Source organism: Cibotium barometz, chromosome 11 (genome assembly GCF_041138505.1).
Source record: "Cibotium barometz isolate CiBa-2024 chromosome 11, ASM4113850v1, whole genome shotgun sequence".
NCBI lineage: Eukaryota > Viridiplantae > Streptophyta > Polypodiopsida > Cyatheales > Cibotiaceae > Cibotium > Cibotium barometz.
This window is the reverse complement of record NC_141056.1, coordinates 58370813-58442901: the sequence shown is the minus strand read 5'-3', so window position 1 is coordinate 58442901 and position 72089 is coordinate 58370813. Positions and strand designations below refer to the sequence as shown.

Genomic DNA, 72089 nt, shown 5'->3' with positions numbered 1-72089 from the left:
GCTTTCTTTATAACTATTGATCTTTCTAAAAGCCCATCAAGTGCAAATTTGTATATTTTCTTTGAGTAAGGCGAGTACATGATCATTGTCCTATATATGGACAACCTCATTATGATAGGGAACCCCGAAGAAGAGATCTACATAATTCATCCTCATCCACTCTCTAGACGCGGTTGCACACACACACCCTTATCCATACGACCAAGTGCACTTTCTATAGCAGCACTCCCACACGAGGGTTAATCTGATACACTATTTAGAGTAAAGCAAAGGAGAATTTTAGAATTTCTAAATCTTTTAAAATTTTAAGAAACATAACTCTATGGTTATAGAGGGATTGCCTTACTTAAGTTAGAAAGCTTATCATGTGAATCTTATCTCCTTATTCGTAAAAATGTTGCACATGAAAAACTCAAAGTTGGTCATGCGTGACTATCTTGAGATAATCACATCCAAATTAACATTGACCTTAAGATCAGTAAAAGGATTAGAGGATAACTACTTAACAAGTGAAAGCCTTAGAAGTGAATTTGCACTTGAAGACTAAAGTTCTTTGCACATGAAAAACTAGATCGAGTTAGTCACATTGTGATAAATTTATGATAAAGACCAAATCAATTCCTACTTATACATGGTAATTTGACTATTGAAACATTACTTGTACAAAATATCACCGTAGAAGTGAAGGGCAAGCCATAATCTTGCACGTGAAAAAAACAAGGAGTTAATCATGTCATGATTAGCTTAGCTTTTGGACAACTAAAGAGGCTCACACATAGGGTAAACTTAGGTCTGGAGATAGGGATTCAGCCTGCTGAGACTACCTTACATGCACTTAAGATTATGGAAAATAGTTAACGACGACGGACTTGCTTTAGAAGACCATGCATCAAACTCCAAATGATCTTTCTACTAAAGGAGGATTGTATTTGGTCATGCTTCGCTAGCACACATCAAAGTGTCATAACCTAGATAGGATTGAATTTAATTGATAGTAGTAGCAACAAGGAATCAATGAAAGACACTCCATTCAATGAAGAACCTGGGGGAGGAGAGAGTTGCAGACTCCCCCCACAATATCCATTGGTTTTGTGAACATTACTACCAAAGGGCTATGTGGATACCCAAGTAGGTGCAAAACAAGAGACTCAATCTGTTGACATGGGTCAAGCAATGAGCGGGTACAGTTGGATCGCTGTTAGGTGTTCTCAATACTACTTTGGCTCTTTCAAACCTGTAACAATAACTGGATTCTCAAACTCCTCATCAAGGCTTTGTTTTGAGTCCCTTTTCCATGAACAAATGAATGATTTATTGAAACATCATGCATCATGAAAGGTTGATTCACCTTCTTATTTCCATTTTATAATGCATGTGAATTTGTTGAATTTTTAATACCACCAAATGATGTGTTAGAATTCTTAGCATTCTGCCTCAACATTCTTGACCAAGCTCTAACAAGTAGACCCACTACTAGAGGAATCTCTAGGTCCACAAAGCAAATGTGATTGTTGTTCTCCATTCGTTGCAACCACGTTGTTGTTTACATCAGTCTCTATGGAATCCTTCACTCATGTATACCAGCTACTCATCTCACCAAAAACACCCCTACTCACTCGCATCTCATGAGTAGTAGTGGGGCTATAACATCTACAACCTTTCTGCTCTCAAGAGAGTATCCAATAAAGATAGCATTTTTATACCTTAGGTCACCTTATTTGGCACATGTACATAGGCAATGCAATATTAAGTGTGTCAAATTTGGTTTTCTACTAGTAAACTTATGTTCACACATCATGCCATGAATTGCTACTCCAATGGGGATTCTTTTCATAATGTAAATTGTGCTTGTTAATGCTTTAGCCTAAAAATAATAAGGCATTCCTTTCTCATTCATCAACGCACGGGCAACTTTTGTAATACGGGTGTTCTTTCTTTTAGCAACTCTATTTTGTTGTTTGGTACATGTGAAGTATCTCTTTGTCGGTGTTATCTCAGGTAATCACTGAATTCATTGGAAAAATATTCTCCCCCATAATCCGATCTTAGGCATTTTATGCCTTTGTCTTTCTTAACCATAGCCTTGAAGCTTTGAAAGTGTATAAACACTTCACTTTTTTCTTTCTTTCACTTTCCTAGTGCAATGAAAGATACATAAGAGTGGCAACCTTTAATTGTTACTGTCTTTGTTGGTCCCTAAACATCATAATGCACCATATCCAAAGGTCTTTAGGTCTTTGATTGACATTTATATCATATGGAAATGTATGCTTAGATTGTTTTCCTAGTTGGCATACTTCACATACTTTGTGTATTTTGTCCAATTTCAACTTCAACAAACTTGGAATAATGCTTTGGATATGCGAATTCACCTGTTGAATATTGACATGACCAATACACTTAAGCCAAATGTCAATGTCTACAACCACACATGTACCATGTGTAAATATTACAGCCTTCAATTTAGCATGTTTATATCCAATATAAACATTCTACCAATTCTGTTGTCCTTTGCAACCATGTGACATTGGTTATTGAAAGTTTCTACATAACAACCACATGAGGATTAAACCTCACTTGTCGACCGTGCTCAACCATTTGTCCAACAGATACTAGGTTCTTTGTAATGTTTAGAGTAATGTTTGAAATATGAAGTACATTAGCTAAGTACTTCATTTTGTCATTCCGTATAAACGATGGCACCTTACTAACATATGCAATAAGATACACAATATCATCACGTATTTTCACATGCCTTGGTCTTTTCATTTTTCACATCTCTAAACCTCTTTCTATGATTGCTCATGTGGTTATAAGCTCACGAATCAGCATATCATACGTCTCCACGGTTTCCTGTATATGCTACATCACAAAAAGTTGCTTCCGTGTCTCTAGAGTACCTCGGCCTCTAAAAGATGATGTCTCTATCTTTACCTGTTTTTGTGTAAAAGGCCTGTTCTTGCATATTTATAGAAGATGATTTACTCTCCACATTCATCTCCTCAGTGATAAGAAGGGCTATATGATCCTCAAAGTTTAAGAAGGTTTTCAAGAAGTTTGGATAGATGTTCAAAATTGATCATACTCTTTGTCTATTCAATGTGACCGATACCAAGTCATCCAAAATTGATCATACTCTTTGCCAAGCCTATTCAATGTGCTTTTGCCTAGTAGCTATCTACATAGATTTTCTTCCAAATCAAAGGGCAAGATATGGAGTTACCTTTACCCATGTATTACTTCCTTTGCTTTCCTCTTGATCTCTTCACCCAAACTGACGCTCTAATACCATGAGAAGAAATAAAAGTTCTCCCCAAACCTTCCTAAGGGAAAGGAGAAGGAAGTTAGGACTCCCAAAGTACCAATAATAACGGGAGAAGGAGTGACGCAGGTACCCTCAAACCCCAAGCCAAAGGAGGGTCACACCCAAGCTCATGTTTAGGATCTTGTACAAGAACATCTCCAAACATTTCTTCCTTCCAAAAAGGATTGTGCCTTTGTTCCATCCTTGCAAAACCCCAAAGTCATCAAAGTAAGAGTGGATCCCTTTCCAACAAGGTTGGAGAAGCCTATAGAGCTAGTCAAAGATTATGATCTTGTGAAAGACCTAGATACTTTCTAACCCAACATCACATTTAGGCAACTCCTCGTCTTGTCTACGCCTTGAAGAGGCTCAAATCACTTCTCTCGAATGGAGAGATTTGAGACCAACCATGACCTTACCTCAAGTGAACACTTCCAATATGGACAAGGGAGTTCATGAACTTGATGCCTTAATTGACCCAGGCACTAGAGAAGCGGGAGTACGGATTGAAGGATGTTACATTCTAGATGCCTTGGTGGATGGAGGGTCAGCAACAGTGAACATAATGACAGATGACACAATGAAATGTTTAGGTTTAGAAAAGGATTGTATGTAGTCAACCAATTGGCTTATTTGAAGTATCCTACCTAGTGTGAAAACCACTCCATGGCAAGAAAGGATTATTGGCTCGCATATTTGGTGGTTCATCCAATATCATATGGTACTTTCTATCCTCTGCTTTTGGAAAGATCGTGGCTATTCCAAGAAAGAGCAAGGACATTATAACATAAAGGCACTCTTACCTTTGGAAAAAGCATACAAAACAGTGGTCTTAAAGCTCTATGAAGGATATAGAGGAAAAGGTTCCACAATCTTGGAAGATTTAATTGATGCTGACCAAGATGTCACCCCAGTGTGGTCTTAAAACTCTATAAAGGATATAGAGGAAAAGGTTCCACAATCTTGGAAGATTTAACCGATGCTGACCAAGATGTTACCCCAAGTGACACCTACAATGAACATCAAAGATAAGTGGATGATGCCCAAATTCTATTTACAAGTAAGAGATGGTCTCTTACTAGATTCAAAGATTCAAATTAAATCCACCTTCCTAGCAGAGTACCTTGTCCCCACAGGAAACAATGAATTTCGAATACCAGGATATTGAGGAGTGGATGAATTCCGAATCTTCTTTTGTCACTTTTCTAGAAGAAAGCTCCACTACTGAAGGTGATTGCTCTCTTACCAAAAGTGAAGAAGATATAATAATTCCAATAATTCCACAGGAAGGACCTATTCAGGAAGAACTTGCCCCCAAGTTCTTCCTCCTCTCTTACCAAAAGTGAAAAAGATATAATAATTCCAATAATTCCACAGGAAGGATCTATTTAGGAAGAACTTGCCCCCAAGTTTAAATCAAGAGAACCATCCACCAAAGGACAAGAAGTGAAAGATGTAGAAGAGGAACAAGACTTGATGGAAGAAACACGCCCTCCTCCCAAGTACAAAATTGAACTCGTCACCAATTAAAGGTACCTTCACTGAGGAGGTGGAGGGCACCAAGAGCTAACTTTGAAGGCCAAAGATGGGCAAGAAATAATTCTAAAGGTGAGTAAGTCTCTAACTCAAGAAAGGTAAGAACAAAGATGGGCAAGAAAGAATTGTCAAGGTGGGTAAGTCTCTAGCTCAATAAGAAACACAAGGGTTCAAGGAATTCTTAGAAAGAAACTTGGATGTGTTTGCTTGGTCATATGGAGATTTGAAAGAAGCTTGGAACTCTTAGAAATAAACTTGGATGTGTTTTCTTGATCATACATGTTTTCTTGGTCATATGGAATATCCATGAAAATATTCCATTGACTTAGAGGTAGCTACCAAGCCAGTAAGGCAAAGAGAAAGGATGCCCCAATTCGTGAACCTTAGTTAAAGCAGAACTCCTTAAGCTACTAGAGGCAGGTTTCATATATCTAGTGGCTCCAACATAGAGTGGGTCTCACCTATTATGGTAGTACCACAAAGAAGAAGGGGAAGTTGAGAATATGTGTAGGTTTTTGGAAGCTCAATGCCAAAACAAAGAAGGATCACTTTCCGATGCCCTTCACTAACCAACTTTTTGACACTCGGTCATGATATATATTCCTTCTTAGATGGGTTTAGTGGGTATAGCCAAGTCCTAATAGGTGAAGAAAAGATAGATGCCCCATTGAATGGGGAACTTATGCTTACAAGGTGATGCCTTTTGGCTTATGCAACCTTCCAAAGAGTAATGAAGGCTATCTTCTAAACCTTTCTCCATCATTTCATTGAAGTTTACTTGGATGATTTTTGCATCTTTGGTAACTTAGAAAGAAAATCATTTTAAATGCTTGTAACAATGATTCGACAAGTGTAGGGAGTATGGGATTGCTCATAACCTAGAGAAGTGTATTTTTGGAGCATCCTTTGAATCTTTTTCGGTTATGTAGTCTCTAATCAAAGGCATAGTAACCAACCCAGCTAAGGTGGAAAAGGTAGCAACCCTCACAGCTCTGACCTCCTTATAAAGCAACTTAGAGGTTCTTGGGCCATGTGGGATATCACATGAGATTCATAGAATAGTTTGCAAGAACGCCATTCCTCATTAAGAAAGGAATCCCATTATTGATGGACACATAAATGCGAGGAAGCTTTCTTGGAACTTACAAGCTGCATATCCAAGACACCTATGATTGTATCCCTAGATTGGACTAAGGAATTCCATGTATATATAGATGCATCCCATTGAAGGACTATGAGCAGTCCTTGTCGATTGGCATTTCCAAGGTAGATCAACCTATCTATTATGCTAGTAAGAGAGTCTCTGATCAAGAAAGGAATAACACCATTATTGAGCTGGAGTGCCTAGCCTTGATTTTTTACCTAGAGAAGTTTTGCCATTACCTTCTCGCCACGGATCATGAGGTCTTAACCTTTCTTCTTAATAAACAAGATGTCAAGGGTTGTGTAATGAGATGGATACTCTTATTTTAAGAGTTTGACTTTGAAGTGGTCACAAAGCCAAGAAAAGCTCATGTTCTTGTCTTGACTAATTATCTCAAAATTTCCAAGATTAAGACAACGAGATTGTGGATCTTGACTTCCCCTAAGGATTCCTAATTTAAGGGATTAAAGCTAAAAATGTACAGGCTTAAGGGGACAAGGCCAATGATGACCCCTATTCTTGGGCTCTTTTGTAGACTTTCCATCCCTCCTACTACTTACCTAAACTTTACCATATTTATAGGGCCTAAAATAAAAGATCCTCAATCTTTTGTAGACTCTCCATCCCTACTTACCCAAACTTTACCATATTTGTAGGGCCTAAAATAAAAGATCCCCAATCATTACCCTCACTCCCTCTACTTTTTAAATAAACAAAGAATCTTTCATCTTTGCTTTTTTAGTTTTTAAATATTCTCTCCCATTATTTTTTGATTTTTAAATCCCCGACCTCTCACTTGTCACATCACTCACTCTATGGGCGTTTTTAAATGGGCCCAAAAAGTATTTTTTTTACAATTTTGATACTTTCTCCCTTAAAAACTCCCCCAACATATATGTAGATGAAAAAATAAATTTTCTTCTCATTCTTTCTCTGAAGTTTTCCACCTTTAGGACCCCCTTGAATCCTTGAATTTTGAAAAAATCAAGTGGGCCTCTTCATTCTTGGCCCCCTTAACTCCCCTACTTTCCATCTTTACAAATTCACAGCTATGGGGGAGCCCAAAAATAGTGAAATTTTCTATTTTTCACTTTGGCCATTATTTTAGCAAAAAATCTACCCAACCAATATGTATGTGAAAAAGTGACTTTTAAAGACCATTTTCTCAATAAATCTCACTCAAACAACTCCCCCAACTTCATTTCCACATTCAGACCAATCTTATTAGCCACAACTCCCCTTATCTCCAAAAGCTCAAAGAATTCAAATTTTGAAATTCTCCTCAAAAGGTAATTCTTTAATTTCAAAATTCTTAATCATTCTATGATTAAAAAAACATTTTTCAAGCCATAATATTCTCTAACAAGATCTCCATGGCTACAATAATTTCAACCTCTTCTAATCTTAGGTCTCAATCCTAATGATCTCTCTAACTTCTCATTCTCTATCTTATCCTAATCTTCTTTTGTAGCATGTAAATCTATCTCCCATCCCTTGCTCTTCTCCCCAACCTTACTCTCTTAACTTTTTCCTTAACCTACATATCTATTTTGCATCCCTTAACCCATATCCATATCCAACCTCACCCTCTCATTCTACTTGCTTGGTTTTGTGAAGGACCAAAAGAGGACATTAAGAAGCAACACATTTCAATGCCAGCAATGGAGAGCATGTTGGAGATATAGATTCTTGGGTCATCAAACTAAGTGAAGATAGGCTAATATATTGTAGTTAAGTTTTACTTGTTGTCCTTTAACCTTGAGTAGCTACTGCTCAAGGTTTTCATCAAAGTTTTTCTTAAGCTAGCAAATTGTTAGAAGTAAAGCATGACATAGTTTGAATGATTGGGGGTATTTTATGGTAACTAGCCTGAATGGTTAGGGCTATCTTTTGTTAATTCAAACCATAGTTACAATTTTAATGATAATTTTACTATTTATGTATAGCATACTTGATAAAATGAAGGCTATGCCACACATATTGTAAGGGAGTATCTATGTTAAAGACCACAAGTGTGCTTATATGTACTAGCTTAGGGCTACTAGAGGCAATAAAATTGATTTCCCCAGTATGTAAACTCATTATAGTGCGGAGTATTCTCCCTAGGGAGGACAAAAATTGATTTCCCAATATGTAAACTCATTATAGTGCAAAGTATTCTCCCTAGAGAGGACAAAAAGATGCAAGTTCTTGATTTGGAAATAGCCTTTGATTGTGAGGCTCTTCAAGCTTAGTACACTGTACATTTAATTTGAGAGAGGCTTAAGTTCACTCTTTTGTAAAACTTTTTCTATTAATGTAAGGAGGAATTGCTATCTCGTTTTTTATTATTTGTGTGTATCTTTGAATGGTTGTCAAGTGTGAACATGCATCACACATGAAGATAAGTTTATATTGTTGAATTCTTTTAAATTTTCTCTCTCCATATATCAACACCAATGCAAGGAAAAGGCATCATTGCATCCCTAATTTTTACCAGACCTTAGGGTGCAACTTTTGGCATGACTATAGGCCTTGTTTGGCCCAAAATTACATCCTTGTGGCTATCTTGATTTTTCTTGAGATTTTGGCTATTTTTTTAGATTTCTTTGTAATTGTTTTGCTTTTTAATGTAAAAATGCTTTTAAAAATCATCCAAAATAGAAAATGGTAGCAAAAAAGTCTCAAATTTCTAAAATTACTAAAATTATAAATTTTGACTTTAGTTAACTATTTTTATCAGCTACAAATATGTACCATGTTTATGTGGACATTAAATCACGGGCATGGTGGCTTTGTCTAGTTTTGGATGCAATCTCTTTTGCTACATTAACACTTAGTGAGAAATTCTTTGAAAGTAATTTCCTATGTATGACTCTCTCTCTCTCTCTCTCTCTCTCTCTCTCTCTCTCTCTCCCTCTGTTTGCTGTTCGCCCTGCTCACCGCCCTCCCTCCCTTTGTTCGCTTTCGCCGCCCTTAGCGCCTCTGTGCGTAGCCGCTCGCTGTTCGCCGCTTCGATGTTCCCTTCACTTTCGCCCCGCCCACTTCGCGCCTCTGTGCGTAGCCGCCCTTTCTGTTCGCCTACTGTCGCCCACTTCGCTTCTGTCTCGCTGCCAGGTTGGTGCTATGCTGGCCCGGCCTGCCTGTCCGGTAGGCTGTGGGCCCCCCTTTCCCCACCCACCCTGATCCCTTGGCACCTATGGATACCATTACAGCCCAATTGGCATCACTCCTACACACGGCTGCATTACAGAGCTTCCCACATCGTGTCCACTCAGGAGAGCCTACGAGATCTGGGACTGCCCCAGAACAGATGGTATGATACGACGAGTGCAAAGCCCTATATAGACTCACAGCTCCGCATACAGAGAGCCTTGGGAGCCATCACAGAGCAGGTGTCGAGGAGAGAGATGAGGAGACTTACTTGCTGCAAAAGGCGGGCCTTCGCAGAGATACAGGAGCTAGAGATCTTCCATTTCTTCATGAGTAGAGATAGCCCTATCGCATGGCGGCACTTGAAGAGCCCCGGACACCGACACCCATTTGCAGACCCACAGACATGGCACACATATGCAGAGGGCCTATACCACGCCCCACATCAGCCACCTATACCACCGCCACAGGAGCCTCGACCTACCAAAGCTAGCTTCTTTACCCACTCGATGGTAAAGGAAGCTATCCGCCGCCTACAACATGGACGAGCGGCCGACCATATGGGCCTACAGGGTGAGCATCTCATATATGCATTAGATTCTTTGGCTCCTTTTCTTGCACACTTGTTTAAATAGGGTACTAGCAGAGGGTTTGCCTGCGGAGTGGACGATGCACACCATTGTGCCGATCCACAAAACAGGGGATATGCTCGATCCGAGAGCAACTACAGAATGGTTATGGTTGGCCACGTGTTGGGCCAAACTCTATGGTGCAGTGTTGGAGCAAGAGCTTAGCTTATATGCTAAGCGAGCAGGTTTACGCTCATCAGGCACGGCAGGCAGGCTTCAGGAGAGCTTTCGCTACCACTGACCATGTATTCACTTTGAGATGTATGGTTGACCAGGCCAAAGTGAGGAAGGGAAAGCACTATTGCTGCTTTGTGGATTTTCGCAAGGCATTTGACACAGTACCACGAGAGAGGCTCTTTCAGCGCGCATGCAGTCGTGCGCCTGCAGTCTCTTGGCATACCAGCAGATATAACATGGGGCATCTATGCATTATATGAGCAGGTTTTTAGGCGAGTTAGATGCCCAGGATAGGTATGTCCGACTATTGCTAGCACCATTGGTGTGAAGCAAGGAAGCCCACTTTCCCCCATGCTATTTGGGTTATACATTGATGAGGTGGCTGACTTCATTACACAGGGAGGCAGAGATGGAGTTGATCTAGCAGGTACCTCAGTACCTATTATGCTTTATGCTGATAATATTGTATTAGTGTTTGAGTCTCCAGGAGGTCGACAGCAGCATCTACATGCACTCCATGATTTCTGCACACAGAGGGGTCTTACTGTGAACCTTGGGAAAACCAAGGTTATGGTCTTTCATACATCGAGACGACAGGGCAGGAGTCAGGGGTGCAGGAGTCAGCTGACATTCACTCTTGCAGGACACACCAGGTGGAGGTGGTGACATCATACGTGTACCTAGGGGTTACCTTCTCTCTAGCAGCCACACGCTTCACCATGGGTTCAGCAACCAGAGCTAGATTGACACGGGGATATGCAGCATCGGCTATGCTAGAGAGACAGTGCCACTAGGCGCATTTTTCAGGAGCCTCGGACGAAGGGGTGGCTATTTGACACATTAGTCACACTGGCACTGATGTATGGAGCAGCTGTATATGGGCACCAGGTCTTGCTACCCATTGGTGGACACAGATAGAGAGACCACAGGCCCTCATGATGGCACGCATGATACGCAGCAAACCATCAGTACCTCATGACATTATCCGAGTTTGCTGCGCCTCCTATGATGGTAGAGGCCATATTCCAGACTTTATGCCTGCTAGACAGACTCAGAGAGATGCCACAGGACAGATTATCATACAGAGCTTTTGAGGCATCTAGACAGCTGGCTGAGGCAGGAGACAGAGGATCATGGTATGCATAGGTCGCACATTGGTTCTCACAACATGGCCTAGACATGGATCATCTACCACCATTCCAGTATGACAAGGATGCACGACATATCCGTCTCTCTCATAGTGAGAGGAACAGAGTATTGAGACACGATCGATGGCAACTCTATACACGAGAGACATGGATATCGCCTACACAGCCTCTTCCACTGAAGATGCTATACTACAGAGATCACTTCATGAGTATCACTGATGATGGATTTATAGAGAGGCCTAGATACATGGAGGGCTTTTTACCACATGACTCCCGAGTGGCTATTGGTCAGCTTAGAGTTTCATCACATCGATTGGAGTCGAGACTGGCAGAGCAGCACGGATCCCCGGAGAGGAGAGGGTATGCAGATTGTGCAGAGAGGAGGTGGAGAGTGAGGAGCATTATGTATTCAGATGCAGAGCATATACAGCCATCAGAGAGAGATATCCCATTCTAAACATACATCAACATACAGAGACATCATTACAAGCTCAGACAGCTCCTGAGGGGGGATGACAGACACAGATTACTACATTTTTTCAGAGATCCATCCCACTCCCAGCCCTTACACAGCAGGGAATTACTCTCTAGAGAGCAGAGACACTCAAAGCCTGCACAGGGGAGACAGAGGACACCTAGCTTTCGGACACCACGCCTATACCAGAGAGAGATGACAGAGATCAGAGGAGCTCAGTTTCACAGAGAGGGTGCAGAAGGGAGCTGTGGAAACCTCCTTCATTGATGTATACCATTTTATGGTACATGATGGAGCTAGCTAGGTTGCATATCATGATTGTATACTCCATGCATATAGCTTTGCATTCTCCTAGTAGTAGAGCTCCATCCCCTCCCCCACTCATTGCACTTATTGCACACCCAGATTCAGCTTTTTAGTTCAGTACTTTTTCATTTTGTTGGAATGACAGAGGATACCCCACATAGGTACACTGATTTGTCTCATAGGTCGAGTTCGGTCTTTTGGAAGACGTTAATAAAATCTTTTTTTCTTCTCTCTCTCTCTCTCTCTCTCTCTCTCTCTCTCTCTCTCTCTCTCTCTCTCTCTCTCTCTCTCTCTCTCCATGTGCTTGTGTAAGGTTAATGCACACACACACTACACTACAAACTAAGGTCAATGAAACAATAATCAAACACTTTGCGTTTGTATACTTTGTGTATACATAAGGGGGTGTACGAGATCCCTTTAAAATATCTTGATATAGCTAGTAACCTTGTAAATAGCATGGAGGGGCTCATGGGGGCCGCCCTAAAGGCTTCAAATGGCCAAAGGTGTAAACAAGAATCCTGATATAAGTCTAGTTTTTGGAATCCAAGTGCAAGGACTATCATTGCATCAGGCCTAGGTTTATAGAGAACATGCATAAAATCTAAGTGAGTGAGCTTATTTATCTACTAAAGTGCCCTACCATGCCTTGATAATTGTATATATGAAGATTCAACCACCCACAATTTGGACAAGATAACTTCCTTTGCCTTTTTCATCGGTGTTAGAGGATTAAAATATTCTATAACTATCCATGAAACCATCACAAAACACCAAGGGGAGGCTTCCATAGGCCCCCACAACATTTGTTTACAAACAAAAATTTAAAAAAAGGGCTACCCATAGAAGAGTGCGAGTTTTGGCAAAGCAACAATAAAACACCAAGGAGAGGCTTCTTGTAAGATTCCTCCCCAGCCTCTCAAAATGTCCAGCATATTCTCCTGTAATCAATTCCCTCTTTAGAAATATAAGAGATCTTGTCTCTGTCTGTTTTGGCATAGAGAGAGAAAATATTCTAGAGAGAGAATATTCAGATTTTGAATATTTTTGGATAGAAAAATATCTCATCTTATTAAAATGAATTTCCCTGAAACAGAAATTCAGAAAGAATTTTCGAATGTGCAATTGGAATTAAGTGGAAATGGGTATAAAGGACCTTAGCCTAAGGGTCTAGATTTTTAGAAATTTTAGATTATGGTCCAATTAAGGTTCCTTTGGGCCAATAGCATCAATCCATGTGTAGGAAGGAGATAAATCCAATTTGTAAAAGAAGATACCCAAAAATGAGTAAATGCTCACATAAGATGAAGAGTTGACTATGTACAAGGTTTATTAGTAAGAAACTATGAGTAATATCAAAAATATGAGATATTTTGGGTATCCAAAAATGAGTAAATGCTCACATAAGATGAAGAGTTGAAAATGTACAAGGTTTATTAGTAAAAAACTATGAGCAATATTAAAAATATGAGATATTTTGAGTATAATGATCTCATTTTGACAGATATGTAAGGAAGGGGAGTTCTTTAAAGGAGGTGCATATTTCACATAAGATGAAGAGTTGAAAATGTACAAGGTTTATTAGTAAAAAACTATGAGCAATATTAAAAATATGAGATATTTTGGATATAATGATTCTATTTGACACATGTAAGGAAGGGGAATTCTTTAAAGGAGGTGCATATTTCACATGCTTGAATGAGTTTTAAACTCATAAAAATTGAGATATTTCATCTCTCCTCATTCAAGTCTAGTTCCAAAAAGTTAGCTTAACTGACCTAAAAATGGTCAAAAATTGACCAAACTGATTTAGAAAATTCTAGAATCAGTTTGTTTGGTTAGGAGCTCAATTTTTCCTATAAATAGAAGCCTCCCCCTTGTTGAAAAATATATAGTGTTTATGCATCGTTACTCTACTCCACCTAAGCCAAGAACTGCGAATTCAGTAATAATTCACTAGTTTTTGGAGCTTCCCTCTTTCTTCAATCCCCATTAGTGGCTCCATCAACATACTTAACCAATTGATTAGTTGGGGACCTCTACCGTGAACAAAGAATCAAGCAATTTGTAAGGTAATTAGTAAATTTCGATCATTTTCTATAATTTCTCAATGTTTCTCTCTTCTCAACCCCTCTGAAGCTTGAGAAGCTTAATTGGAATGGTTTTTGAATGCTATTGAAGTTAATTGATGAATGGTAGTGAAGAGTTACATAATTTGATGAATGTTATTGAAGTTAATTGATTAATGATAGTTAAGAATTACATAAATTTTTATTTATGCTTAATTCTAATGGTTTTTATGTAATTTCTCTCTCACTCAAGAAATGGTCATACTCATGACCCATTCTCAATCCAAATGAAGCTTTTCATAAAGCTTTTCCTTAATCCAAGATTAATCTATGCTTGACGTCAATTTAATGATTTTTTTCTATGCTTTTAGTTTATGTATTTCATGAATATTGATGATTCAACCCATTATTGAGTTAATGATCCAATTAAGGATCATTCTAATTATTTTTTTAATGATAAGCTTTATCCTTCAAAATAAATTGAGATTTATCAGTCATAGTAGCGGAGTTATAGCAAAATTTTTATAAAAATTACACATAAAATAATTTTATTCAAAGCATGAAAAGAGAACTTCCTACCATATTCTAGGAATTATCATCCTAGATTAATTGAAAGAATTTTATTGTAATCATGGAGAAATTGATTTTTATGTTATGCATAATTGATGATTATTTTATTGTAAAAGTGTTACTTTTATCAAATTTTGATTTCATGCATAGAGGTATGCATAAAAGTTGATTATTTTATTATAAAAGTGTGACTTTTATCATATTTGGATTTCATGCATAGAGGTATGCATAAAAGTTGATTATTTTATTATAAAAGTGTTACTTTTATCATATTTGGATTTCATGCATAGAGATATGCATAAAAATTGATTATTTTATTATAAAAGTGTTACTTTTATCATATTTGAATTTCATGCATAGAGATGCATAAAAGTTGATTATTTTATTATAAAAGTGTAACTTTTATCATATTTGGATTTCATGCATAGATGTATGCATAAAAGTTGATTATTTTATTATAAAAGTGTGACTTTTATCATATTTGGATTTTATGCATAGAGGTATGCATAAAAGTTGATTATTTTATCATAAAAGTGTCACTTTTATCATATTTGGATTTCATGCATAGAGGTATGCATAAAAGTTGATTATTTTATCATAAAAGTGTGACTTTTATCATATTTGGATTTCATGCATAGAGGTATGCATAAAAGTTGATTATTTTATTGTAAAAGTGTGACTTTTATCATATTTGGATTTCATGCATAGAGGTATGCATAAAAGTTGATTATTTTATTGTAAAAGTGTTACTTTTATCATATTGGATTTCATGTATAGAGGTATGCATAAAAGATATTCTTTTTATACTAAAAGTGTGATTTTCATCATAAATGGATTTTATGCATAACTTAGATGCATAAGAGAAATTCTTTTATTCTAAAAGTGTAATTCTTACCAAATTGAATTTATGCATAAGAAGAAGATGCATAAAAGATTGATTTTTAAATTCAAAGTGTCATTCTCATCTAAATTGAATTTATGCATCGAAAGATGCATAAAAGAATGGAATTTTAATTCAAAAGTGTTATTCTCATCCAAATTGAATTTATGCATAGCAAGATGCATAAAAGATGGATTTTTAATTCAAAAGTGTCAATTCTCATCTAAAATTGAGTTTATGCATAGGAAGATGTATAAGAGATGGAATTTTAATTCAAAAGTGTCATTTTCATTTAAAATGAATTTATGCATAGGAAGTTGTATAAAGATTGATTTTTAAATGAGATGGATAATATGTGATAAGATGCGTATGGAAAGTGATAGGATGTGATAAGAGGTGTATGAGATGTGATAAGATGTGATAAGAGGTGTATGAGATGTGATAAGATGCGTATGGGAAGTGATAGGATGTGATAAGAGGTGTATGAGATGTGAAAAGATATGATAAGATGTGTATGAGATGTGATAGAATGTGTTAAGATGAGTTAGGATGTGTTAAGATGTATATGGGATGTGTTGACGAGAATGGATGTAATATGATTGTATGAATGTGATGTGGATGTATACATATAGATGTATATGTATGAATGTGAATGTGGATGTGGATGTGGATGTATGGATGTAGATACGGATGTGTATGTATGTATGTGGATGTGTATGTATGAATGAGGAAGTGAAAAAAGGATGTATGTATGTATGTGGATGTGGATGTATGAATGAGGATGTGAAAATGGATGTATGTATGTAGATGTGGATGTATGGATGTGAATGTGAATGAAGAGGTGGATGTGGATGTATGGATGTAGATACGGATGTGGATGTATGTATGTGAATGTGGATGTATGAATGAGGATGTGAAAATGGATGTATGCATGTGAATGTGGATGTGTGGATGTGGAAATGGAAGTATGGATGTATGAATGTGGATGTGGATGTATGCATGTAGATGCATATGTATGAATGTGAAATTGGATGTATGATGTGGACGTACGAACATGGATATGTATGTAGAATAATGAATATGAAGGTATATGTGAGATAATGTGTAGTCTATATGAGTGAATGGATGAGAACGAGTACACATTGAATGGAATGTGGAATAAGTAATGTGGTCCGAGAGTGGATAATATGGAAAGACGAGAGTTCGTTATAGAAACTGTATTTTGTGACTGTTTGTAAATGACTGTTTTATGTCAAGAATGTTGGGGAAGCATTTTGACCGTCTTGAGGATTGTCATGAAGACCGAACTGATAAAGTTGCAACTGCTGACGGAGAGTCAATGGAGGACGTCTCGCGTAGCAAGGTCGATCGAGGTCTTGACCAGCCTCGGTTCGATTTAAATGGTGAGCTTTCGGTACGGTGGATGAGGGACCAAGGAAGCGGCCTATGAGTGAAGCGCTAGGTCACCTGCGAAGGATCCTAGAGGGTGCTAACTATACGGTGCTCAGGCTCTGGGTCGCCGAAGATACCACACGTGCGTCGTGGAAGATATTGGAACAAGGAGTAAGAGTTGTTTTCTGAAACTGGACATAGATCTGGTTGATTGACCTTGCTGGTCCTCAATGGATGAGTCCATGGCTCTTTTATATGGATCTATGGGTTGATCTTGCTGATCTTCCACCACGGAGATTCCATTCTATTATATGAATATATTGTCGGTTACTATGAGCTAGGAACTATGGAAAAGGTCCCTAAGTGGTGAGCGTTCTGGTTGCTAATGATGCCATAAGTACACCGATGAATGAATGACGGGAAATAAGGATTCAATGAGGATTGTCATCAGTGACATAATGGTTTCATTAAAGGATTGTTTTAAAGTTAGGTGATGCTAAGAAAAGGCAATTTCATATTGGGTGTGTAAGTGGTGTGACTAGTTTTATGTTTGCATGAACTTCCGGCTAGGGGGCCTTGGAACTCTTTTCCTTGGTACCCGAGACAAAACCTAACCAAATTCTTAAATGGATCCCATCACTACAGTGGTTGGGAGGTTAGCTAACCCATGGGACTGGATGGGGTTAGGCTGGACTGATGGATCCATAAACCGAGACTCAATTTCTGTTATTACGATAGATGAAGTAAATCTCGGATAGTAATTGTTCTATGGATAGGAATCAACGGCTGTGCCTCTTGATGGGAAAAAATGCGTTGATCCCAATGATCCAAGTACAAGTTTCTTCCTTGATCTGATCGAGTACCTTTATAGGTGCAGTCGGATCAGTTTGATCAGTAATGGTCTTGACTACGTTAGAGTAAAAAGTTGTCCTGGTGGAATCGTCCGTGCTTTCCGGGTAAAGGAAGTTTTTCCAGGTTCAGTCTTGAAAAAACCGACGGATTAGTCTCTTGTCCGGATATCCGTGGACGAGGCCCCGTGTGGGACCTTGGTCTGCGCATGATGTGCTACTTCCGCTGCTAGCATCCCGAATCTGTTGCGCGGTGGGAACAGGGATCTCACAGTTGGTATCAGAGCGAATTGGCTAATAAAGATCAACTGAAAAGCCAAATATGTCAAAAATTTATCAAGTAGCACAAAAAGGTTATAATTGTGTGATATAATTCATAGAAATTGATATTCAAACTAATTTCGTAAATTAGTAATTGGGTCTTCAAATGGAAGTACCGCAATTATATGGAACCCTGACTTGCTTGAGGCCTAGACATGATGGTATTTACCTTATAGTTTCGAGTTTCATGACTATCCGTATATACCGAGAGTATAACTGTAGCTCTTTACCGGCAGTATATACGAGTAAATCCAAGACTTGAAACTATAAGCATTAATGCTATCCAGATGATGATTTCAAATGTGGTTGATATGATTTTTTAATTCTGTTTGAGAACTGATGAGTTGATTTGGATTCTGATTGAAAAAGGATAATCCCTGAAAATGGATTGAAATGTAATAAATTGAGCGAAACCACAATGTGGATGATTGGGACGAGTCCCTGTAATGATAAATGATGAAAATGATTCAGCAAATCACTATGAGATTAGTGGATTGTGCTGTCAAATTGCTACTGTTAATACTTGAGACGGTAGATCAAGTTAAGGGATGACAAATTGAGAACTTGCTTAACTAAAATTCCTGTGGAGGAATGTTCAGAAGGAAATTTTTCGATCTAATGGACCATTATCGTGTTAAAGATATGAATGATATGATTTGAATGAATTGTTATTTAATGATGAATTCTATATAAGGGATATTTATCCCCATATTCTGTTGGGTTGACCGGAATATAAGGAACCCCAGAATAAATTGGATCTTAAGTAAAAGAGTTATCCTCTACTTGCGAGATGAGGACATCTTGCACCTTTTAAGTGGGGTAGAATGTAAGATTCCTCCCCCAGCCTTAGAGGTATACAGGAGTAAGAATCTTCCTTTCTGATCTTATAATTATTCCCTCTCTAAAATAAAAGAAAGATTTTGTTTAAAAAGGGAAGACACTTTCCCTAGAATACCTTCTCAGGAGCCCACCTGTTTTGAGGATTTAGAACGATGAGTTCAGCAGTGAGAACGGATGTTTTGGATACCAAGGTTTTGGTCATCAGTTAAAAAGACTGCCCGACTCCTACCATGAAAAGGGCACAGGGAAGTCTAGAACCCAAATTCAGAGACCAATTCCTTCATACCAATCTAATCAGGGTCCGTCTCTTGGACAAGATTGCTTAACTCTATTAACTAGGTCCAACCCATTTGATTAGGGTCGAGATGACCAGTCAAATGCTTGGCGACTTAGAGCAACAGATGCAGGCAATTCATAAAGATATAAACGCTGCCCAAAATTGACAGAGACAATATACAGATAAGAAGTGGACAATCAGAGAATTCAAAGAAGCAGTTATAGTCTTCATTTGAATACGGACCAATAGAATTTCTTTATCTCTAGGGGAGTATAAGTAGTTATCCCCCAGATATTGTGGACCAAAGAAAGTAGGTGACTTAGCCTACGAACTTCTTTTATCTCTTCATCTCAAAGTTCTTAATGCCTTCTATAGGAAAATGTGCCAAACCCAAATCATGGAAAGACGGTAAAACTTCAGTGGTGGCAAGATACCATTGGCTTCTAGGTTACGCTAGCTCCTTCCTTTATATAAGTCGTAACTTTTACCTGTCGCTCACAGTAATCTTACTTCCATCGATCTCCCTTCTTATTAATCTCCTTCATAGCTTGGCAACAGGAATTAGTTTTATCCATGATGATTTCTCACCTTCAAGACGCAAGCGAGTCTGTGAAGAAAGATTTTATAGAACAGTATGAGCGCTCACTTTTTCCTCACTTGGAAACTTCTGTAGCTCAGACCAAATGACGGACCTATCAAGACATAACTAGGGTAACACCCTGGGGTCAGCAGCACTTTCGTAACAATGTCCGCTTGGCCATGGTTATCGAAGCCTTGGGTTTGGGTCCCCGATACTACTGCGTCATGAGATCAAGACATCTTGGGTTTTCTGAGTGGGTCTTCTTACTGGCATGTTTTCTTCCTCATCAAAAGATATGCCTTTACCCCGTTTTTGGTTTGCCGCTCAGAGATCCTTTTGTTAGATCACCTCATACCACTGAGATAGCTGCGGCAATAACCAACAGAATTATTCCCATAGATGAGTTACCTTATACGTGCGCAGCTTGTGAGTGCTGCTTTTGTGATCATATGATGGACATGCTTATGGAAGTGTAAAGAGTTCTTCTATCTTTACTGTGTATGTTCCAAGAATGAATAAAGTTTAAATCTTGTTCTTGTCTTGAATCTTACTCTCCTTGAGACTTTTTTTTTGTGGTTAATCTTAATTAAAATTTTCTCTAAGTCTCATATTCGTGCATCTTGCGAAATTATACCAAGTTTGCGAGATGAGGACATCTCGCATTTTTCAAGTTGGAGAGAATGTAAGATTCCTCCCCAGCCTCTCAAAATGTCCAGCATATTTCCCTGTAATCAATTCCCTCTTCAAAAATATAAGAGATCTTGTCTCTGTCTGTTTTGGCATAGAGAGAGAAAATATTCTAGAGAGAGAATATTCAGATTTTGAATATTTTTGGATAGAAAAATATCTCATCTTATTATTAAAATGAATTCCCTTAAAACAAAAATTCAGAAAGAATTTTCCAATGTGCAATTGGAATTAATTGGAAATGGGTATAAAAGACCTTAGCCTAAGGGTCTAAATTTTTAGAAATTTTAGATTATGGTCCAATTAAGGTTCCTTTGGGCCAATAGCGTCAATCCATGTGTAGGGAGGAGATAAATCCAATTTGTAAAAGAAGATACCCAAAAATGAGTAAATGCTCACATAAGATGAAGAGTTGACTATGTATAAGGTTTATTAGTAAGAAACTATGAGTAATATCAAAAATATGAGATATTTTGGGTATCCAAAAATGAGTAAATGCTCACATAAGATGAAGAGTTGAAAATGTACAAGGTTTATTAGTAAAAAACTATGAGCAATATTAAAAATATGAGATATTTTGAGTATAATGATCCCATTTTGACACATATGTAAGGAAGGGGAGTTCTTTAAAGGAGGTGCATATTTCACATAAGATGAAGAGTTGAAAATGTACAAGGTTTATTAGTAAAAAACTATGAGCAATATTAAAAATATGAGATATTTTGGGTATAATGATTTCATTTTGACACATATGTAAGGAAGGGGAATTCTTTAAAGGAGGTGCATATTTCACATGCTTGAATGAGTTTTAAACTCATAAAAATTGAGATATTTCATCTCTCCTCTCTCCTCATTCAAGTCTAGTTCCAAAAAGTTAGCTTAACTGACCTAAAAATGGTCAAAAATTGACCAAACTGATTTAGAAAATTCTAGAATCAGTTTGTTTGGTTAGGAGCTCAATTTTTCCTATAAATAGAAGCCTCCCCCTTGTTGAAAAATATATAGTGTTTATGCATTGTTACTCTACTCCACCTAAGCCAAGAACTGCGAATTCAGTAATAATTCACTAGTTTTTGGAGCTTCCCTCTTTCTTCAATCCCCATTAGTGGCTCCATCAACATACTTAACCAATTGATTGGTTGGGGGCCTCTACCGTGAACAAAGAATCAAGCAATTTGTAAGGTAATTAGTGAATTTTGATCATTTTCTATAATTTCTCAATGTTTCTAATCACACTTAGATAACTTACAATACAATTTCTCCTTCCTGAGCCTTCCTAGAACCTCTTTAAGATGATTCTCATGCTCAGCCAAAGTTTTATTTTATATCAAAATATCATCTAGAAAACCACTACACATTTTTCTAACAGATCCCGAAATATATCATTCATCATATGTTGGAAAGTTGCTGATGCATTAGTGAGACCAAAGGGTAACACTAAAAGGCCATCTGTAACATGTGAAAAGAACATTAGTCATTGTCACTAGTAGGAGCTTTTTCTTAGGGTATGTATGTATTAGTGATTTTATGCATGGGTGTATAATGGGAAGAGTGTTAGTGTGGTGAGCAATGAATCAAGAAAGGATGTGTGTGAATTAGTTTTTGTTGGGAATTAGTCCTAATCTGTGAAGTAGCAAGCCATGAAATGGCCAAGTGTGAAGTAGTTGTGCATGAAAGGTTAATCAGTGAGGTGTTAACCCATGAAAGGTTAGCATGTGAAAGGTTAGTTCATGAAAGCTTAACCCGTGAAAGGTTAAAGTGTGAAGTGTAAGCATGAAAGCTTATCTTGTGAAGTGTTAGTTCGTGAAAATGCTTAAAGCATGAAGGGCTTAACTCATGAAAGACTTAACCTGCAAAGGGCTTAACCTGTGAAGTGTTAGCTCGTGAAATGCTTAAAGTGTGAAGGGCTTAACTCATGAAAGGCTTAACCGATGAAGGGCTTAAGATGTGAAAGGATTAACCCATGAATTTACAGTAATTTATTTTGTTAAATAGCAAATCGTGGTGTCACGATTATGAGTGTGGAATGAGTTTTAGTGATTAGCACTTGGTATGAGCAAATGACTCTTTAAGTGAACGATGCATTGTTATCTGAACCGAGAGTTTAGTTTTAGACTCTGTGAAATAGCAGACTGTTATTTCACAAGTCAATTTCCTTGTCATGTGTGAGTGGATTTGATGGGAGGTGTCTTCTTTTAAAGAAGTGGAGGGATGTGAGTGGATTTGATGGGAGGTGTCTTCTTTTAAAGAAGTGGAGGGATGTGATGAAAACAATAAGGAAAAGAATAGATGCAATCGAATAAGAGTTGTAAAATGCAGAAATGTGTTCAAATGTCCCCGAAGAGTTCAAACAATGCTTTTGTAAAAACAAATGAAACAATCAAAAGTGCGTGAGGAGCTCCTACCTGAGAATCGATGGTCATAAACAATCAAATACAAAAGAACATCGATGTGACGAATGCACTCTAGAGGACGATGAAGATGATGATGCCAATAAGAAGCGATGGAAACAGGTCGATGAAAAATGCACAAAAAAGGAAAAAAAGATGTATTTATGATCTAGCCGTCAGCCCGACAGGCGGCCATCTTAATTGGGTATGCCACTTGTTCATCTACGATTCGTGGAAGTTTTTTGACCATTTCATGGCCTGAACTAGCATAAGTCGGTTCACGATGTGAACTATTTTGAAGTGTTTCACAACGTGAAACAGTCCTGAGCATTTCACGACGTGAACTAGCCCAAACCAGCTCACGATGTGAAACATCTTGTACCCTTATGCATACAAATATTGATACCCTAATGTTTTTTATATGCTCAAACACTCCAAGGCCATATGTTATGCATTAAGAGAAGTAGAAGTGTGCATGTGAAATGAATGAACATGTTTCATGGCATGAAAAGCATACCCCTTTACCTTGTACCCACTTGCTTAAAACTGGGTTCCCCTCAACATCCTCTTTCCTTTTATTACCATGGGAACCAATGTTGTACTTTGGAGCTTGTGGGTATGTGTTACTACAACTATTCTCATTCTAAGTGAGAACTTTTGATTTTTCCTTCCATCCAGTGGAGTAGTACATCCACCGAATCCCGGTGAACCTGTTTTGTTTCTTGTGCATGTGAGTGCATGTCTTCTTTATCCTAGTCCACAACTTGGTTCATCTTTTTCTCATTGGTGGATGACATTGGTAGTGTCGCACTCCCTTGTTTACTTGGTTGAACTTGTTTCTTTCTCCAGACCAACTTTGGTGCTTCCTTAGCACTTGATTTAGCTAGGACTTGGTCCTATATGTGCTTATGGCTCTCTTCTGTTTTTCTAGAGGTACATGCAAAATTGGGTTTTGGATTGGTTTTTGCTACCCATACCATTTTATTTCCTTGATAATAGCTATGTGCTGCTATTAAGTCTTTTTGGACCCACCGCTCTTGAATGTTAAGTTGTGTGCGGGCTTGCTTGGAAGACAACTTTCTGTCCGTGGGGGTTGGATTTCCTTATCTCTTGCCTGTAGCATGGCTTTTTGCCTCGATACCCGTGAGGTTGTTTTCTATATTATAGTATCCTTGTGCTTGAAGCTGGGATTTGGAAACCCACTATTTTTTGCCTGGATACCTTTGTTGCCTTTATTTTGGTTCTCCTGAAGAGGGATGATCTTTCGATGTGTATGATTGTTTTGTTAAGACCTCTACTTTTCTTGACATTGGCAGTTCAATATTACATGTCACTGTCTATTTTCCCTTATTCAATGGACTCCATAATGGCATGGTGATGGTGTCCTTACCATCATTGAGTTGTACATCCTGTTCTTCCCATTGGAAAAAGTGACACAGATATTACTAGCGCAAATCCAAGATCGTCCAAGAATCACTCCTCTTCCATGGACCCTGCAGGCATAACAAATACCTTTCCAACCAAGGGATTATTTCTAATAGAGATGTTAACATTCAAAAATCCCACGATTTTTGTAGTTAATAAATGCACACTACAAATATTTGGATTAGTGGCCTCGAGGTGGGGTTTTTTAAGAGCTACCCATGTTTCATAGGAGATTAAGTTATGACTTGATCCCATATCAATCAATGCAATGTTCTTAGTGTGACTATATTTCATAGATATTTTTACACTGAGGCATGCAAGATCAATGTCCAGGTCATCCTTGTTAAGCAAGGTGAGTGAAGCCATGTTCACATGTAGCATTTTCCCCTGGTGCCTCTATTTTTCTTTGACTTCCCTTACTTTGGATTCCTCTTGAGCTTGTCTGATTTTTTCCTTGATTAGCTCTTTCTTTTGTTTCAGAAGATGCCCATGTGCGAGCATTTCTTGGGTCAGGTGACCATAATACTTTTTGAGCTTACTTCCATTGATGTATCCTTCCATTTGTACCCCCTCGATGGTTTGAATTCGGATTGACCCTTGAGGGGTGATTTCCGACACTCTAAAAGGTCCTAACCCTTTGTATTTTAGTTTCTTTTTCTTGGTGCTTCCAACACCATACATGAGAATGAGGTCCCCCGTTTCCACTTCCTTGTGTTTTAGGTTATGGTCAGACCAATGTTTTCTCCATAGTTTCTTGACCATAAGCCCATGCAATGAAATCAGCAAGGTTTCCTCAAGTTTCTCCAAGCCAAAAAAACCTCTCGAGAGACTAACGCATTTTCAGTGAACCGTTCTTATATGGCAATTCACAAGCTTGGAACTAAACATTCCATAGGCATTATTACATCAATTCCATAAGCTAGATGAAAGGGAGTGTACCCCATCACTACCTTATATGATGTACGATAGGTCCATAGTTCTCCAATCAGCTTGTGCTCCCAATCTATGCAACTAGCTTCTAAGGTTCTAGTTAGGATAGCACATAAAATCTTGTTTGTGCTCTCTGCTTGGCCATTTTCCTGTGGGTAATAAGGTGTTGATTTGCGATGGACTACAAGGAATCCTGTAAGTAATTATTCAATCACCTCATTAATGAAATGTGAACTCTGGTCATTGACTAATTCCGACGCGGCGGGTAGCCAAATCTGGGAATGATCTGTTCATCTAGGAGCATTAACTCTTTTAGAGAAATTTGGCCATAGTTTAAGCATCATATCTTGTAGGAACTTGGCCATAGTTTGAGCATCAGCTCTTTTAGAGGCGCTTGCCTCTGCTCACTTAGTGAAATAATCTGTGGGCTTGTGAACAGATGCGCTATTGGACTAATGGGTCCAACAAAATCAATACCCCATTTCTCAAAGGGTTGTCACACAATAATAGGGGTGAGTGGCATCCTATTCTTTTTTTGCAAGATAGCGAAAAGTTTACATTCCTCACATCTCTTCACAAATTCTATGGCATCCCCAAATAACGTAGGCCACCATATTCCCTTGAAGCACTTTGCGAGCTGTAACTTCTCCAACAAAATGTCCAACTATTCCTATGTGTGCTTCTTCTAAGATCATGACAAACTTATCTTCCTGTGCAAACATCTCCTGAGAATATCATCCTTGCCTAACTTATATAATTCTCCAGTAAATCAATTGTTAAAGTGTGGCCATCTTAATAAGCCGATGCATTTTATCCTTGTTCAAGGGTCGAGATCTTATGGGAAACCATGAGCTAGGCAATCGGATATTCCTCACTCCACTCAGGCACCATGTCAAGTTTGAACAGACAAACATCTAGGAGGTCATCGTCAATGCTGGTCAGGTTCTCCATTTGGAATTCTAGACATATGGTCTGCCAAAACATGTTGTGTTCCTTGTCTCACCATGACCGTAAAGCCAAATTCCACGAGTAAAAGCAACCAACATGTGATTCTTCCTGTGGTGCAAGGCTTGTTCACCAGATAGAATAGGGCATGATCCCTTATTAACACTTGGGTACCCAAAAATTACTAAACTAAGGCCTTGGGTGGCCAGTATCTCAAAATGTAAAACTTTTATAGTGCCTTTACATAACACTTATTAATGTCCTCAATTGGAGGAGCATCTTTGTTAATCCAAAATGGGATTAACAAAATTTAACCATTTCTATTTTGCAAGAGAATATCCCTTTCTTTAATAACTCTAAGCTTGGTAACACATCATCAACAACTGTGCTAACACACGACATAAAAAAAGGCCTCTTTTTATGGAATCTTGAAAGATGCTGATTGTTTCTCGTTTTCAAGACATATTACCTATTTTACCCGTAAAACATTGTTCAAAAGGTAGCCTTAACTTATTCGGTTCCACCACCAAAGAAGAGCTAACCATGGTGCCAAACCCCAAAGAAGAGCTAACCATAGTGCCAAACCCCAAAGGGAGCTACACATACACTTTATTGGCACCATCCAACAAGTGTTGCCAAGCCCAAGGAGATTACCACGGTCTCATAACACCCTTGCATGCCATACCACAACACCAATTGGCTACTTTAGAACTAGAAAGATAAATGTCAATCAATTGTGCAAGAAAAGCCACAACTATAGTGACATCAAACCTATCATCATACATGGGCAAGTGGTTCTCTGCCTTGCCCCTCAGTGAGGCCACATAGTAACCCAGACCTTAATACCCATTGTACACATGTAAAGTAATACCTCCATCTAAGTGTAAAAAGACATCTATGATTTAAAAATGTAAAACCCAAAATAAAAATAAAAATATTAAGAAACTAAAAACTTATTATGCACACATGCACACTACACACACACCTACACATGGACACTCTCTATACATATGTTTGCACACACATGCAAATATACACACACACCTACACATGGACACTCTCTATACATATGTTTGCATACACATGCAAACATACACAAACACGTAAAAACATACACCCATACTTGCATGCACGTGTACACTTGTTGTTGACATGCACATACATGTATGCACGCACATACACAACCCTATACCATTGTTTGTGCACACATGCATGCAGGCATGTGCACAATCCTAAACCACTGTTTATACCAACACACACACAAAATAAACAAAAATTAAAATCCATACATGCACACCTCCTACCCACACTTACACACATCCCCCATCTATTGGTACACTTGCACACATCCCCCATCTATTGGTACACTTGCACACATGCAAACCCCCCCTCTACTGATACATTGTACACACCACATGCACAGCCCCACACATAAACATATGGAGCCCCCTTCCCCATCCCCCCCTCATCTTTTAGTTTTTCTACCCCTGTCTCTCCTTTAATTTCTCTTACATCCCCAGTTAATTTTTCTTGAACCCCGTCATGCATGTTTTTTTACAAAATTAAGATCAACAACAAGTGGCCACCATCAAGAAAATCCCTCTTTATTTTGAGCAATATCTTTCACGCTACCATATTGAGAGGAGAAGGAGACAAGAGCCATTGTCTTGTGTAGAAATTTCTAGTGTATCTCTCTTTGTTCTTGACAATGTGGAGGAGGCCCCCTCACATTGGTGTGTTCACACGAAGGCAGAGTAGAAGACATGGCTCTGTTTGTTAAAAAGCGCCCTTTCACTCTTGCCATTGCAAATGCTCCATATGGTTTTTGAGCTCCTAACTATGTTAATGTTGAAGTGAAGTATGGAGTAACTATATACAAAGAAGTCATTGAGGTTTTTTAGAGTGTTACTACTTGTGACTCCTGGGAAATTGTATTTTTCCATGCTTATGACCAAGTTATTGACCAAGTTATTGCCATCCAAAAAGCATACTCTGATATGAACATGCCGTGAACCATGGTTAGTTAGGTCACTTAAATCTTTTACATGATTTACAATTTTTTTACTTAGTTTATTGTTTACATTCTTTTGGTTTTTGTGCAAGACAAAGCCAAATATCCATGGGTACAAACTTGACCGCATTTCTTGGGCATGTAGGTTTACCATTGGCTTTTTTTCTTCTCTTGGTCTAGAAGGCAGAGGGTCTTATAATTTTGCTGTGAAGCTAAATCGTAAAAATTTCTTTAAAAGACCTGGCGTCTACAAGAAGTTCAAGTACACTAGTAGTGATTTGGAGGGTGTCATCAATCCTTATCAAAAGCCTCAGCTCTTGAGGATGGATTTGGTTGATTTGATTTCAATCAAAGGAGAGTAGATAATGGATCTCTTTGATGTGACTAGGACAACAACTGTTAGTGCTTTGAAACGAGGTAGAAATGTAGTTGCAATTGAATGTGATGAATTACAAGTGAAATTTATAGAGCAAAGAGTGTTAGCCCTAAAAGAGTTAGCAGATGAGTACCAAGAGGTCGGGATGACGAAGCATGGAGTCCGATCCATGTTTTCTCGATGCATCTGGAGAGCCCCAACCTCCCATTGGTACTCAAGGGGTTGGCGAGATTGTAGATCTTGTGGATTTCAAACCAAACATTCTAGAGACTGTAGAAGAAGTTAAACAAAACATTCTAGAGGCTAGGATGAAGATCATGGAGTCCGATCCATGTTTTCTCGATGCATCTGGAGATCCCCCCCCCCCATTTGGTACTCCAGAGGTTGGGGAGATTATAGAACTTGTGGATTTCAAACCAAACATTTTAGAGACTACAGAAGAAGTTACTCGTACTAATCCTCAACCAGACCTTAAGAGGACTAAGGAAGAGAAGGAACATCCCATCCTTGTTTAGCTCTTTGTGCTTTGGATTTGTTAGTTACAATATAGTCTTAGAAATATTTTTTTTTAACGTGTCATCTTTTGTGATCTATTATTATAGGTGTTTCTTTATTTACCATGTAACATGATATGTAGTTTTTTACTTAAATGGATTTTGTTTGAAAAGAGCTCTTTTGCAGCGTACATGATTAATGTTTCTATACAAATTTAAAATCTACTTTCTTTTTTAGGAAATGCATTTTGATATTGAAAACTGTCAATAATTATCTTTAAAATGTATTTTTTGTAACTTTTTCAAACTATTGATATACTAAGAGCTCAAAAGTCATAAGATTTACTTGTTTATGAAGAAATTTGAAGACATGTTATTCTACGGTGAATCTTATCATTCATTTTTTGCTCAATTTTGTGACCTTAGTTTTTGGAGTTGTCTCCCTGACATTGGTTACATTAGCAAATTTTCCCTTTTTAAAAGACAAAGAAGGCAAAGATTATGTTCTTCTTAATGTAAATTCTTTTAAAAACCTCTTTTTAAAATTTTCCTAGCTTTTTATTGCAAATTTTTTCTTAAGCTCGTAAATATGGTCCTTTTTTTAAGAGGAAAAAATTTAAGGAAAACTTTGGTGCAAACGACAAATCATGACTCGTGCACATTTTTCATGACTCGCTGTTGTTGTGGCATGGTTCCTATGGGGCACTGGAAAAGAGCACAAAATTATTGTTATCTAGGCCTTAGCATTGGACATGCTATACTTGTATGATTCTGATGGAAAATTGCACACTAAACCATGTCTCTTCGTGGCAATAGATGTGGGTGTCCTACGTGAGGTGCTGCCTAGGGCTGATCTTAAGGTTACCCTTAGGGTTGGCCCTACCCCCACCATTGCTCACCTAAATGGTTTAGCAAATTCTCTGCCAACTCATCCATGCTCATGTCCTTGAATAGGACTCTAGCTAGTGTTTGTTGGTGGGCACCCTTGGCCGATGACACTTTGGATGATGCATTCCCTATCACTTGGTTTGGGTGGATGACTTTCATCCTTATCTTACAGATTATCTTGGGAAAATAAATCCCAGTCATCAAACCATCAAGCTTTGTTTTTAAAGAATGCACCATAGGATATTGATAGATCAGCCGTGGGAATTTTACTCAAATGAAAGCAAATGAGTTGATGACACATAAGCCGTGGCATTACAATCAGGGATAGGGTGACTTAGCCTCTTGATGATGAGATGGTAATACCTACTTGGATATCCTAATGTTGCTTGACTGTTGCTGGCAAGTTTATACTTGGGATGATGTCAAAACCAAATACCGCAAACTTGGGCCTAAATCTAGAAGGTGGTATCTAACGGAAAAGAAACTAGAGGAGATATTTATGGCCCTGATTGAAAACCCCTTGGGAAGAAGACCATTAGTGAAGATCTGGACACAAAAGGGGAGTACTTTGAAGAGCAATCACACAAAGGCTTCATCTTTGAAGTACTATTGAGTGCTTGTATGCAGCTCTTGGTTTTCAGTTTTCTTGGGAAAGATCCTCCTTTGTATGGGAAGATGAGATGTGGGATATGATATGTGATCTCCTTAATAGGAGGTGGGATTAGAGGGAGTATGCAAGTAGAAAGCTTTTTGTAAAAACCTATGATTAAGTTGTAGATATTAGTATATTAATAAATTATTGTTCTTAAAAAATAGAACACCAATAAAACATTGACACATCAGCACATGGAATGTTAAAAAAATAGAGAGCTAATAAAAAATTACCACATCAAACAAGGAGAATTTTAAAAAAAATGTTCCACTCCATAATGGTTGGGAAAGCTCGTGCGTTGGCCTTTCCCTAGGAAAATGGTTCACTAGCACCAACTCCCCATTTCCCTCTAGGGAAAGGCCTTCCCATAGATTTTCCCTACACCATGTCCAACCCAGAAAGATGATTTTTACACCTTGTATTGTATCTCTAAATTAGCACCTTTACACCAAGGATATCCTCTCAACAATTTCAAAAGATAAGTCATAGGCCATGCACCTCTACAAGGGGGAGTGTGGGGACAGGTTTGTGTGTGTGTGTGTGTGTGTGTGTGTGTGTGGAGGGAGAAACTTTCAAACTAATATTTTTCTAATATACGCTATGTTAAATATGAGAGACTGATTAGTCTTGCCTTTCACAAAACACAAACCAAAATGCCTCATGTATTGAAGTAAAGAAGCTCATTATTAGTATATTTTTGGGTAATATCAATTGTATAGTGTTGGAAGGATAAGCACATGGGTAAGTGCTATCTTTACAAAGGTGACAAATCATGGATAAGGATGCCACATGGCAAAGAGTCTTGGCTAGAGGCTATCTGTATTAGAAGTCTCTCATTGCATGGTTGATAACATATTATAATGTATTTGGTTGAGTGTACTCATTGGTGTGTCCACATTTCTTAATCATGGATTATCTTAAATTTTTTGAGCTTCCGTAGTCTAATCTCTCTTATTATGCGCATCACTCTACCGAGCCTATCCCTAGATTCTCAACATGTAGAGTAAGAGGAGAGGATGACGAGAAACAAGTTGATGTACATGACAAGGCAAAAAGATGGGCTATGACGTAAGGTGGAGGGGTGAATCAACTAATGAAGAGTTAAGAAAGAAAGGGTTTTAGTATGTTCAGTAGTTCATAAGGCAATCGGTGGACTCATAGTACTTCTTGATTAAACACCCATTTATTAAGTAATGAATCATAGCACTCCTTTTCAATATCCTAACTAATTAGTTGGGAGTAGCTATTAAATGCTTAGGTTACACCTTAGAGTAGCTTTTTTCAAGTTTTCGTTAATGGTAAAAAGAGATTTTTTTTTTAAGAGCATGGCAAGATATAGCCCCTCTAGGCATGAAGTTGAAAATATTCGTCTCTAACATCAAAGCTGCATGGCATTGGTCTCACCACCTCCTCCTCACAAAAATGTAATCGACTTTTGCTTGCAACTTGCAGCCTCTATATTAATAAACGTAAGCAGCATTTTTGTTAGTATAGCTTTGCTTACACCTTTATTAATTTCTGCCTCCAGATTCCTAAGGATCACATTCCTACCCTCTATAGTTAATAAAAATTTTGTGGCAGACACACTTAGTAGACGTTCATCTATTCTGATATTTCATTTGTTGATATTCATTCATTTTTTGCTACCTGATACATATAAGAAGCGAAATGTCAAGGTTCAAACCACATCAAGCCAAATGTTAACTAGAGATATAGGTGAGACCATGTATTTATGCCATGGGCACTTTTGTCCCATTGGCACCACAAGTTCGGCCCCAGGTAGTCACTACCTCGACTGATGTTCCCAAGGTTATGATGTTGACTCATGACAGTGAGTCCTTTGAGGATTTTGTACTGCTTCTAGGATCTAATGGTCCCTTGAAGCAACGTATGGAGACATCAAGTAGACCTGACAATGTCAGGTCTATCACCACATTGGCCACTTTGCGGGAGATCGCCCTAGGGCTAGGGGTCATAGGAGGCAACATAAATGCACTCCCCAAGCGAGACAACCTAATGCTCCACCTCTGCCAGCCTTTCGCCAACAGTGGGCGGGTCGTCTCTCAAGTGGGAACACTGGGGCACAAGATGATGTCTCTCCCAAAAACAATGTACACAATGATGATGTATTGGGTCAAAGTAATGAGTTTGCACAGTCATCCTCACAGAAGGATGCTACATCAAGGCAGAATGACTATGTTGAGTCCTCCTTGCTTGGGATGGACAATATGCAGAGGATGCACTTGGTATGGATGCATAGGACACGTTGCCATCTTATGAGGCCTTGCAGGATGTACAGCATGATATATGCCACGATGCCCTACAAGGCACTCATGCATTGTGCACGTATGCAAAGACTGTGTAGAGTCCAAGACAAATTGACATGATGACATTAGACTTTGCTCCAAGGATTACCCCCTTCTACAGCGGTATGGGAGGTGGGTTCAAACTGCGACCAAGCAATTGCTCAGGTCCAAAATCAAAACGACTTCTTTACCATCAGGATTATCTCATGGAATGTGAAGGGTCTAAGGAAGCTTCCCACCCATAGTAGAAAGTGCCTTATTAAGGATTAGTTCCACCACCCTGGCATTATAGGTGGACCTATGGATGTGTTACTCCTACAAGAGCATAAATTGAATATGTTTCAGTGTGGTAAAACTGGTAAGATCCTTTCTAGATACAGTTTTTGGTCCTATGCACAAGGGACCAAAGGTAGGGTATGTATCTCAGTGCCAGCATCACTTTTGCCTCATGTTATTGGGAATGGTGTTATCATACTTGCTAGAGTATAGTGAATTATGGTTATGTAAGAGGGACGAAAGTTGGGTATCTTGAATATCTATGCACCTAATGTATAGGGAGAGAGAGTGGCCCTTTGGGCCACCATCACAAAACTGCGTCCCCAAGCTTATCATTGGATTGTTAGAGGAGACTTCAACATGGTTGAGTAGCCTTCAAACAAAAAGGGTGGTCGTGAAGGTAGAGCGCACCCCTTGGAGAAAGCCTTCTAGGAGTTATTCATGCTCTTCTTCTATGGCAAGGATTGTTAGACAGAGGATGCTTTCTAGAGGAGGCTTAACTCTTCTTACTCAAGGCCTAACCGTAGAAGGGGAGATGGATGCGTCTTTGCACGGTTGGATAGATTTTATGTGGATGACTAGGACTTGGATACATGAGGTTCTATTGCCATCTTGCATGGTAGAACCAAAGCAAATCATTGCCCAATTGTCTTGTGCATCAGGGAACTTGGAACATAGAAGGGTGCACCTTGTGTTCACATCCCAAACTCTCTCTAGCAAGATACACAGACCTCCCTGGGAATAGAGAGATTTGGAGGCTTTGTGATGACCATGACCCTCAGAAGAGACAGCCTTGGAGAGGATTAGCCAGGATTATCACTCTATTGCTTCAATCAAGAAAGAAGAGGCTATGGACAAGGAGGTTGGTTGCACTTCAGAGGGAACACAAGAAGCATTTTGAGTCCCCTTAGATCTTTGATCTCTTGTCCACTACTAGAGCTGAGTTACAGGTGGCCATGGATGGGCGGGCTGAGTTTGCATTTCATGCTAAATAGGCATATGTGTGGCAAATCCAATGAATCATTTTTTCTTAGCACATGGACCTATGCACAGTAGGGACAGTTTGAGAAGCTTGCAAGATTCTCAGGGAGAATTTCACATCGATCTAGATAAGGTGAGGAGTATTTCACATTTATCAAATCTAGTCTATGCAAAGGCCCACTCTTTGGATAGAGATGTTGCACCAGAAAGTCTAGGAGCGCATGCCTAGACTTATTACAGATGATACATGGATGCCCCCTTTTCAAAGGATGAGTTGAGACATGCTTTGCACTCACTCTCGAAAGGCAAATGCCCAAGAAATGATGGTATCTCTTCATCCTTCTTTTTGCAGTTTTAGAATTACATTAGTGATGATGTTACTACTTCTCTACACAGGAGATGTGGTGTACTCGTATGATGCCTCCTTTTCTCATGGAGGACCAATATAAGACAATGAAGGCCCATAACTTTGCTTGGATTTTCTTACAAAATCTTAGCGAAGGCAATGAGTATGAGGCTTCAACCTGTTCTTCAAAGAGTTATTCATATACATAGAATGGTTTTCTCCAAGGAAGGATGTTTTTTATAATATCTTTTCATTCTCAAAAATTGTGGAGTGGGCCTAATCTCGCCAACTCCTCCTTGCCATTCGCTTGCTAGACTTTGAAAAAGCTTATGACAAAGTGGGGTTTCCTCCAAGGAAGGATATTTTTTATAATATCTTTTCATTCTCAGAAACTGTGGAGTGTGCCAAATCTCGCCAACTCCTCCTTGCCATTCTCTTGCTAGACTTTGAAAAAGCTTATGATAGAGTGGATTGAAAAAGCTTACGACAAAGTGAATTGAGACTTCTTGGAATACACGATGGCACGGATGGGTTTCTCCCAAGAGTGGATCAGAGGGATCTCTTGCATGTATAGAAAGGCCCATATCATGGTTTTGGCCTGGACGATGAGGGGCATGGTGGGTGCTTTCAAATCTCTCGTTCCGTGAGACAAAGATGCCCCTTATCTCAACTACATTACCTTACAAGGTGGAGGCTATGAGCAAGTTTCTTAGGGTTACCCCAGGGGTTTTGGGCCTCATGCTACTTCTTCGCAAAGAGGAAGAATTAATGGACTCAAAGTTGGGAAATAATACTGCTATGTTTTGGAGGCCTCACAAGCATGCCTATGTGCTTTCTGCACTACCTTGGAGATGTTTTGTTGGCAGCATGTGCCACCATCAATTGGCACAAATCAACAGGATTCTAGATTAGTGACCCTCTGCAGATAAATTGTGATTTGGATGTGGGGTTCACTTGGATTAAGAGAGGATACGCTACCAAATACCTTGGTTGTTAGATTAGCATTGACATCTCGCCTACACAATGGTTTGCCCCTGTGCTCTCATAAGCCTTAAAAGCAAACGTCTGGATTGAAATAGCAAGAAGCTTGATTTGGCCTCTAAAGTCAAGCTTGGTAGCTAACCAAGTGCTGCTGGCGACTGCTTGGTTTGTCATGTTGTTCTGGGTTTTTCATAAGGGATGCATTCGTCAGACTTGAAACTTCCTTTGGTCAAGCTTAGATGGCCTTGTACACACTAGAGCAAGAGTGGCTTGGGATACCATTATTATGCCTAAGCAAGAGGGAAGATTGGACACCATTGACCCAAAGCTACAATGTAAGGCTTTACTTTGTAAGGTGGTTGCCAAAGGATTTTTCCAAGCACTGAACCTTGGAAGAACTTTCTCTTGTAGCAAATTACAAGATGCACTCCAATTAGGGGAGGTGATTGGATCTACAACCCACATTTTATCTTTTCAGATGCTGAGCACCGACCACCTTTTTCGCCCTTGGTGCAATCTCTTCTGCGAGCCTAGGATTCCATGAGGAGCTTCTTCGTTCATATTCCTCCGCGGTCTCTGCGGTCAATTGAGGAGGCTAATAGGCTGCCCATCATGTTGAATGACTTGATTTTGGATGAATATGGCAAACCTCTTGGGACAACCACGCATATCCAATGGGTTGTGTGGGCTTGGATTGGAAGAGGCTCGTGAGCCTCCCAGATGATGAGGGAACGCTTTGCACCCAGCACTTGAGAGGCACTAGTCAAAGGATCATGCAAATGAATGTAGCTAGATCTACCCACTAGATCACACGAAACTTCGTGGAAGGGTCTCATCACTCATCATTTGGGGTACTTTCAAAGACAAGGTTACCTCTTCAGGTCATGTGCCTTCGAACTTCGGGTGAGGACAATGTAACATTTTTTCACTGCATTCAAGTTGGATGGCTCTTTGAGAGTGTCTTGAGGAAGATAGCATTGAGGGTCCATCAGTCCAACTGATGAGAGTGGTGGGTAATGTAGGGAAGCACTTCTATATCGACCCCCCCTCAACGGATGATTTCGGACTCCAAGAGCCTCCGATTATATAATGGGTATCCTATCAAATACCTGCATTGAGACCCCAATAAGTATGAGTGGAGGGACACATTTAATCCCATGAAAAGCATGCCCTTCTTCAAATTCACTGGGCACAATGCCAAACACCTAATTTTGGGACAAATCACGCTTTTTGGCAGAGGTTGTGGCACTCTAACTGTTAAAGGAAATGAAGATTTCCTCTTTTAGTTAGCTTTCTCTACATGGTGGCCTTGCCACCAACCAGTGGAGATAAGTCGATGGTGCTAGCCCAACATGTCCATGATGTGCAAGATCTTTAGAGACAGACTACAATTGTTTACAAAGCACAGGAGGGCATTGAGATTTTGGATTGCAACAGCACACCTTTTTGGAAGGATGAGGAGAGATGCCTACATTCATTTTGGTGCTAATGCTTGGTTGACATAGTTGGACCCACAGCTCAAGTTTGAAGGGATCGACAGAGACATGGTCATGAGGAATACAAGGAGTGGGTCAACGGTGCCATCTTCAAGACATGCCAAAGTCATGTTGTGTATCACCAACACAAAGATTGGACACTACATGGGAGATCATTGCTAGCATCGCAGCCTAGCACATTTGGAAGGCTAGATCCATTGAGGCCATGGAGAGCACTTTCGTTTATGATACACAATGCATTTGCAAGATCTGGTGTGATATTATCCACATGCTCATGGCCGCTTGGGGCCAAGATTCAAGGATCGAGGGTTGTAAAGAGAAAAGGTGGCCAGTTCATGAGACAGTGGGATCATGGCATCTTTTCGTATGGGACCGTGCTGGCAACATAAGGCACCAAATTGGTTAAGATTTCCCCCTTGCTTGACCTGAAATTTCCCTTCTTGTGATACTAAATAGAAGGGGGCTGTCAACTTGGGTTTAGAGGCGTGATACAAATGAAACGTGAAATGTCAAGGTTCAAACCACATCCACAGCCAAATGTCAACTTGGGTTTAAAGTCGTATATGAAACCAACTCACCCCCCACCGAATTGAATTGTCAAAAGTGCTAGACGTGCCATGTCTTTTCTCTACCTTCGCAACCTATCTTTCCTGGAACAATCCCACTCAAATCATGACTGGAGCCTATGAACATAAAAATTGTGAAGGCTAGCAGTAGGCAGGGTGACCGAGCAGGGTATTCATAGGACATGACCTCAAATCCAATGGAAGGCTATCAGTAGGCAGGGTGACTGAGCATGGTATTCATAGGATACGACCTCAAACCCAAGACCAAGTTGAAAGGGAGAGCGCTGTGTTGTTGCCCTGTAAGCCGTACGATAAGCTCCAGATCACTCTGAGCAATGCTTGATCCTAATTATGTGTGCTCATTGCAGGTTTCAAGGATAAGTTTTCCCAACACATCGATGATGATTCTTTCAACCTGCCCACTTGCTAAAAGATAGAAATCACATGATATATCCTAAAAAGAATCCTATAAAAGCTAGGAAGGCCAGGGAGCCTCACTATTTAAACAAACATTGATGGTAATATTACATTGATAGCTAATGTAGAGACTTCCAGAAGTGCAGGAATCTCCGCTTCTGATCTATAACTTCTATTGGGCCCCTTTCGCCCACATTTTTCTTATCAAGCCCTCACAGACCCGTGATCTTGCACCAAGGGTGCAAAAAATTATTTGTTACAAAACGCCACCAGCTCTTTAAGCAGAAGCTGGGAAACAACTATTGCATACCAGTGACTTCCTTCAAGCACACTAACATATTGGTGAGCTGTAACCTTTTAGTCCTCACAGAAACTGCCCCTTCTTTTGCACATCATTTATCGCAATCACAAGAGCAGCCCCAAGCATATTCATTTTGCTTGCATGCTCTCTTATCAAGAGAGAATGCTCTCTTATCAAGAGTGCAGGATAACACTAGGAGCTTCATTTTACATACATGTTATTCAGTGCAAAGCTGTCACCTGCTCCTAGCTGCCCCTCTGCAGGACCCACTTTCTCTTGATGCTGTGTCACAGAAGGCAAACACACAATCAAGCAACCTTAGGCGTTAGCAGACCCAACCCAACAAGGCAAACTCTATAAAAACAATAAAACCTTAGCATCTGACCTGCTTAAGGAGTACGTTTAACAAATCGTCTGATAGCGGTGCTGGATGCAATCCCTGCTCTGTTTTTGATCCCATCCATACGCCCAGATTCTCTTCTTTCACTTTCAAAACACTATCAGTCCTTGATTGCTCACTATGGGATGGAGTATTACCAACAGAAGGCATCAGTAGTCCTTCCACACCCAGATTACCTGGAAACAGTCTGGTGAAATGAGGAGAGTACAACTGCCCTTGTTCTTGACTACTGCCCAAATTCAAACCTTGATTGCTTGAGGAGGCTTGGCCAAACCTTGGACTTGGAACAGGGCTGTTAGCCTGGCCAAACTCCTGACTTGAGCCGAAGCCCAGCCAACCCCCCTGATTTCTCCGAGATATCATAGGCCTTGGCCGATGTTTTACCCCCGATAATGATGTAAAGTTTGAGTTAAAACTGCCCAATGTCTGAGGTGAACCCACATTTGCAGTGTCAACTATGTTTTTTATTCTTGAGGGGCCTAGATCACCATCTAGTCCAGTTGAAGCCAATGGAAAAGGAACATCCAAAGAATTTGGAAGAGTGAGGTGAGGACCCTGGCTATCTCGTGAACCCACCACAGTTGAAGCCAATGGAAAAGGAACATCCAAAGAATTTGGAAGAGTGAGGTGAGGACCCTGGCTATCTCGTGAACCCACCACAGTTGGGGAGGGAGAGCTAGCTACCCCCAGCAGAGATACTGGCCCTGCCCTAAAAGAGCTGGAGCTTTGGACATCTACCCCAGGACCACTAGCAGCACCCACACTGTTCATGTTGGATGGAGGATTCACCCAAGGTCCCAAATTAGCCAGAACCCCATGCTCCTCTTGAACAACTCCTGTGGGTGAAATTAAACCCTCTGCCAGGTGTCCATCGGTCTGCTGCTGCAATGCCTGCAGCATTACAGCGTTATTGTGGGTATCAACTTGCAGGTCACTATTTAATCCAACCAGTTGTCCCATCAACTCAAAACCATCAGATCCAGATAGTACAAGCTGCTGCTTCTGTTCCAAAGCCAACATTCCACTTGGCCCTTTGTCAAGGGATCCTGCCATTAGCCCCAAGGGGGCAGTTGGTGGTTGGGATGTCTGGACACGCTGTTTCACATCTTCTTGATTATTTATCAAAGGTTGGCCATAGGATGGCCTTACAGTAGCACTGGTGATTGCACTTTGAAGAGCTGCAACTTGAACCAAAACTGATGGGTCCACACCCCCCATTCCCACATTGTTAGGAAGACCCAATCTTCCCAGAAGCCCAGCCTGTAAAGTCGACATCAAGGTCTGCTGTGAAAGTTGGCCAGTAGCAGCAAGTGTGTGCAGATCACCCATGCCTCCAAACCCACCTGCACTTACAGCACCAAAACTCGAATCAGGTAACCCTGCAAAAGGAGGGTGTAAGCCTCCTGGCTGATGAACTGCACCACTGATTCTTTTCAGATACAGGCGATATTTCTGCATACACCATCCACAAAAAATTGAACACCACAACAAAGAAACAACTCTAAGAACTGAAGAGAGATGTCTCAACCATTGGCTCTCTACCTGTAAGTGACTTGCAACATTTTCTCTCGTAAGTCCTTGCACGTTCATCAATTCAAGTATACGTTTAGGAACAGCTTCTGAGGACATCATCAATCAGAAGGTGGAAGTTAGCCCTCACCTTACTGCCTCGTTGTTCTATTGATTGTTCTCTCAATAGTTGAGTGCTACAATATCATTCACAATAGGTAGAGGGGGGGCGGGGTTGGTGGTGGTTTGTTCTACTTACCGTCTATCCCTAACTGGTTCACAGCTGCAACAAATTGTTGATGCAAGTCAACCGACCAGACAACACGTGGCTTCTTTGTCCCTAACAGATCCTCATTTTCCTGATCTGCATCTTCTTCTTCCTCCTTTATATCCTTTCTCTTCCTTGATTGCTTCAAGGCCCCCTCATTTGCTGAGGAAATGGAATCACTATCACCGGCACCCTGCTTAACTCTATTGTCTCTATAGCTTGCCACTTGCTGGGAAGCTCTCCACTTCTTTCGTACCACATGCTGCCATATGTTCTTAAGCTCCTCAATTCTAACAGGCTTCAGCAGATAATCACATGCCCCGTGCTTAATCCCTTTCATTACAGCACTAGTCTCCCCATTTGCTGACATCACTGCAATAGCGACCCAAAAAAAAAAAAACACTAAATCCAAAATCACAATTTACCATCCCTACAGGCTACATGGCTCGTAGACATGTTATAGCCCTGTTTACTGCCACATATAGCCCTGTCTACGGCCACATATGAAGGCATGTTAATTGCCAGATGAAGGATCCTTTACATAGCTAAGAGCTGATTTCGCCAAGACAAAGACATCTGAATAATATAATCCCTACTTACTAATGACTGGCAGCTGCATCTCAAAACCAACAAGTTCAAGAAGCTTGAATCCATCCATGTCAGGCATGTAGACATCACTGATGACCAGATCATAGTTGTCTTTGTTCTCCCTGAGCATCTCAAGGGCATCAGCTGCTCTTCCACAACTTGTCACTGCAAAAACACAGTACTTGATCCTTTCAGCATTAAAGTCAAAGAAAGCTTCAACCTGATAGCATCTGTGCCTTTAGCTAATCACCTCAACTACACACGTGCGCCCACAGGCAACAAGGGAAATACAAGGGAACTTCCCAACCATGAAAGAAGGAGACAGCAATCTTAACTTCAAGTCAGCAAGACACCTTATTTATGTGAATGCTGGAGTACGCACATGCACATGTACACACACACACGTGTGCACGTGCACGTGCACGTGCATGCTTGAAGCCCAGTGTTTACATATATGAACATTGGAAATACACATACATGCAAACGCACTCTGCAGCCTGTTTGAACAACTTAAGCCACTCACTTATAGAGCTAGCGAGACAGCTTCTCTCTCCACTGCTACCGACAAAAACACTTGACAGAAGAAAAGTGTTAATAGTCTGCCCCTATGCTTGGTGACATGATCAAATTTGTTCAAAACACAGATATCGTAAACGTGCTTATTAGCATCTGGTTAAAGGAAAGGTAACCTTGGTACGAGCACCTCCTTAGCATTCTGTCGAGGATGAGAAGGCAGATGGGGTCATCATCGACCACCATAACTCTGAGACCCGCAGGGAAGGGGTCGTCGGGGACCATCTCTACCTTCACATTCCCATAATGTGGTGAGCCGCGCTGTCGCCATAACCAATTTCTGATTCTTCTGTCTGCTGCTGCTACTGAGCCACCTTGAAAGCTAGTTCCCATCGCCGGATCTGAATGCGTGAAAGAAGGGCATTGTCAGGTTAGAAGTAGGCCCACAGGCCGGATGGTGCAGCCGATAACGCCCTCTTTCATTGAATTTACCCCTTAAACACTTCGATTCAGCTGTAAACCAACGACATGGAAGAACAAGCGGCAGACATTGCCAGGCACGGAGTGCGCAAGGAAGCGAGTTAGGCAGAACAACGAAAGTACGGGGCGGAAGAACTTGACAGCAACTGCCGAAAGTTATAAAATGATGGTGACGAACGGCGATTCTCTCTCTAGTAGCAACTCTCTCCCTTTTCTCTAGCCACCAAGGGTACGAGTAAGATAGAGTTCCAGCACAAATGGCAATGGTGAGAGTAATGTAGAGTTCACACGCATCGAGCATGCTCTTGCTCCTCCAAATCCTTGTGGCCTCATGAGGATGGAATTGAAGCGAAGATGAGTAGGCCCGACGAGAATCAAACATTGTCATTGGCTGGCCAAACTACGACTAGGGTTCTTGCTCCTAAATCATAGGTTGTACCTCACCTCCACTTGGAGGCCTACACGACAAAGGCAAGCTTTCGTCTCAAAAGGGTTTGAGCCATAGTATAAATTTGGTAACCACCTTGGAACCAATCGACTAAAAAGTTATAAATTGTAATCTAATTTAGATTGATGATTACCAGTTGGTAACTTTGCACTAGTAAAAAATTATCAAATGATAACTCACCTTTTAAGAAAAATTACCATTAGGGTTTTTCTATAAGCCTATATGATGCATGCTTAACAAGGCTCAAATTGATAACTTGAGGCTCACCAAGTAGAAATCACTATAATATCTTGCTATTTTTTCCAAGTTCTCTCAATAACTGATAGAAATAGCTTTAATTTTTTGAAACTCATACAACATCTAGCATGCATGAGAGAAATGAAGAGATCTTTGGAAACTTTAAGATCTAAAAAATTACCAAATTGTAACTCAAAATTTGGAATATGTTGCCAATGGTAATTTTATGAAAATCTCAAATTTATACTATGGTTTGAACGTGCCCTTCATGAGGCACTCCTCCCTTGCCGTGTTGCGCTCACACGACATAATGTGCAAGGGTATTGGCTGGGGACAAGCCCACAACCATGAGGCACTCCTCCCTTATCGTGTCGCTAAGGAGATAATGTGCAAGGGCATTGAAGACAAGCCCACAACCATCTTCATGCAACACACAATAGGTTCTCCTTTTACCATCTTTTCTATGCACTTTGAGACTACTTAACACACGCACACACAACACCCCCCCCCCTCCTTCCTTCTTCCTCATTTATGCTTAGATATTTAATAGGTTGTGAACTTCTACTTACTAGTAGACCTACATGAGAGTTAAGACCTTCACACATTAGGCTCCACATGTGCATGGGTGGGGCTAAATGGTACCCCACCACAAGGTGTATGTTGAAGGTTTTTGTCTTTTGAAGGGACATAAATGCCTTAATCAATTAAGCTAAATGTGGCATTTTAAGGGACATAAATGGCTTAATCAATTAAGCTAAATGCGGCATCTACCTCATTGATGGCTCTCTCTCTCTCTCTCTCTCTCTCTCTCTCTCTCTCTCTCTCTCTCTCTCTCTCACACACACACACACACACACACACACACACACAAACATCATTCAGCTCTCATGATTGTGTTAGTATAGGAAGTCTACATTATCCACTTGTACAAGCACTTCTTTCAAAGAAAAATGTACATAACACGACTTTTCACCAAACAAGTTAAAGAAACATATGCACTTGCCACATGGATTTTCTCCCCACTTGTCACAACGATGAATGGATTGAAAAAGTGGTGCTCGAATTGTTGAGTAACCTTTGGTATGGTCACATAAGTAGGAATCATGGAAAGATGTATCCCTCGTTCACTCCACATTTTGAATGGGTCATAGAATTCTCTCTTTTGACATGCCTCCTCTTTGTGCCCACCCTAGTTTTTGAGATACATGGGCCCATTAATATATCTCACAAAAGTTGTAGGTACATCTGCACCTACATCCCCCAGCTCCATTATCTCTCTCTCTCTCTCTCTCTCTCTCTCTCTCTCTCTCTCTCATTGTGTGTGGGCATGTGCATGTGTGCAAACACACATGCTCTCAACTTTTGTGATTTCACATAAACTTTTAATCAAACCACCTTTCTAGTCCACCTTAAAGCCTCACTAATGACACTCATATTTTGTTTCTTCTTAAGAGGACACACGATTCACAAGTTCTTACTTTTTATGTGGTTGCAATTGTTCATCTTATATAACTTTAATGTAGCTTTCAGTTTGACAAAAAGGTGCATTGATTATTCTGTAGGTGACATCAACACCAAGATGTTGTACCTTTTGCATTGACACTCTCCAAGGCATGTACGAATGCATTCAATGATGTCTTGAGGGCCATGCACCATGAGGAAGCAGCATAAAGTTATTTAATCATGTGGAGCTAATGCCCTTTCATGACTAATGGCATCACCATTTTTATCCTAGCAAGAGATTTGTTTAGCTCAATTACAAATGCACAATTTTGAATAATAACACAACAACAAAGTTTGAATCTAAGCTTCGACAAGTTAAGTACTCTTTGTGTGCATGAAAAAACTCAACTTGAAATGAAGCCATTATTTTTGCTACAAATTATGTATTGATATCTAGTATCTAGACAATTTTAGGATCTAGGCAATTAAAGTATCAAAGAATATATTGATGACTTGATTGTCACAAGGGACACTAATGTTGACATTTATGGGGTGAAGATGCTCCTTAAGAAAAATTTTAAAATAAAGGATTTAGGTGAGTTACGATACTTCCTTTTGGCTATAGATACAGGTGACCTTTTAGAGGACCCTATTATGTACAGGTTATAATAGGGACTCGGGAGTTTGATCTACATGACTACTACCACCAGGTCGGATTTGAGCTATATTGTTAGATCGGTGGGCTGGATTATATAGGCCCTAAGGATGTGGCTAAGAGGATACTTAGGTACATAATGTCCATAGTACACTATGGACTTTTTAATAAGGCTGGAGTACAAGTATAGGTACATGGATATATAGATGCAGATTGGGCTGGTAGTGTCTTAGATCTACTAGCAGATTTATGTTTTATTTCGGAAGTGTTGTTAGTATAGCTGGAGTAGCAAAGAAGCAAACGGTTACTTCTTTAGATCTACTAGCGGGTGGTAGTGTCTTAGATCTACCAACGGATTTATGTTTTATTTTGGGAGTGTTGTTAGTAGCCATAGTAGCAAAGAAGCAACCAACGGTTTCTTTGTCAAGTATAGAGGCTAAGAGTACTATTGAGATATCAACCTTAACTAGTGTTGTAGACATTGATGACCCACCTCAATGATAGCTTATGCACTTATGCCATTGACACGGTTAGTGAGATTATGGTTGATGTGCCACTAGTGGATGAGAGGATATGTGCCACTAGTGGATGAGAGGATATGTGACAACCACATTTGGATTACTAGAGTATGGCATAGTTATAGTGCCAACTCATAGTAGGGTTCACACTATAGCCCAACCTTGTATGTTTAGTAGGATAGTACTTTCCCTTATAGTACTTAGTTTATGAGTATAGAGAAGAGAAGAAGATAGACGAAGGTAGAGAGTACTTTCCCTTATAGTATATACTCTTATCTCTTTAGTTTATGATTGTACATAAGAGAAAAAGGCTCTTGCTTCTATTGGATCACTGGATGATATAGTGTCGGCGGTGACCTTGAATGGGTTTAAAAAGGATTGCGGCCAGTTTCAGGCCTCCATTGGAGTTCAAGAGAACTTTCTTTATTTTGAAGAACTTATTGCTCTTCTCATCCGTTAAGAGATGAATATTTCACATGTGAGCACACCTTCTACTCAGATACAGGTAGAGGTAGAGGCAGAAATGGTCAAAAAATAGGCACATGGAAAGTGCAATGGTGCATAAGGAATGTGGGCATTTATGAACACATGGATGGCATAAGTGTGCATAGAACATGTGGATGAGAGATTTATGAGAGTTACATATGGATGTATCAAGCTCATTCTCATAATGTAAAAATGTGATATTTTTATTGGCCTTGAATCATACCTTAATCACCTCTATTAGTGTTGATATCATGCTCTAATGTTGTCTTCTTTCATCTTTTATCCACCATAGCTCTCTCTTGCAACTCTTATACAATCCATAGCCATCTCAAATAATGTATTTTCTCAACTTGGTATCAGATCTAGGCTCACCATTGCATGATTAGTCTCAGCATTAGTAGTATTATTATGATTAATTACAAGCAATCTTAACTAGCTCATGTAGTGGTGGAGGATGGGGCATGTAATGGCCCAATGTCGTCATCGAAACAAGCCCAAGCTTGTATGTGATGCATGTGGCAAGGTAGATCACCCTGAGAAGAATTGTTGTTCAAAGGAAAAGCAACAATTCAATGTAATGATGGAAGCAACTCTTGATGGAAACAATTCAATGTAATGATGGAAGCAACTCTTGATGATGCTTCAAAAGAACATCTTTTCTAGATATGATGATGTCTATGTCCACCTCAGGATTGAGCAACTCTTGGTCAAGATGTGTCCATATGTGTGTGGTTGTGATGATATCTATGTTCATGTCCATGATGTTATGTCATAATCACCTTTAGCCCTGATGATGTAGGCCAAATTTCTCCATCAATGGGGGGGAAAAGAATGTCATGTGATGTCATGTTATATATATACGTCCTACTCTTGTGATGAGACCCATTTGGGCACCAAGGGGCGGTGTTGAAATGTGGTGCCCGTCATGTCATATATGGGGCACATGCATGTGGGAGTAAGGTAGAAGGGCTAGGATGTTATGAAATTGGATTGGATGCAAGCTAAAGTTATTTGGGCATGTGAATGGATGAATGTAAAAGGTGGTCAATGGTTAAAAAGTACACACACAGAAAGTGCAAGGGCGCACAAGGAATATGGGCATTTATGAACACATAGATGGCACAAGTGTGCATAGAACATGTGGATGAGAGCTCCATATGGATGTATCAAGATCATTCTCATAATGCAAAAATATGGTATTTTGATTAGCCTTGACTCATACCTTAGTCACCTCTATTAGTGTTGATATCATGCTCTAATGATGTCTCATCATGCTCTAATGATGTCTTCTTTCATCTTTTATCCACCATAGCTCTCTCTTGCAACTCTCGCACACTCCATAGCCATCTCAAATCATCTATTTTCTCAACTCTACCATAAAAAGTAGAATGATATCAAAAGTGGGAAGTTACAGAGCAAGGCAACTATGTATCATCAAGTAAACATGGTGATGACAGAAGTGAGCAATGATGCAAATAGCAAGTCATTTAAAACTACAACAAGGCGAAGGTGTAGTTTTGAGAAATTCTTTTAAAATGCTAAAAATTTGCCCATTTTAGACATTTGTAGAATTTTAAAGACTAAATTTTCTCACATGATCTCAAATATGTCAAACGATCACCCCACCTTAAACATAATCATAGAATATGACTGAATAATTATTTTTTAAAACAAATGTTTAAATTACTAAAAAAACTTATTTGAGTATAAAATTTGAGCACTCCTTAAATATCCACCTCATATTTCTAAAAAATAGTGACTAATAATAAGAACTTTAAAAAGAAAAAAGAAAAATAGTAATCCATTTCATACAAAAAGAGCATTTCAAGGGATGGTGAAAATTCTCAACTTATAGATATTCTTCTATGGCATATCACCAAATTTTTATTTTAAAATCTTGCCTACTCGACCTGACCACCCACCCCATGTCCCCTACCCCCCTCCTACTCCAAAATCATCACTACCCCCCCTGTAAGTCACAATATTTTGCAAGAATGAGGTGTTTTTTTGTTCTTTCCTAAGAGGTGTAATTTTCGTAACTCATTTTTGGGTACGATAATGCAATAAAAAAAGGGAACTTTTAAAGAGCCATATCTTCCAAAAACGTTGAGAACTAGAGAAAATCCAAAGAATGAAAGTCTAATTCCTCTGAATTATCTAAAAAAATGTTCTTTAAGCTAGGAAGATTCTTAAAAAAATGTGTTTTAAAGCTTGTTTAGGAGGTTGAAATCCTAGTTTGAACTATTCAAAATAGCAAAGTGTTCTATTTTGTCATCCTTTATCTCCAAAGTTAGGAAGAATTTGGCTAGAGTCATGTTGACATTTTCAAAGAACTTTTTTTGTAATCTAAAAGTTATGTATTTTGATCAAAATCAAATTCTAAGTACATCAAAAGATTATGACCTCATAAATCACCTCTTATAAAGTTTGCTCCTTTGGGAGAAAAAACTAAGTAAATTTGTGTTCTAGAATACCAAGTGGATTCCAGAATACCAAAATCTGTATTCTAGAATACCGACTAAATTTAAGAGCACCAAAATCGATATTTCACTATACCAATTAGATTTGAGAATCTTAAAGTTGGTATTCTAGAATCCAACTAGCCATGGGAGGGGGTGGGCCCACATTTGGTAGGCGGGTTTGCAAGCACACAGAAACACGCATGTAGGTAGGAGGGCAAGCATTGGGGAGGAGCGAGGCCACGTTTGGCAGGTGAGTGTGTGGGCATAAACAAGGGGCGGGGCGGGCATGAATGGGTAGGTAGTAGCACCGGGTGTAACAAAGGTGGTTGTGGCATGGCCAAGGGGTGAGGGGAGGAGAGTGTGTGTCTACTAAGCAAAGGCGAGGGGTGGCCTTGGGTGAGGGAAGTGCACGAGTAGACACACAAATAGGTGAGAGGGTGCACGTAGGTATGTGAGTGGATAGGCATGCCCATGATGAGCACACACATGCAAGCAGGTGGTGGGGTGGCCCTAGCGAGGCAGGTGCTTAAGTGGATGGGTGTGAAAGCGAGCCGACAGAGGCATGCAAGTGGACACGCGTTGATGGGTAGGGAAATGTGTGTAAATGCACCCAAACAAACAAAAATATCATGGTGGATAACTACCAATTAGTATTCTAGAATACAAAGAGAGAAAGAATGTGAAGCATGAGTGTATTCCAGAATATAAAGGAACCACAAGGTTGATTCCAGAACACAACATAAAGTGAAGAAACATGACTAAATGGTATTTTTAAACATCAGCAAAAATAAGGATATTATTCTACAAAGCTTTTTGTTTTGAGTAAGGAGGTATATTTTGGAATACAATGTTGCTATTCAACATGCTAAGAGGTCTCTTTATTAGAATTTACAATACCAACAAATTGCCTCACCAAACTCCAGAATACGAACTATTCTAAAAAGATTTTATTATTTTGTTAAGTAATAAGAGTACAAAAGATAAAACCTTACTCAAAAACCTTTTAAATTTTATGTGTTGTTTGTGTTGTATGGGGTAATCTTAAGAAAAACAAACTATGTATGGGTCTTCGAAATCAAACAACGTTGTCATGATCTACATAAACATTTTTGTGTGACTCAAAGCCTGAACTTTAATTTTGTAATTAATCCATGTTTACTCACAAGGTTAGATTCTAGAATATCCACCTTAACATCTTACATTTGTGTGTGTGTGTGTGTGTGTGATTTAAAACACTCAAGTATCAAAATTTTAAATGTAGATTACTAAACAAGTAACTATCTAAAGTTTTTTTTTGTTGAAACTCATATTTAAATTAAAAAAAGCTTGGAATAAAAGTTTAACTTTACAAAAAAGGCCACAAAAATCAAATGATAGTAGAATTACATCTTTTCTTGTTTTTTTTTGTTAAAACTCATATTTAAATTAAAAAAAGCTTGGAATAAAAGTTTAACTTTACAAAAAAGGCCACAAAAATCAAATGATAGTAGAATTACATCTTTTCTTCTTTGGGTTGGTGTGGACTATAAAAGTCTCTACTAAGATATTTCTTATTTTTTAAAATTATAGGCAAAAAAAACTTCAAACATTGAGAGCAAAAAAAGATCAATCTCTCTGTATTTCAATAAAAATTTGAAAAAAGGTGTATGTGGCCTAGTAAAACTACTCACAAAAGCTCAAATTGCAAAAAGGAACCTTGAGTGCTCTTATTCTCTCTACTATACTTAAGAGTAAGGAGAAAAAAGCCTCTCCACACCCTTCAAAGGGGAAAAATAATTTACTTTAATATTCTTTAATATCTTTTCACTTAACTACAATCTTGTTACTTTTTTAATATCTTTTCAATTAACTACAAGCTTGTCACTTTTTTAATATATTTTCACTTAACTTACTTTAATATTCTTTAATATCTTTTCACTTAACCACAATCTTATCACTTTTTAAAATGTTTTATGTTCACCTAACTTAACTCTAACTCAATTTTAAGCATGTCTTTATTATTTTAACTCTAACTCAATTTTAAGCATGTCTTTATTATTTTCATTTCTTAGCTTTGCTGGTAAAGCTTTTGAAGCAATACATGCAATCGTGTAGATTAAGATAAGGTGTGACCAATGAGAAATAGAGTGTACTCAAGAGTCACTACATATACATAAACATAAACACAAATAAAATGAAGTAAACCACATAGCACTGGAAATGTAGAGAGAGTATTTCCACAAAGGACCACTTAGAATATTATGCACTAAGCAAGTACACAAAGTAGGCTCATCATACTCGGCACACTCTCTTCTTGAAGACATTAGGAAATTTTTGGACCCAAAGAGGGCCTCTTGGATTAACTTTTGATTAAGAATAGACCAATAGGAAGAGGGCTGGGTGCACATTTTTTACTTCTTTGACCCTAGGGGTCCTAGGCTTTGGTTTGCTAATGGGGCCTAATTACTACTCTTGTCCCCCTACCTCCTGGGCCCAAACTTAGAGGTCCCCCCACCTAGAATCGCGTAGATTAAAAACCCTAAAAATTGAAAATTTCTAATTTTTTCTCAAAAGTGTGTTTTCCCTCTCAAACTTCTCCCCAACATACTCTAGGTTTGGAAAGCTCATTTTGAACCTCTTTCTTCCTCTTCTAAGCTCTCCATTGTGCTACAGAAACTCCATACCTCTCAAGCTCTCCCTCCTTGTCAAGCTCCCTCCAAGCTCCCTCTCCCTCCTTGTCAAGCTCCCTCTCCCTCTTTCTTCCTTTTCTAAGCTCTCCATTGCTGTAGAAACTACATCCCTCTCAAGCTCTCCCTCCTTCTCAAGCTCCCTTCCTCTTAATCTCCCTCCCTCTCTCTCTCTCAAGCTCCCTCCCTCTCCATTGCTGCAGAAACTCTATCCCTCTTTAGTTTACTCTAGGTTCAGGAAGCCTATTCTCAAACTCTAACCCTCTTTTAAGCTTTCCATTGCTGCACTGAAAACCCTGAACTTTCTCTCCTCTCCACTCCTCTGTTGTAAAACAAGCTTTTCTTTTCCCTTCTTCTCTTTTCTTACCACCATGGTCTCTTCCAGTAATGTGAGAAGACCTAGGGGAGAAGGTGGAAGAGCTTGTGCTGCATAACACAAGAGATGAGAATGGAGTTTGGGCTCCAACAAGATTCAGGGTTGGGGCTTGGGTCTACATGCAGCCAAGCTCTAAGGGACTACATCGAGTGCATCAACTGGGGAATATGCTACATCATTGGAAGGGGCGGCTACAAGGCTTCAAGCATACTAAGAAGGAAGGACTGGTTGCCATAGTGCAACATGTGTATACCCTTGGAGACCTGTAAATTCAAGGCCAACGACCAAGGTTTCCTTCAAATTGTCAGTGTAACATAAACACAGCTTTAACAACATGCTAATATTGGATTTTTTTATTCAAATTTTCTTATGATCCTCCATTTTCTTCTCTCTCTCCTGTAGATATTTTCCCCTCTAATTATGTTGAGGAACAACCACTCCAAAGCCTCACTGGAGTTTTCTATGCTATGCATGCATCCATTGGAGAGGCAATGTTTGTATCTCAAAGCCCAAGTGATCTTGTACAAAGCAATATCTTTTTTTTTTCTCACTCATATTTTGTAGATAAAAAACCAGGTTTATTTGGCAAGCTAGAAGAGATCCCCAACCCCCCTCTTAACAATCCCAAATGGCCCAAACCTGATGCTTGGACCATCTTATGCTTAAAGTTTAAGATGGTAAGTGATATCAAGACATCACTCCAGTTTTCAAAGGCATCTAGGTCAGTAGGGCTAAATTGGTTTTGTCCTTTACATGTTTTTGTGCACATGTTCAATTCCATGCCAATGCACCAAACAAAAACAATGTATATTTGTAAGGAGGTACGGTCTGACCTTTCTGGAGAATCTATCGTAGAGACAATTGCTTTGGTCAAGGAAACTGTGGTTGAGACCGCGGAGTAAGCCCTAGTTCTAGAGGAGGAATTCACAACCTTACAAGACAAGCTAGAGGCTAAAAAGGATACCCTTGCTGCTGGAGTGATGGAGGAGACCAAAGCACCTAAAAAGGATGAGGCTAAGTCCTCGATTGACCTCTCCGTCCCCACCAGCACTTTGGCAAAAGAAGACATTGAGCAAGAGGTAATAATCGATCTTTTACAACTTAGAAACATTTGTAATTATGTATAGGAAAACATTTTGATTTTTTCTTTGATTGCAGAGGGTGGTTGAAATTGACGTATTTGCTATGAGAGGCGATTCCAAACTGAGACCAGGCCAAGGTCCATGGACATGATGCTGCGTTGGCACACTATCTTGGTCGGCTTCCTGTGGATGGCATCGCCATTATCCCCCCATAGGGACTACACCCCTCAATCTGCCTTCACTCTCTTCTGTTTGAAAGCCCTCTCTAAGGTGCTCTGTGTAGCCTCTATGGCACAGAGCACCAAATGTATAGTTCTGATTAAAAAATCCCTTGCCTTTTCAATGTTTTTGGTTCTGGATTTAGGGGTAAGCTTCTTGCTCGTATAGGTATAGCCAAAAGCATAGGCATAGAGAATCCTCAAGAAATATCCCAATCACTCCTTGAGCACACTCTGCCCAACAAGAGAAGGAAGCTCAATATTGTAAGAAAGCTTTTGTAAAGATGATGTATCACTTCTTATTATGAATACAATACAATTTTTGCAAACTTATTTTCATCAAGTATATCATTGTTTTTTCTAGTTTGTACCTTCAATGTTTTTGTGAATGCATCAGAAATGAACCCGGGAGCCTGGGGGAACAGTGCCAGAATAGTGCGAATTTTGAGCTTGCATCGCTGCTTGTAGAGCCTAAATTCACACTGTTTTGGCACAACTTCCCTAGCCCTTCAAGAGCAATTCTGATGCATTGGATGACAAATAATGTATTTTTACACATGATTAAAGGTATTTTTATCTTGTAAGTTATTGTTTTTCATAATCAATGTACTTAACTTCATTATAAATACATCAGAAATGATTCTGAGTGGCTAGAAGAGCAGTGCCAGAACAGTGCGAATTTTGAGCCTGCACCGCTCTGCTGTAGAGCCCAAATTCGCATTGTTCTGGCATAGCTTCCCACCAGCCCTCTAGGAGCAATTCTGATACATTGGATAAAAAATAATGTATTTTTACACATGATTAAAGATATTTTTATCTTACAAATTACTATTTTTTATAATTAATGTACTCAACTTCATTATAAATGCATCAGAAATGATCCTGAGTGGCTGGGGGAGTAATGTTAGAACAGTGCAAATTTGAGCCTGCACCGCCGCTGCCAGAGCCTAAATTTGCACTGCTCTAGCATAGCTTTCCCAGTCGTCCAGGAGCAATTCTGATGCATTGGATGACAAACAATATAATTTTACACATGATTAAAGCTGTTTTTATCTTATAAACTATTGTTTCTCTCACAATTAGTGTACTCAACTTCATTATAAATGCATCAGAAATGATCCTGAGTGGCTAGGGGAGCAGTGCCAGAACACTGCAAATTTTGATCCTGCATCGCCGCCTGTGCAGAGCCTAAATTCGCACTGTTCTGGCATAGCTTCCCCAGTCCTCCAGAGCAATTCTGATGCATTGGATGATAACCATTGTTTTTTTACACATGGTTAAAGGAGTTTTTATCTTTGTAAACTACCATTTCTCCACAATTAGTGTGCTCAAATTCATTATAAATGCATCAGAAATGATCTTGAGTGGCTAGGGGAGAAGTGCCAGAACAGTGTGAATTTTGAGCCTACATCGCCGTTTTGCAGAGGCCAAATTCGCATTGTTCTGGCAGCTTCCTCAGTCCTCCAGGAGCATTTCTGATGCCTTGGGTGACAAACTGGCACATGATAGACGCTCCATGTTAAACAAACATGATGACACCGAGACATTGTAAGAGAAACTTAAAATTTTAATTATCAAAAGGTTACAAATGAAAGCTAGATAGGCTTGTTACAAAGGGGGGTTTGAAACAAAAGAGTTGCTTTCAAAAAGAAGGTTAACATCTAAGATCTCTAGATCGTGCCTCGCTCGCCTCGAATGCACCGAGCTAGTTGCATGTCCATAGGGCAGATATGGTAATCCTCTTTGCATGTATTGCAAGGAGGTTGGTGTCTTCAAAAAGCCCAACAAGGTAAGCCTCAGAGGCTTCTTGCAATGCTTCAAGAGCAATCCCTTGCACACGGAACTCTATTCTATATCGTTGAAGAATCTCCTTCACTGTGCAAGCGAAAGGGGCTCTTCTTATCAACAACTCAGTGTTCCTGTGATAAAACTTGATTTCTTGTAGAGCCCTATGCCCTTGGCGCATCCTTCTCCTTGGAGCTCTCTGTGTTGTGTTGGTGCATTGGCGAGGTTGGGACTTCCTTGGCTTGAAGAGTTTGACCTTTCTACGCTTGCACGCACTTGCAGGAACCTCCTCTTGGTCTCTCTCATAGTCTGAATCCTCCTCCTCCTATTGTTGTGGTACCTATGTATCAAGTTCCTCTCAGGGAGGTAGGGGACCCTGTCCTGGTAGTAGGGTCTTGCCACCTATGGTGCTGTGCAATGTAGGAATGTTTTCACCAACCCAGTCGAACTGCTCATCATCGGCCTCTCTATCTTGATCTCTGGGGTGGCTGCATTGTGGGGTCTTCTTCACACGCTTGCTCTCACTAGAAGGGCCTGCATGTGTGTGCATTGGTGTTGCTGTGGGAGGAGGGTTGGATTCCGGTGATCCCATTGGGCATGTCCTAGAATCCAAGGGGTCACTCTCTTGGTTGTTGGGTGCCTTGCACTGTGTTTTGTGAAGGTATGGTAACACGTGCAGCGTTCTTGGTGCGTGCCATATCCATGTACGACTATGCTAGCGTGGTGATATGCTGGTGTCCTTACATGGGTGCCTACATAGATCTTGAGCTCAAGCTCAAGATCTACGTGGTGATGTGCTGGTGTCCTTACATGGGTGCCTACGTAGATCTTGAGCTCAAGCTCTCTAAAAAAGTGAAATGAAAATGAAGTGAGAGAAGGAACTATTAATAGTTTTTTTAAGGGCAAAAAAAAAAAACTAACTAAACTTATTTTCTTAGCCTTATTACATCTAGATTTATGCTGGTGCCTGCACAACCCAACACCTCCCTTGTCTCCTCATTCGTGCATGCCAAGTTCGTGCATGCCTATGGGGAGAATTGGTCTGTAACCATTCAAGCGCCGAGCATGACTTTTTGCAGCATTGCGTGCCTCTTGTGCAAGCTTAGATTGTTGGGCCCGCTCCCTAAACAATACCCTTCCAAAGGTTGTGCGATAAAACCAATTGAACATCTCTTGTAGATAGTTTGTACGTGTTCCTCCTCCAGAAGCTCCACCTCCATGTCTTGTATTTTTGAAATAAACCCCTCTTGCTTTATAATGTGATTTCTCCATCCCTTGGGTACTCCACATGTCGAGCGATCCATACTTGTTCATGAAATACGCACCATGCGCATAAACTATGTGCTACACATGACAATAGAATTTAATTAGAAAAAGTCAAGGTTAAAACACCAATTTATTTTTTTACTCTACAACTTACCATATAGTGTGTTACTTTTCTCTCTCCCCAAGCACCTACTAGCACACTTTTGGTGAATTCTATGATATGTTGTTGGAATGATGCTCGTTCTTGGGCAGTTGTGCTACTTTGATTCATAATGCAAACCATGTTATTGAAATTTATCCAAAGCTGTTTGTGCATATTTACAAGAGCTGACATTGGACAATCTACATTTGTTGTGATTGCACACATGTCTCTACAGAGTCCCCAAGTCTTCTTTGAATTCTCTATGTTTGCTGGCTTCTCCAAAAATCTCCTTGCCTTTGATCCAGTCATGGAGACCTTTTGAGCAACCTCGTATGACATACCAAAGACCTGCTTATTCACTTCAATTTTCACGTTTCCGCCCCATGGCAGCCCAGAGAATTCAAAAGATGCTCTAATTTACCAAGGGCTGCAACTTTCCTCTCTTGTATAGGCATTGTGAATGCATAATCAATATGGTACTTAAGCGATCGATCAAAGATTCTCATGAATGCATGAAGTGTGCAAAAGTGAATATTCTTTAGTGGAAAATTAATGATGGGGCTCCAATTTGAATTCCTGTTTGGTTCTCCTAGCATATCAGGAGACATGACACCTTCCACCCATCTTGCATTTGGTTGTTCCTCATCTTCATCTCATCAGTTGACTCGGTTGGATCTACTGCATCTTCCCTTTCTTGGGACCTTTTGAGGCATCCTTCCCAACAGAACCAACCTTCTGTGTACCTTTTCCATTTGTCTTTTTCTACCTAGGAATATCAATCTGAGCATTGCAGTATGGACAAGGCCATCTTAATGTCGCGCCTTGAGCACAACCCATCATGCATTTAATTGTCTTCAAATCTCCCCCAAGATGCCAATCCACCTTGAACTTTCCTATTTTTTCTACATCTAAAAGTTGACCATCAATTTGCTTTTTGATTACATCTGTTTCAGGGAGTCTTTTTGAACATCCATGTCAATACCTCATGTGTCTCCTTCGGTACCTCGAATGCACCAAGCCACCAGACCTCTTTCTTAGATTGCACACTAAAACTTGGTTTGGTAGTCTTTTCCCATGCACATATCATGGCCTCATTCATGAGCGTAATGCTCATACATTCCAGCTTTCCGACCTTTCACAATTTGGCACTCATCTAGCAGTAGGATGCGTTGTTTTAGAGCTACCATACTCTTCAGGAATACGAATGTGTAAATCAACCTTCCGTTTTCTAGCTTCACAAGGGGCTACACACATAGCTTGCAAAGGCTCCATAGCTAAGCAGAGGAAGAAGCTAAAGCAGAGAGATCCTCAGAGGGAGAGAGAGAGAGAGAGAGAGAGAGAGAGAGAGTGAGAGAGACTGTTAAAACTTTGCTGTTGGAGGATTAACACAAATCTGTTTTTCTAAGTAGAAAATGATATTTTTGATATACAAATATACTAACATGGAGTTTTTCATCAATAAATTACATTTATGAGAAAAATTTTAAAAAAATTGGGGTCCCCACAATTTCGGGATCTCATGGATGTAGTGGTTCTTGACAGTTAGTTATGTTTATGGGGTTGTGGGGACCTGACAGTTAGTTATGGATGTACTGGCTCCTAATGATAGGTTCTGACGTGACCCTTGAATTACAAGCTTTTTGGAGGGAAAATTTTATTTTCATCATACATATTAGTTGGGTGGTGTTTTTTCCACCTCAAAATGTAAAAAATAAAAAAATAAAAAATTTCACTTTTTGGGGCCCACCTAAATATGAGAATGTTTTGCTGATGTGGAAGGGAGATATGGTGGGAGTTAATGAGAAAGGAGATTTCAAACTAACAAGAAAGATTCAATTTGTAGAGAGTGAAGATAAAAAATTCAAAAAGTAAGAAAGTATGAGAAAAGTCAAAAAGTAAGCGAGAGTATGAGAATATCCTTTAAAAAGTGAAACTAGGGGGGCATGGCTGATGTGGCAAGGCAAAAAATAGGGGTCATCCGAGCCCATCTTTTTAAGCTCTAATCCCTTAAAATTAGGAATCCTTAGGAGGCCCTTTCGGGTCCAAAAAATTCCTAATGCACATCCCGATTCACATGACATCACATCTCATTCATTCACATCCCGATTCACATCTATTCACATCTATTCACATGACATCACATCTCATTCATTCACATCCCGATTCACATCTATTCACATCTATTCACATCCATCACATTCATTCACATCCCGATTCACATCTATTCACATTCATTTACATCACATCCATTTACATTCATCACATCACATTCATTCATATCCATCACATCACATTCATTCATCTCCATCACATTCATTCAGTCATCTCCACCACATTCATTCTCATAACAATCCCATCACATGTATTCTATCCCCATTATATCACATCACTTTTATCCACATCATATCTCATTCATACACATCACTTCTATCCCCATTATATCACATCACTTCTATCCCATCACATGTATTCTATCCCCATTTATATCACATCACTTCTATCCCCATTATATCACATCACTTCTATCCACATCATATCTCATTCATACACATCTCATCTCATTCATCCACATCCATCCAATCGTTCACATGTACGACTACTCACATCTATCCATACATTCATATCTATCACTTCACATCCACATATATTCATGTCACATCACATTCTTTCACACACATCCACATCCATTCTTTCACATACACATCCACATCCATTCTTCACATCCACATCCATTCTTCATATACACATTCATATCCATTCTTCACATACACATTCACATCCATTCTTCACATATACATTCACATCCATTCTTCATATACACATTCACATCCATTCTTCACATACACATTCACATACACATTCACATCCATTCTTCACATATACATTCACATCCCATATCATTCATTTACATCCTGATTCACATGACATCTCATCACATCTATTCACATCACATCTCATCCCTCTATTCTCGTGTAAGACGGTCCTTTAAGAAAATAGGGTTTCTAAGCAAGTTTTCAGTTTAATTTTCTTTTGAATATAAGAGTATTTCTTGAATCAGTATCCCCAAAACTCCTTGATCAGAATTCTAAATTTCATACCAGAATTCCTTGAATTCTATAAACTTGATCTACTGATCAATTCGAAGGGTCTCAAACTTAGTTTCAGATTTGGTGGAGTTTTGAGTGTATTTTTCTAAAGTGGTCACACCTTTTTTCCTCGAAACTGACGAAAGCGTTTGGTCTTGGTCTTGGTCAGGGTTACAATGTTTCTTCATATGGCCTTTTCTGTGATAATAATAGCACTCAACTTCTTTACATCCACGTGACTTCTTTACATCCACGTGACTTGCTGCGAGATTTACCTCTCTCATTCTGCTTGCCCTTATCAACAGATCTACCATGAATAACAAGAGCATTGCTACCACCTTTCGAACAGTCCTGATTCTTCTGAGTGATCTGTTCAGTTAGCAAGCTGCCCTCTACATCAGCACTTGAAAGACGATCTACCATGAATAACAAGAGCATTGCTACCACCTTTCGAAGAGTCCTGATTCTTCTGAGTGATCTCTTCAGTTAGCAAGCTGCCCTCTACATCAGCACTTGAAAGACAATCAGCACTTGAAAGACCATCATCAGGCCACGCAGAGTTACTAATGGCTGTGCAAAAAGTATCCCAACTTTCTGGCAACGTAACCAGCAAAAATATTTGCTTTGATGGAATCCTCAAAGTTGATTCCCTGCGCAGAAAGATGTGTAAAAATCGTATTGAATTGATTAAGATGGTCGGACATATGTGTCCCTTCCTCCATCTTCAAATCCACTAACTGCTTCAGCCAATAGACCTGTGAAGCTACACTTTTATTATCATAAAGTTCACGCAGCTTTGTCCACACCCCATAGCTGGTCTGTTCCTTGTTGACGCTAAAGTACACATTCTTCGACAATGTCAGCATCATGGTAGAGCGAGCTAGCTTATCCTTATCCATCCGAAGACAAGCGACTTGACATAGAATGCATGTCTTTCTAGCACATGTAAATTGGACAATGATGAATAATGGGAAAATAAAGAAAAAACACATAAATGTTACAAAGATTGACCATGACTCACATCTCCACCAATTTTTGGGAGTAGAATTTAAACTATTTGGGGTTGTACAATGAATGATTTCTCATCTCTTTCAAGGTAGAGTTGTTGATGATTGAGAACAGGCATGTGTCAATGGTAAGCAATTGTATGTGTTATGTTGAATTGAGTTTAGGGGTGGTTTCACGATGAGGTTCTCTAGTTTTTTGGCTCAATCAGCCTTAGGTTTCACCTGAAAATAGGTGGTTTTTTCAAAGCCCCTTTTTGGGTACAAAATGTGTGTGCTAGTCGTATCCTAGGTTTATACATGTAGACTAAATGTGAGTGAATTACCTATAACTTTTACATCATTACTCAAATGATGTTCCCACTTTGCGTATCATAAATTCACATAACATAGACCTTAATTTGATTTGTCAAGTAAATTTTGATATGTTTTTCTATTTTTATATTATTTAAAAGGTATTAAAATTATTTAAAAATGTACTATCTTGTCCTCCAACCACATATACCATTTAAATGCTCAATTTGTATGGATCTAGTGATAATTGGATTGGGAAGGATTGTAGAATGTGGATTTAAGGTAAAGTTACAAATTTAATGGTTTGGTTTTTGTAGATGTAATTTGTAAAAAATTTTATAATTGTCAGGAGCCCCATTGAATCAGTTATAATTTAATTCTAGAAAATCAAATATTGAATCTTTTGATCTAAAAACTCCACAGATTACTATACTTGTTACCATGAATTTATTTAAAAAATGGCTTAATTTGAGTATGAGAAGGTCCATTTTTAATCCTCCCAAAGTGGAAATTCCCATATTGTGTCCACTCTCCTCAAGAACCCCCCTTTCTCTTCCACAAGAACCCACCCCCCACCTTTGGGCACACATAGTGTGGATAGGAAAGAACTATCAAAGTGAAGGGCACATCGTCTCGTGTCCATGCAATCTTTCAATCCTATTTCAAATACTTCATGCCTTCATCATAGACATGCGTGCTTGATGCTTTGATCATCCCAACATGGCTGAGTGTAGGGCACTTTCTGACATTAGAGATCAAAGAGAGGAGAGCTGGCATGGCGGTGCTACAAGGTGTTCATCATTCCTATGCAGTTATCAAGAAGAGAAACTGTGCGGATGCTTTGGTTGCCTGACAAGCTATTGTAAGTAGCTCCCAAATGAAGGGTAAGGTGAGTGCTACATCTTGCATCCTTTCCATAGCACTACCACATGCACTTAGAGTTAGCTCTAGTAAATGGTAAAGTTTAGATGCCAATGAGGCTAACACTTTGTGGTCATGTAGCTAGGCATGTGGTCATGTAGCTAGGCATGTGCAAGAGAGTCACAAGGGGAGTGTTCATTGAGCACAGTGCTTTCTTTCTTGAAATGACCCAAACCGAGTTGCATTCTCAATTTGTGGCATCGTTTCTAGACCTTAAAATGGGGCAAATGTCATTAAGGGGTGTAAGCCTTGGTTCGTGAGGTACTTACAACAATGTGACAAGTGTTATTATGACGCTACCATGTTGAGTTTTAACTATTTTATGATGTGTTCCATTCTCTTAGTAGGCATATAGAGTTGCCTCGCAGTCCTCGTGATTTCATCCACTCTCTTTTGTGTGCACGCACAGAGGATTCCCATTACCATATGATTCCTTGTGTGGAGAGAAATTTTATATCATGTGGTTCACTTGCATGACTACAGATGGTAGATCTTGAGGCTTGCAACAAGTGATCAAGAGATAGTGACATGGCAATGCTATGAGTATGTGATGCATTAGAAGCTCCAAAGTAGTGGGTAGTTTAGGTTGTTGCGACTCACGGACAAACATACACCACGTTGTCACTTCACAGTGACATTTAGGGAGAAAATCTACCCCTATATATGGCACACTCATGGACAAACATACACCACATTGCCACTTCACAATGACATTTAGGGAGAAAATCTACCCCTATATATGGCACACTCATTGTGCCAAGTGGAAGAATCATCACTTCAACATGCCTAACAGAGTTCCCTATGTGGTGTTATCTTTGTGGTCGATTTTGCAGAGAACTATACGTTCACACCGTTCCAAGAAATACAATCTCAGTATTACTTCTTGGAGCAGGTAATTGTTATATTTCATATTTGAGCTATATTACTTAATTGATTTTTGTGACCTGATCACCTCTCCCAAAAACCTCACTAGGTTGCTACTACGGTCCACATTAGCTAGAGGCACATATAGATAGGACATCGAGCACCCCCGAGGCCCTTGCATTTTTTGGGAATATTTTTTACATCAGTGAGATGATTTCTCACATGATACACATTTTGTGTAACACTATTTCCATCTCCATGATGATTTTTTTTACATGATCGTGGGGTTACATGGCGTCAACAATGGGTTTAGTCAGATGTTTGTGGTGCACAATTCAAATCTGCAGCATGACAATTATATTAGCTCTACACTAGAACATCTTAAAGAAAATAATAACCACAAGACCTGTTTTTATGGGTTTATAGGTGGCATGTACAGTGTAGTATTCTAGTGATTTAGAGATTCTTTAAGACTCGTCATGGGAAGGGTACGCATGATGGTGTAGGCACATGTGTGAAACATGCTTTGAGACATTATCAATTGCAGTAACATGTTGAGCTGTTCAAAGATGTGTGCCACATGGTCGGGTGGTGTTTCCAACACTTCTGTGTGAGCGCAGCCATAATCATGCTATGGGCATCAAAAGAAAATCCATGATCATCTATCATATCGTGGGCGAGAGTGCACTTTGGCCTAGTGCAACTCATGAGATAGTAGGCTACTCCCTCACTATTTCCCTCATCAACAATAATAGCAAATCAATCACCCTCCTATAGTGAATCTATTAGCTCATCATAGTTGGCCATGAACATAAGACCAATGTGCTCATTGAAGAACACTTAATGTGAAGGATGCGCTCAGGATGCAAACCGTTGCATGTGAAAATCGTGGGGGCCGCCATGTACGTGCTCTTAATGGAATGCAAGCCCCCAAGGTTCATGGTACTATGTCACAATCATGTGGGACTCTAGGGTCAATAGGACCACCACCATCCACAAACCAAAAAAATCTCTTGATAATCCAAGCATCATGTGAGGGATATGATGATGCAGGCTGGTTCTACTAGCATATCAGAAATCATCGGAAAGTATTGAGTTCTAGCATTTCATAGTGGCAGTGGGAGTTAGAGGCATTCCAGTATTGTCATCACAATCAGTCTCACTCTTGATCAAGTACAAAGGAAAAAACACGGATCTTTCTCGCGTTTTTGGCTTTCAATGGTGGATGACCATAAGAGCATTTTGGAGCATTTGAGAGCTAGAGGGGGTGTTGTTAATTCCATTTTGGATTAACAAGTATGCTCCTCCATTTGAGGACATTAATAAGTGTCGTGTTGCAAAGACACTATAAAAGTTGTACATTATGAGATATTGGCCACCCAAGGCCTTAGTTAAGTGAGTTTTAGGCACCCAAGTGTGAATAAGGGCCAATTGTATAAGGCATTTTCTGATATAATGAATGGACACAATCCCCCTTTGTGCTATTGAGAGCTCTTGTTTATGTCTTGAGAGAGAGAATTCTAGCACTTGTGCCTCTTCTATGCTTGTATGTTGCATGCTTGTGTTTGAAGAGTGAGAGAGAGTGATTACCTTGTGTGATGGTGCGAGTGACTCTATGGTAACAGCGTGGGGAGGATTGGAGCTTCTCAAGTGAGCATGGAGGCCTCAAGGGACACAAGTTCGAAGCATTGGTGAGTGCCCTACGATAGTTGTGTTCTATTTCTCTTCCCTTAGGTGAATGCATTGAGTTCCCTCTTGGAGGTGTGGTATCCCATAACATTTTTCGCACCACTGCCAGGGAAACACCTTTGTTTCTTCCATCCTCTTGGAGTTTCAGCTCCCATTACATGAGATTCATCATTGCCTTTGCATTCTGGTAGTGCATTGTGTAAAAATGAATGGCTAAGATTTGAGTGGAAGTGAAAAATCACGAGAAATTAGTTGTGTTTGTTGTGTATTTTTATGGTGGAGTGGTCTTGGAAGAGAGCTTCACTATTTTTTCTAGTTAATTTTGATGTTTGCATCACCAGAATCATCAACGCCGCCGTGAACAAGCAGATTGGTGTTCTGTTTTTCTTCCTTTTCAAAAATTTACAAAAATCGTAAAAATAAGGAACCATTGATTGTGCCTTGAGCTTGTATTACATTCCTTAGGCATGGCACAATCATCTTGGAAGCAGTTGGATAAAGATTTTACACCCAAAATCACCTTAGTCGACATGGGAAGTTCCCACGTGAAACTGTAGGAAAATCGTTCACGACGTGAACCATTTTTTGCAACTTCACGCCATGAAACGCTCCCGGCATTAACGCCACAATTCAGGGGATTACCTTGCCAAAAATAGGTAGCCTTATCCTGCAACTTCTGACACCACACACACGGAGTCTGACACAAAATTAAGAATCGTGAACATGCAAAAAATCGTTCATGTTGTGCACTATTTCAGAGCACTTCATGGCGTGAAACATTTTCATTTCATGACGTGAACCATTTTAGAACCCTTCACGGTGTGAACCATTTTTAGTTCACGACGTGAAGCAATTTCTTTTCATGACGTGAAACCTTTTCTTTACACGGCGTGAAAGTTTTTGCAATTTTATGCCTTAATCAATGAACCTGGTATTGTCAGATTAAGGCTAAGAAAGTCTTGAGAACATTGAGAATCATAACAAGGTAACGTGGAAATCTGAGTCTCAAGCAAAAATTTTAAACACGTGAAAGTGCAAAAAATCGTTCACAATGTGAACTGTTTTCTGACACTTCATATCGTGAACTGTTCTCTACAATCTCATGGCCTCAGAAAAACAAGTAGATAGAATCTAACCAAAATTTTAAGTGGGGCAACAAAATAGCTTATCAAATCATATTCACATGCACTTGAGGTCTAGAAAGCTCATCGGAGATGACCTCACTCCTGACGATAGTGCATCAAATCACCCAGGATCTTCCTATCAAAGAGTGTGGGTTCAGGCTAAGCACTCAATTGAGTGTCTTAAGGAATCTGACACCGTCAAAACTAGTAGTGAAGAATCTATGGAAGAAGGGTGCGATACTTTGGGTTTGGGGAACAGGAGAAACCAGCCTCCCCTACTAGATCCAGCAGTATCATTGATATAGCCCAGGGATTTTTAGTCTCCAAAACCAGCAATGATGAAGAAGTGCAATTTGTGGGCATGGGTCCGTCAACCACAGTGCTGGACTTGGTCCAAGGCAAGAAGTACCTATCCAAACTTATGTCAAACACTGGCACTCCCCAAATGAGAAGAGACATGGAAAGTGTAGCCAGGACTGCTCAAGTATGCTTCCCAACCTCAGAGAAAGTAGAATTAGATCTGAAAAGGATCAAGGTAGAACGACAGCTACTATGAGAATTGAGAAACAAGAGCTCGATGCTCGAAGGGCGAGAGTCGAACAAAAGGAGATGGGAAGTGTAAACTTACTTCAATCATGGGGTAAAGCGCCGAAAATAGTCATGGATAGAAGTAAGGGAAGAATTCCAAACTTAGAACCCATTAATGAAGAGCCCAAACCCCAGATGTGAAGAGGATAATCCACCAAGAGCAACCGGTGAAGTGGAAGATGGCCTGTACACCAAAAAGGACATCGAGCAGTTGATCAATCATCCCACATTCCTACAAGACATGGAACTCTTAATTCTGCAAAGGTGTACAGAGGCGACTAATGAATGAGCCATTCCAAAATGAAGTGGTCAAATCATCCCATAGACTGGAGATTCCTAGAAGAGCCAACATAGGAAGAGGACGAGGTCTAGGTAAGGGGGGGAGAAATTCCTCAAAGACCAAGGTTGGATCCAACCATAGATCTTAATGTGACCACAAGGACAGATTTGCTGAATATGGCTGGAAAATGGGCTGAGGAATGGTTAGGGAACTAGGCACTGATCTAGAATCCCGACCCTCCCAAATGAAGCCACACATCTTTTCAAAGCTCGTTCAAAAATTCTCTGGGGATGGGAATCCTATTCAACATGTAGAGATCTTTTAGTTTACATGCAAAACCTGCAAGCCACTCAGTAATGTAACAAATGATTCATGTTTTCTCACTGACCCTAAAGGGAAAGCGCATTAACCCTCAAACCTGAGGATAAGGTTAACTTCACACAACTCAAGAATGTGTTTGTGCCCAACTTTCCCAGAAGTGGCAACAAATGGAGTCTTGTGGCACATCTGCACAACATCAAACAAAAGGAAATGGAGTCAATGAGAGACCATGTGTCTCAACTAAAGCACTTAAATTCAAGGTGCAAACTATGGGAAAGGCTAACTGATTGATCAATTATTGTCTTGCTTTCAGAGAGGAGTTAGAGATGATAAGAAGTACGCAGTGTACACTTGACAACTACGAAAGCTGAGGGATTTTTAACTGTTAATGTTTCCATCAAAAATAATTCATTGGTTGGGAAGGTGTTTGTCATGCCTACAGGTTCCATGGAGGAGGAAATGATCCTAGGACGATCCTGGATTTACACCAGCAACTATAATATCCAATGGGAGAAGAGGACAACACTTTTGAACGGTTGGCGGTACTCCAAACAAAACAACACTCCACAAAGCATTCGTAAGCAATGGGTCCAAAAGAACTTGCTAATGGCATAAGATTACTACCAAGGAAATACAATAGTATGGGTGCCCAAACTCCACCTAGTGGCGGCCAACGTTTGCAAACACCTCTGAATATAAAGAAAATAGTAGTAAAGGCATTCAGAATCATTTCCCAACTAAAACCAATGCTAAGAGTGCACAAACACTGGTGTGGAGGAAGAAGCCAACCCAACAAGATGACCAATACTTGTAATCGCCTTGATCAAGGAGTTGGACAAGAACATAGAAAGGAGGAAAAAGAAGGTGCAAAAAATGGACACTATTACAAGCCCCAATCCACAGGACTCAGTAGAAACACTTTTCAGTTGGGTGGAGGGAAGAATCAAACACTCTCACATGGAGTTAAAACGCTTGCAACTACACCTACCCAAAAGTGCCAAAGTACCACCTTGGTTTCCATGATGGCAATAAAAAGATGAAGGTATCCATTAGTCACAAAATGGATACAAGGTAAAATTGGGTATCATTCACTTCTTTAAATGCATGTTTGAGTGTCTGAGCATGAAGAGAAATATAGAGTATCAATCTTGCACACACATGGTCCAAAAAGTTTTACGCCGTGAATTGATCCAAAAAGGTTCACACCGTGAACTAATCCAAAAAAGCTTCACACCGTGAACTAATCCAAAAAGCTTCACGCCATGAAAACTGATCCAAAAAGGTTCACACTGTGTGAACTGGTCCAAAGTGCTTCACGCTGTGAAACGGTTACTTTTTTTAGACCAATCGTAGGAAGACACATGGCATTTTCATTAAGGCAGCCGCCCAGTCTGACAGCTACGAAATAAAATCAAAATTCTTTCCTTTTTTATCATTTTGCAAAATCACTAGTCATCGTGTGCACAAATGCAATCGAGCCTTCCTTGCATCATCTTCCTCCTCACTTCTTCGAGTTTAATCAACACCTACGTGTTAAGGTGAGAGCGTGGTCCTTTCCGTGTTTTTTCTTTTCTTTCAGGGCAGGTTACATTGGGTTGTGGGTTCTCTCTCTCTCTCTCTCTCTCTCTCTCTCTCTCTCTCTCTCTCTCTCTCTCTCTCTCTCTCTCTCTAATATTTTCACATGGCTCCTCACTTATTGGAGCCTCACATATTCTCTTGTCTTCAGTCTTTTTGTCATGGAAAGATTTGCAACCCGTACTTGATGACACATGTATTGAACCATGTGGCTCGGAGGCCTCTCCTAGAACCAGAACCCGAAGAGAGAATGCAATTGGCACTCCTAACAAAGCAACCAGTGTGACGGCTCTACGAAAATGCAAGAAGGGCAGGCTATACTCATGGAGACTAAAGCAATAATGAAGAAGATCAAGAGAGGAAGGAAAAAGAAGATTGAAAGAATGATGAGAGGTGTCATACCAGATGTGGCTGAAGAAACACAAAGAATTTAGGCTGAACTTGCACAGGAAATCAAGTCGTACCAGGAAGTACTCGGGCAGCAAGAAACCAGTGTTGGAGTGAGATGACACAAGAAGAGAGGACAGAAGCACAGCAAACGACTCCTCCTCAAAGCTCAGCTCAATTAATCTTCAAGATCCTGTCTCCCCTGAAGAATTCTACTATGTCAGACACACCTGCGGGGTTACAGCCAGAGCTTGAAGGAGTGCCAACGGGCAGAACCCCAAGAACTTGAAGAAAGTACATTGCTCCCACCAGTGTGAAAGTCACAACACCGCCATTGGATACAAGTAAAAGGCCAAGGGCTGAAGATACACCCAATCCAAGCAAAAGGAGGCATTTGGAGGATGAGGAGAAGATACTAGAGACTTCATTCCTACACAATCTGGATTATGACAAATTCTTTCAAGAAACTGTGGAAGGACTGGGTGAGCTACTGAATCTGCCACATGTAAGACTAAAAGGGGCAGCGGCGGCCACAAGTGCTTCACTATGGGAGCAGGAACAACGGGTATGGTGGTGCCATCTCCTCACAACACATATGCTTCATGATCGCAATGCCACTTAATGTGGGGGAGAGGGAGAGCTTTAAACCCTAGCAAGCAAACACACACACACAAGAGAGAGAGCAAGACACAAGAAGGAGATGGATGGCTAAATTTTCTTTTATCTTCTTCTTCTCTACTCAAGCAACATAACATAAAGATAAGAGTACACACTATATGGGTTAATACTCAACTACTACAACATACAAGGGTCGGTCCATAATGTGAACCCGACTAAATGAGCTGACGCTATAACTATGCTAGTCTCCAGTAATCCAAAATGGCTATCACACAGCCTGTCATCCCACTGGCCGCATATCACCCATAATCTCACCAACCATGCTAGTGGTGTAGATGCGGAATATTAAGAGACTAAGGTTGAATAGAAGGGTGAGAGAAGGGTGTGAGTGTGAATGGACTTGAGGTCCACTTGTTCACCTATTTAAAGGTGAGGCCATGAGGCATTTTGTATGAGAGCAAGGCCTAGTTGTATGTATAAGCAACTTAATAAGGTTGAATAGAAGGGTGAGAGAAGGGTGTGAGTGTGAATGGACTTGAGGTCCACTTGTTCACCTATTTATTCAACCTTAGTCTCTTAATACGGAAGCTATCACCCACGCGGGTCGTCAATGTCTGTCGTAGCACTAGTTGAGCTCAATATCTTAACAACACTCTGGAAGCAAGTTTAAGAGACAAACAACCAAGTGCAGACCTTGCAAGAACACCTAGCATCGGCAAAGGCCACCCATAGGGATATGATCGTGAAGAGTTTAAAGGCAACTGAGGAGCAAGAGGCCAGGTACCAAGTGCTGGAAAATAATAATTTAGTTCTCAGCCAAACTATTGTGTAAAGAATTAAAGAGAATATGGATTTGAAAGTGCAGCTGGAGCAGGCTAGAGAGAAACTTTAGAAGGAAGTCACCCATAACCAAGAGCTAGCAGCTATCCATGCCCAACAGGTACAGGAGCTCAAGCACTTTGTCCTAGCCAAGGAAGAAGAGCTACAAGGCCAAATCCAAGCACTATCCTTAACTCTGAAGGAAGCAGAAAACAGAGTGGCCCACTTGCAAACAAGAAAGAGAATATATCAACAAGGCAAACACGAAGAAGATTAGAGCACTTAATGACACCATCATCAATCAAACACGAAGAAGATTAGAGCGCTTAATGACACCATCATCAATCACCAATCAAGCTAAGATACAGAGAATGATGGTTGCATACCAAGAGGCAATGGCGCAAGTCACCATGCAAAGATTAGCTACTGCCGTGAAAGACTTCAAAGAATCACTGAGGCTCAGGGAAGGGAGAATACCACCAGACGAGCGTAAGAAGAAGCAACAAGACACTTCAAGGAGCTAGATGTTGCCAGGATGGTTAGAGAAATAGCTATATCAAACCTCCTTAGCACCAAGGACTCCCGTATCCAAGAATTGGAACGTCAGCTGGCCATACAAGAACAAAGTCAACGGCAAGAACCTATAAATGAAATGTGCCTACTCCTTGAGCGAGTCTCAGAGATAGGTCAGTTGTTGTTGCCAATAACTCCTTGGGCCCCTTCTCAAACTCTTACTCTTTTTTTGTCTACACTAACCCTCTCATTGCTTTAATATTATATAAACCTATCTGAGGACCTAAGCCTAGGAGAACTAACACTCATTAAGCAAAATACCAAACGTGATGCTAATCCCACTATCATTATGGGAATTTTTCAGAGGACGTAGTATTGACTAATCCTCATGATATTTACTTTTATCCCTTGCACCCAATTGTGCTAAACCTTCGTAGTTGGTGTCGGGTACTCCAGAACTCTGAAATCCTGGACAACAGCGTCGATAAATTAGACCTGTTTGTTTCAGATGATATTCCTGACACACCTGCCAATTACGAGGTTGTAGCCCAGAGTTATCAATGGATTATATATATCACCCTTTGGTATTCTAATACTCTATCATAACATCTACAAGCATCTAGAGGCAATGTTAGCAAACGTCCTTTACACTTTTGATAAAATACATATTGAATATCCTAACATAAGTCTTGAGGATATCACTAAGCTCCAAGATTTTATGAAACTCTACAAACCTAGCCACCCACCCCCAAGCTCAGGCCATGGTCAGGAAGAGACATCAAGTTCATCATCTAACCCTACTTATCCCGTGTATTCTAATGTAGCCAGTAAATTACTTAATCCGTATCCTAATGCTCCGCCTACTGACAAGTCTCAAGCAGACTGCATTTTTTCTACTCTCCTTTCTCAACCCTTAGAATTTTCCACTAACACTCTCGCCCCTGAGGAGGTACCGGCACACCTGACCCGTCTCCCACGAAAAACTCAGGAGGTACGCCATACTCTCCCACAAGACACCATTGAATCTTTTACTGATACTATTATGGAGTCCTTGTCTGGTGCAGAGTATGAAGGATTCATAAGAGCTGGCAATCCACTGCTAAAGCCAAAACTTATGTTCAAGGTGTTAATGCAAATAACACCATTTGAACCAACTCGGAGGATTTTACCTAAAGCTTACTTGGGTGTCACACCAACAAAGCAACATTATGTACCGTACCCTCTCCGAACACCTCGCCTACAATTAGAAGAACTACTACCTTTGGTTGGAGAGGGTACCTTATGGTCTAACACGGCACAGCACACCAAGCTAGCAAATCCACAATAGGCTGACTTGTTGGAAATCAAAATAGTGACATTTATGATCAATTATTGCTTCCACAAGTGAGAAAGGCTCACCCAGTCCACACAAGAGGGGGATATACAACAATTATCACAGATGATGCACACCTCGAGCTGGAATATTTCAGCGTACATCCAAACTAGAGAAAGGAGTTCCTCACAATCCCAGAATACAGCCATGAATATATGTGTGCGCCACCAACTCGACGAGTTGATCCCTTGTACATGCCACTAAAGGGAAGATGGACCCCCTTTGGAGTTTCAAGAGGCCAAGCAGCGGGTTTCACATGTCTGTTATAACTTTCCCATCTTCATGCCAGCCACATTTACAGACATAAGAAAACAAAGAAAGCAGATGTTAAATTGGATACAGGCATGGCACCCTATCCCAGACCTGGCAATAGTTACCAGAAGTTTCTTGTGGTCTTGATCGATCAACTCACGGAATGCTATGATGGGTATGGTGCTGAGAAACTACAATTTGACATGAATCAAGGACCCTCTGACAAAGGCATGATGTTGTTAAATCATCGCCTAAGGTGTCTTCCTGCCTATATGCATGTCACATTTGAGGATATGGTTGACACCAGGTTTTGGAGATCACACTCGGCATTCCAAAGAACTCTAAAAAAGCTTCAATCACGCCGTAACTTCTACCATCACGAGTTCGGCGGCCAGGTCTTTCGACCTCGGTAATACGTTCTAAGGACATAACCTACATCAAGTAGGGGGGATGTTAATCCCATTTGGATTAACAAGTATGCTCCTCCATTTGAGGACATTAACAAGTATGCTCCTCCATTTGAGGACATTAATAAGTGTCATGCAAAGCCACTATAACAATTGTACATTATGAGATATTGGCTATCTCACTGCTCTCCTCAAATTCTATGTCAAATTCATTTCAAGATTTGAATCTTGCATCCATCCATCCTCTCATTTCTAGCCAAAGACCCGGGTCTCTTGCTTGGAGTTTGCTCAAGGTCAGTGTAATTAGGGCCGAAAGAACATCACTCATCCCTATCGT

General features: G+C 39.9%; 1 protein-coding gene across 5 annotated transcripts; it reads right to left on the bottom strand.

Annotated features, from left to right (window-relative positions):
• Positions 1-37794: 37794 nt before the first annotated feature.
• LOC147634387 (two-component response regulator ORR21-like) lies at positions 37795-42069 on the bottom strand. 5 transcript variants are annotated; one of them, XM_086805537.1, is made up of 7 exons: positions 41551-41652; positions 41385-41416; positions 40874-41026; positions 40265-40645; positions 40039-40115; positions 38482-39948; positions 37795-38378 (listed from the first exon to the last, which is right to left on the bottom strand). In XM_086805537.1, coding segments are annotated over exons 2-7 (2160 nt in total). In that variant the 5' UTR covers positions 41386-41416; positions 41551-41652; the 3' UTR covers positions 37795-38297. The 5 variants fall into 5 exon arrangements, with proteins under 5 accessions (XP_086661663.1, XP_086661662.1, XP_086661661.1 ...); XM_086805536.1 differs by having other exon boundaries at positions 41385-41434; positions 41551-41631; XM_086805535.1 differs by lacking the exon at positions 41385-41416 and having other exon boundaries at positions 41551-42069.
• Positions 42070-72089: the final 30020 nt, after the last annotated feature.

What these genes read in the sequence shown, in the direction of transcription:
- LOC147634387 (XM_086805535.1), bottom strand. Translation starts at nt 41,767, where the DNA reads ATGGGAACTAGCTTTCAAGGTGGCTCAGTAGCAGCAGCAGACAGAAGA. An exon ending in ATGTTGCAAGTCACTTACAG is followed by an intron (nt 39,949 to 40,038) that starts GTAGAGAGCCAA and finishes TGGTGTATGCAG; the next exon opens with AAATATCGCCTGTATCTGAA. An exon ending in TAAACGTACTCCTTAAGCAG is followed by an intron (nt 38,379 to 38,481) that starts GTCAGATGCTAA and finishes TCTGTGACACAG; the next exon opens with CATCAAGAGAAAGTGGGTCC.